General features: G+C 38.8%; 1 protein-coding gene across 1 annotated transcript; it reads left to right on the top strand.

The window, feature by feature from the left end:
• Positions 1 to 20,149: 20,149 nt before the first annotated feature.
• On the top strand, positions 20,150 to 40,190 carry AQP1 (aquaporin 1 (Colton blood group)). Its single transcript, XM_030504604.2, has 4 exons — positions 20,150 to 20,635; positions 36,203 to 36,367; positions 36,770 to 36,850; positions 38,332 to 40,190. Exons 1-4 carry the CDS (start codon positions 20,246 to 20,248, stop codon positions 38,509 to 38,511), a joined length of 816 nt encoding a protein of 271 aa, XP_030360464.1. The 5' UTR covers positions 20,150 to 20,245; the 3' UTR covers positions 38,512 to 40,190.
• Positions 40,191 to 65,842: the final 25,652 nt, after the last annotated feature.

Raw genomic sequence — 65,842 nt, 5'->3', positions numbered from 1 at the left:
TTTAATACAGCTTTCATCTTAGGGTCTTTCTTTGGTGTGCCTGAGGGATTTCAACATGCACTAAACTTCATTGGCTTTCAAAGCCAGAAAAGACCTAAAGTTCATTTATTCCTATCTATCTCCTGCACTGTACAAACCCTGTTCAGTCATCATGGGATTTTTTCTAGTTCTTGCTGATTATATTTCTACCTTTTACTAGTAGGCTACTACTAGTATACAGCTAGTATACTACTACTGGTATATTAAAAAAAGTCAAAAGTAGAGAAATTTTGTCTGCATTTTACAGTGTGGAGAGACTCTGATATTTGTTGCTTTTGAACACTGCACACAATAGGAAGATAAAGAATCCGGAAATCATATCTTATGCCCCTCCCACTTCCTCTTTACCCATCTCCCTGTAATGCTCTCTACTGACTATCTTAGTTAATAAACCTAAGGGAGGAATCAGCCAGACATCAAGCCAGTTGACCTTACTACCTGTTACATAAAAGTAAACAAAAATATGCAAAACCCCTGTGGCCAAGCCAACTAATGGAAATGGAAAAACACGGCACCGTACTGGGAAAGATGAGAGATTATTACAGTGCAGTATAGAATAGCTTCTTCCCTAGAGTAATTAGAAGAAAGCCTTTGGGGCAGGAACCATAAAATCTACCCTCAACTGAGGAAGTACCAAGAATCCTCCAAATCAAATGTCTACCCTGAAGATGTTCATCCATAATTTCTTTCGCTGCATCTTGGTCTTCTTGCTGTGGCACAATGGAGAATATTTTCTGTCATCCTAATGCCTGCCCGGGTGAACTGACAGTATTCCTGTTGAAAGTCCACAAAGGCATTCCAGCTGCAGATCACACTACCTCGTGGCCTATATCAATACCTTGTGGATCCAGGTGACTGAAGTTGTCTGCGTTTATACCAGCAAACTGAATGGGTGCAGGTCCTACGGTACGTCTCCAGCAGACAACCACTTATACCATTAACTTACTTTCATAATCTCTAACATGCTGTAGCTAGCTCCCCAGAGTTTCTGCTGGGAGAGGTAGGCTAACAACTCTTGAGAAACACCAGAAAAGGATTTCAACCTACCAAACTTCTTGACTGAAATGCTGAAGCCATTGCAGACCCTCCACAGTTGTGAGAATGGGATGCTGTAATTTACTGGTTTCTCACCTCTGTTGGTGGAAGGCCTCTACCTAAAGTTCTATTGATATCTTGGTCTTGTTTTCCGCACTGAATGTAAAGAGAAGTTGAACCTATGTCTTTGTGGTTAACTATATTCTCTTGAACACCACACACTGTTCAAGTGCTGTGGATGCTTATATAAGCACTTGATTTCAGTGTGGCCCTATAGTCTCAAAGTCACTTTCGAATATTGAAGAGAATAAAGAAAAGTATGGAGCAGAAATCTAAAAATATACTTTCTGTCATCACATGGGGTCATGCTCAATTGAACACTCATTGCTGCTGTCATATAGTACAGCCCCACTAATATGTTTCCCAGCAGCATGATCAAAAATAATATAAAATAACAATAGATTATCTGTTTGTCTTTTTGTGCTGACAATTAGTATATTAAAAGCTGATCTGTATGAGTATTAGTATGCGACAGTGTATACCATCTGTCCCTTGGCACTGATAACCAAGATCAATACCTGCATCAGTTTTTTTAAAAAGTTACTTTAAGAGGCTTTCTTTTTAGGTATGATTTTTAGACTTTAATTTTCTATGCAAAATAAATGTATTTATGAATCCTAGAAAACAGCATTTGAATTCTTACTTATTTATGCAGATCTTTCTTGTGCATTTGTTACTTAACATTGTCAAAATGCAAACAGAATTTTTGAATGTTTCTTACAGAGAAAGTGGGTGTGCAGAGCAGCAAACACTGAGGCCCTGGCTATTGGATCACCCAGGAAATGCTCTAAGAGCTCTCTGGCCTCTATGCCTTTTACATGCTCAGACTTGCTTTTACAAAGAATCTTTGGCACAAGACAAGCACTCTAACATCCCTTCCAGATGAGTGTGAGGAATGTACCTCTGCCTGCTGCCCTTCTTTTCCTTGGCTACATAAATTCCCAGTGGTTTGTCAAGCCATTTGTATTTGATTTTAAAGCACAAGGCTCAATCAGTCAGTGACCACTGGAAGTCTTCAAAATTCTAGTTAAACCCCAGCCTGAAATATGCTATTTTTTCTTTCTTTGAAACCTCCAAAAAAATGCAAGAAATCTGCTTTCACTCTATATAAACAACAGGGCCATGTATCACCGATTAATTTCTGTTTCTCATTTTCTAGAGCTTTTTTGCAGCTTTTTTCTTAGGCTATTTCCATGCATTGTCATTATAGAAATTGCTGCTGAGATTATTTTATTGTAACTTAACCTTTTATGGGTACTTTGCAAAAAGTACAGTAAAATCAAAGATTGTTTTTCAACCTGTGTCACAGTTGTTATAGTAATAATCTTAAAAAATGATTTGGCCCTGAAAATCAAAGGTGGTCTTCCTACGCCTATTTTCTTGTGACCCTACGCAATAGGAGTTCTGCTATGCTAGGACATAAAGAAGAGGGTGGGAGAGTGGGCTTGCCACATAACAAGGAAGGTCTTAGTATTTTATCTGCATGGTGTGGTGTTGCCCTGAAGAAAGTTATGTGTTGTTTAGTCTCTCTGAATATAGGCTATACTGTAAGCATGACCTGCGACGGTCAGTGGCAGGATAACTAACCATGAATCTGCAATTTGTAGTGTATGGGAAAATTGCACTGGGAAGGAGCATCTTTGAAGAGTACTATTAGGCTTGAGTCAAAGGCTCAGGGCCAACATATTCACACCGCAGGCAGGGTGAAGCTGACAACCACTTGGAAAAGAACCAGGCCTTGGAGTAAGTTGTTGTATAATGGCCCATTCATTAATGTTCTTGTTTTTAGAGAATTGGTTATGGCATCACAAATACATCGCAAGAAGCTTTACAACTCCAGCTGCTTTCTCCAACAACAATGCTTTTTCTCTGTTATTCTTTCACAGTACACCACCAGAGATAGCTTCATTGTTTTCTTCTCTTGGATCATTTCCATTTATTGTACTGGGAAAATCTGTTCTGGCAAATAACATCACATAGGGGTCCTAATTTGCTATTCTTACTTTCTGTATGTTCTCAGTTTCAACAGTTATTGCTTATTTATATTTGGGTAAACATGTCCAAAATTGGAGTTAGGGCAGTTAGCTTCACATTTGCAGGTGGTAAAGGAAAAATGCAGCTGGAAACTGCAAGTTCACCGAGTTTATATCTAGCTGATTATTTTATTCTAATTTTAACCTGTGGTAAGAAAAAAAAAAGTAGACTGGATATTTTGAGTTCACTGTGTTTTTGTTCTTATGAATAACTGGCATATTACTTTGCCAAACGGCACTGTAAATCCATGATGGAAAACGTTATGCAGAACCTCTCATTTCTCTTCAGAATAGATACAGCTTCTTAAGGAAGAGAACACTTGTTTTAAAACTGATGCAACACAAAACTTAGGCACTTAGACTTACCATAGCTGTTCAATAATGAAAGATGCTAAGTGTGCAGGAAATAGCAACATCATAATCCTAAAATATAGACAGACAATCTCCAGAAAGATTTTTTTTTTTTTTTTAATACTTAATACTTGCATATGGTTTATTGTGTCTGGAAAAACTGTTGGGAACTACATTATTCTGAATGTAAAACATCTATATGGAGACAAAGTGGAATAAATTCAGAGAAGCACAAAAGGCTATGAAAGAGCTAAGATTTATGGAAATAGTAAAATAAAATTTTATTACTAACCTAATCCAACAATGGCTAAGGGGCCTTAGAGCAATCTTAAAGTAATAAGAAGGACAAATGCAACAGATTAAAATGGACTCAGCGTTTTTAGTGAAGTAGGATATAACCAGGAGGATGGAACAAAATGGAACAAAAAAGTAATTTAAATGTAATGCAATAAACCACTTTATAATCTGAGATCTGTCAAGTCCTGGAATGGTTTTCCAAGTGTGGTAAATCACTCTTCACAATTAAGAGATCTAATATCAGGTTGGATAGAGGAGTTTAAAAATACTATAGTAAGCAAGCATACAATTGATAAATAAACATTACAATTAAAAGAGGCTCATAATGGTCTGAAGTGAATGTTTCTCAATATTTGCACCCAGTTATTATTTTTGAGAAGTTTCTTGGAACAAGAAATAATCTGACCATTTCAATATGACTCTGTTTTGTATATAGTTGGAATTGGCCATAACATTTGGCTGTTGAATAAAACATAATATATACTGCTTATACTTTCCTTGGAAGGTCCCCAAACATTCTGCTTCCAAAAAAAAAAAAAAAAAAAAAAAAAATCCCTCCAGAAAAAACATGAATATATGACAAATATTTGGTATTTTTCTCCTACATATTTTTTTCCAGCTATTACTTAAAACTGCGCCTTCTCAAGAATTATAGTGGGATGCAGACAGCAAGACAGCAAACCATGAAGCAGGTTGTTTAGGAATATGTGTTGTGTTTCACCTCAGTGATTAAGACATTTACTTACTTATATTTAGATGTTTATGTTTAGACATCTGCATGGAGCTATGTCTCATCTCTCATTGCAATTGGTGGATGTCCAATAAATAGAATCACTGGAGTCTGGAGAATCATTCAACTAGTTGCATGGTCAAATGTATGCATTTTCTACAGCATAGGCTTCAAAAGTCCCTAGGGTCCATTGGTTTTACTAGTTGATTCAGTTGCCTAAAGATAGTAATTTGGGATAAACCTACACAGAAATGGTGGCCATTACAGACGATCTGCAAATTTATGGCCTAGCTACTGGTTATCAGATGGAAGAAGGAATCTCAAATGCCCTTGACACAAAAATATGCCACTTTGATGCTTATGTTAAGGTAACTGAATTAAATCCCATATTTCAACTAAATATAAGAGGATAATAGGCATCTAGATTACATGTAGGTGTGAACACTGAGATTTCTAATTTTTTTTGAGCTGAATGACACCAGAAACTGCCATCAAAAAAACAAAGATAAAAATCATTGTGTTTCTAACAAGATTTTGGCATAGGTAATACTTTTTTAAACATAAAGATTTGTTTCATTTGGCAGACTTTTTGAGGTGCTCAGTTTGAGATGTGAACATCTCATGATTTCTTAGCTGATCTTGGGAGAGAGATTATAGGGCTACTAATAGCAGAACGTTGTATTCCTTGAGGGAAAAAAGAGAATCCGAGAAGATATATTTCAATCACAATACTGCAGTGAAGTCTTTCCCACAGACCTTCTGTGATATCTGAGAGGTATAGCACATGAAATGAGATTGTGAGAGATCATATTACCTGGGCTTCTGTCAGCTACTGACCCTTTGAAATGTGTAGCCAAATAAAATACTGAGATACATGTTGTTAATGTATGTTATTATCACAGAGATTTGAACCATTCCTCTGAGATTTGAACCACGATTCCTCATGGAGAACGTTATAGCTGTGAAAATGGCAAGACGGCTTCTCTCTTACAGAGGTCTACTGGATGGTCATCTCACAACTCAGTACAAGCTGTCTGTCCTCATGTGCTTTTCAGGCTTCAAGGTGAAAGCTGATTTCAAAGAGAGATGTTGTGGAGTCTCTGTCCTTGGAGATATTCGAAAGCCATCTGGAGATAGTCCTGAGCTACCAGCTCTTGGTGGCCCTATTTGAGCAGGGGGTTAGACCAGATGCCCGCCAGAGGTCCATTTGAACCTCAACCATTCTGAGATTCTGTGAAAAGCTGAGTAAGAACAACAAAAGTGTTCTCAACACACATAGAAATAATTTTTTGGTGTGTAAAACATAACCTGGAAAAAGGTCTAAGGGGAGATCACTTGAAAATGAAACAAATAGGTAAATAGGTTTGTCCTCATTGCCTGCTTAGAGGTTTGTATCAGATCATTAATACTGAATGAAAAAAAGATAAATATCCTCTGTGAATGGCTTTGAGATTTAAAGCAAGCAGTTTGTTTCATATGATAGAAAAAGAGTGAGGCAAGGGATCATATGAGAAAGATGACTTATCAATAACTCACAGTTAAGGAAAGGTGAAAGAAAATTTAGGATGTGTAGTAGCAAGGTAAGGTTAAGATCTAAGAAAAAAAGATACAGAGTAATAAGAGCCCAAATGAGATCTGCCTTTCTGTGGATTGACAGAAAAAGCAATTTCCAATAATACATTAGTTGGAGTAAAGTAGAATGGCTAATGACATGACAGTCTTTCCCAATAGCATGAAAACTTTGAAAACTTTGAAAACTCTGAAAACTCTTAAACTTGGCATCTTATCTTTAGTTCTTCAAAGAGAGGTGAAGAGAAGAAGCCACACTGATCAGGATGACAATTCAGACTGGATGGGTCTGTATGCCACCTGTACAGGGGTGGCAGCTGGAAAATGAGACTATGAAGAGTTAAGATGTAGAAGGGGAAAAATGAGGTAAGTGGTGATGTGAGTCATTTTGACACACCGTTAATTATGTTTCCATCCCTGGAATGAGACTCTGTCAGTCCTGTATATTTGTCAAGGTGGAAAGTGCTAGCACAAGCCTGCATGTGTGTCAGACAGGCTTCCAAAGGGAATTAGGAGAGGTTGATGTGATTCTTTATGGGTGAGTTACATTTAATCCTGTCCTGGTAAGAGAAATATTATTGGACAAATGTTCACTGAGTGTGACGTAAAGCTTGGGATCCACATCACCTTTAACCATCTGAAAATGAAGGAGCAGGTTCCTCTCTAGGGAGAAGCTGGTACTTCTAGGGAATGGTTTGCGTTACCTCTTTTGGACACTGTACTAGGGCACGTATTACCTAGGGCAGGGTGCATTACCATCTGACTGTGTTGATCTTTATCTATTGTCCATAAAGGGGGACCACGCAACATTTGTACACCTGAGCACTGATTTTAAATTCCCACACATCATTAATTAGTCATTTTAGCTAGGAAACTCTGTACCATTTGGTACCTGAGATATCTGCGTAAGGCTGGCAGATATGACAGAGAGACAGCACAAGGAGACCCCATATATCTAGCATAGCTGCCAGAGGGCAGACAAGCGACTACAATGCATAAAGTGGTGCCAGATATTTATGTTTAGGCAGAAGTAATTGCACCATGTACTTGTCTGCTGACTGACTCCCCAGAGTCCACTGATTATGCTGTCTAAATTCATTGGACAATATGAGTTCCTGATATAAACCTGCTAATCCACCAGCATTTTCCTAACCTCTTGTCCACTTTAAATGAGATTATCTCACAGGGACTGATGTAGAGGGGTTCTTTGTTTTAATTTGTAAAAATATTATGATGATAATTGTGTTTAATATTTTGCTTTACTCAACCTACAGAATTATCTAATTCTCAGAGATCACCAGTGTGGTAGGTGGTCCACAAGCACCAAAAGTCTTGTGCAGGCTTCATGTCCTTTAACACATACACAATTGTAAAGAAGCATGAGGCAGATCAGAAAGGTTTAAAAGCAGAGTCAAAGACAGTGCTAGAAATCTTTTGGTTTTCCTCTTTTTGCCTCTGTAAAGTGGATATACAAGGGCTTTTGGGTACGACTTTCCCGTCTGCTACTAATGGAAAACATATGTACAGAAAATACACTGGAGAAACAGTTCAAGAACATGTTGTTCTAGGAGAAACATTATTTATATGATCCTGCCAAAGATATCAAGACTTTAGGTAACTGGCAGTGTACGTGCTCTCTGGGCAATTCACTACCCACCACTGTGCAAGCAAAAGTTTCTAGAAGTATGAAAGATCTTTATCATATAAGGCATCTGCATTCTGTGTTATTCTCCCCTTCTTTCACAGATTTTATTGTGAAAGTGAGCCACTCTCAGCATTTATTCTGGAAAAGTCAATGCAAATGAACATTTAGAAGATCAAAAGTTTCATTTGGACTTCAACTACACTGTGATAATTCTCAAATGCCCTGATTCCTGTCCTTACCATGTATGAAACCCATAACACTGGAGTTTCTGGAGAGTTTTGGAGTATTGCTGAACACATGGAAGGATGGGAGCATAAGCCTTGAATCCCAGTCATTCCACACCAACTCTCCAGACCATGTGGGCACAGTGCAGTGAGCCAGAGAAGTAATTTCTCCAGCTGCGTGTTCTGCAAGTCTAATGTGTAACTATAGCTTTTTGCATAAAGATTCATAAAGAAAATTTTGGAAGCTTCCGTGTGAGTCAAAGTGTTTCTCTTCATGTTGATAATCCTGAGGGAAATCAAGAGTGCAGATGTCCAGGAGCCCCTGGCCATCTTGTAAAGTGTATGAAGGGATGATATGGAGGTTTCTGGATTTTCCCAATACTGCTAGAAATTGCGCATAAGTGCAAAAGAGTCAAGAGACAAAGGGAGACTAAAGAACAAACAAACATTAGGAACCTGAAAGTTGGGAAAACCAAAGCTTATCTTCAAAAACTGAACCAAAGAAAAAAACATTGGAAGAGAACAGTTTACAAGAACCTGCCACAGGAAAAGTTACAGATATGGATAAAAAGGAAAGAACTGAGAAATTGTTTAGCTTAAACTCAGTTGACATCAGACAGAACTAAAAAGGCATCCAGAACTGGGTAGGAAAGACAGATTATCCTTGTACTAAAATAATAAAGGTTATACATTAGAAATGGAAAGACTAGTCAGAATGTTCTTCAATGAGCCAACAGCAGTAGTTATCTGTTCCCCTGATAAGAAAATGAAGGATCCTGCATCAAGAATAAAAAAGATCATGTGGTCAGCAAAAGAGATCCTTTTGGAAGTGATTTATCATGTCAACCAATGACTTTATATCCCCTAGTTTTCCAAAGATCTTTCAAGTTCTCAGTGCTTCAGGAAAGCACCTAAGAGAGAAAAAGCTGAAGTTAATCTTAGTCTGATGCTATCTAATGCTTAGGAACCACACCATGAGAATATAATATCTTTGTGTGTTCAGTTTTCTGGTATCACAACAAAGGTAGATTAGTGAATAATCAATAGGACAGGAATGATTAAATATTCACAGTCCTATCAATTTTTTTTAATTTTTTTTTTTTAAATAAATTCAATCTGAGATTAAAATGTCTGAGAGACGAAAATACAGGTTCTATATTTGGGAGGGGAAAAACTTATCTGATAGGTCACAAATGCAGCATCGATAACTGCCTCAAAGTGAACTATTACGAAAAAAACCCAGTGCAACTTTTGGACGTACATTGAGAACATTCAGTAGAAATTCAGTAGAAGATGTGAAATGACCTTGCTTCTATAAACTACACCATTTAAAACATTTGTTAAATGATGTGTCCAGCTCTGGAGTACACATTTCTGAAAAGACTTCTAAACAGTAGAAACAGTTCAAAGGAGAATTGTAAATGCAATCCAGGGCAGGAAAACAAATCTTTAACTGTGAAGCCTAAGGAGCTTATTTTTTTCATCTTATTGCAAGAAAGGCAAAAGCACAATGCCATTTGATGAAAACAACTCCTTATTTGCAATGTTAAGCTGTCCCAATGGCTTTACCTGGAACTATCATCTCCATCTTTTTGAGAAGGCTGGAGAAATCTAGTAGCAGGCTTCATATGTGTCTCTCTAGTAGACGAAAACAGAAAATGAAAATAAACACTTACATGCTAGCACCTTGAAGTTTTTGAGTTCAGTTATTTTTTGGGATAGGATGAGGTACGAGAAAAATCTTTCCAAATCTTACATATTATTGTATGTTCAGGCTGTCCAGATGGCAGGAGATATTCTAGAGATAACCATCAACTTTAGTTATTTCTGTGTCCGCAATATATCACTAATATCCCTTACTTTTTAGAAGACATCAAATGCAAACAAAATAATGCAAGCTGCCAATCCTTTGTAAAATTTAGCATCTGAAATATCATTGAAGAACATGCACTTAATTGTTCAATTGTGAAATTGTTCAATTTGCTTATTTACTGCCCATGTCTCTGATTTCAGGCTCCTCACACTGCACAGAGAGAGAAGAAAAAAGAGTGAGGGCTATATTTATTATAACTATTATTTTAAATTATCTGAATCTCAGTCTGTGTCAGTCCCAGCCCCTGTCATGGTGTGTCACCTGGGCAGGGGGGAACTGCTCTTTTCAGCCATTGCAATTCATTGTCCATAAAAACCAAAATGATTATAAGAATTTGATGATCTTTGCATGATTACAGAATGATTGAGACTCAAGGTTGGTCTTATATCTCTGTGGCACTGAAAGGACTACAGTCTGGAAGGTGTGCTTAGTATTCCCAGAGGGCCAGTGTTCTCTTAATTTAGAGAGCAGCTATTTAGCAAGACCTGCTGAGCTTTACATAATGTTTGCATCTCGGACAATTTGTGCAACAATATTATCAGCCAAAACTGCCTGCATATGCAAGCAACAAAGTCCAGCTGTACCTTCCTTGAGACTCCCCCTCTCAGATAAACTGACATTTTTTCCCTCCAAAATATTCAAACCTAGCATAATTCTAATATGAAACATACACAGTTGAGCCAAAGTTTGTAATGGTCATTTGCTTGATTATTACCATTCCTTGTTTAGATCTACAATGGTGGATAACCAAAAAAACCAGGATCACACCCTAACCCATTTCTGCAGCTCCTTTGCTAATAAAAATGACCCTGTTCTGTCAAGTCAGACTGCCCCTGACTTTTAAGGAGTCCAGCTGTGCTGGGCAGGATTTTCAAACCTGCAAAGAAAGAGAGGATCCATTTGATAAAAATTAGGAAGAAAGAAAAAAAAATAAAAAAGATGAAAGAGAAAGGGAGATGTGCTCAACCAGTGAAAAGGCTACACATGTACTCACATTGCAAGATGTTGGCGATCCCAAGAAAGACAAAGTGAAGTGCTCAGAAAAAGGCTGAACTATGTTTACAGCAAGTTACAGTACCCATGGAGGCACAGGGATGAAACTGTGCCTTCACAGGTGCACAAATGCCCATGGTTATTCAGAAATGGGAAGACAGGTAGTACCTTCAGTAAAAAGAGAGAGAAGATAGGAGTCGATAAGAGAGTTTTATTACCAAAGATGCTTTAGGAGACTATGTCAGTAAACATGGAGAAGGAGTAGTGCGTGCAGTGCTGTGTTTGGGCTATGCTAGAGACAATCCCATCTCTACTCACTTGAGTATAAAGAAATACTTGAGCTTAAGAACATGGAAAACTCCAGGCTTTGATGAAGTTTTTCTGTCTGAGATCTTCAGCTGAGAGCAAGATTAATTTCACCTAGCTTAAGCCATCTAGAAGTTAAGCACTGAATTTAAGCGGATCATCTGAAGTCCCTCTATAGATATTGGAGGAAGACAGACACTTTGTGAAAGTGATTCACATCATCTTGGTGTGTGGCAGAGGAAAGGTAGATCTTCGTCAGGGTGGAGGTCATTGCATTTCCTTTAAATCCATCCCCCCCGGTGAAAAATAGCATTTAGAGTCTTCAGGCCTTTCATATGCAGGTCACAAGGGGATTTGCAGGAGGACAGATATATGACAAATGGCCATGACCTCTTCTGCTACTGAATGCAATCAGTATGAGACACTGTGTGAAAAAGGATGAATCTTAGCTAAAAGTCTTGAAGATATTTTGCCTACATGTGCCTGTATACCTGGGCCACATAGGTCTTCAGTTTGTAAAGTAACTGCAGAACAAGGTTGCTTAGGTTCAGTAAACTTACTGGTGTATGTGCTGGTTAATCATGTGGCTAAATATAGTGTTACTGGCTGAAATATGCCCACCAGGAAACTAATTCAGTCTGTAATAGTTCATGTTCACAAGACTAATCCATTCCCAGTTGTAACTTATGTTTTTGTTACAACTAGAGTGGACAATGTTAACAGATCTTCTTACTGTTTCCCCAGGTGCCAACTGTTTTATGCTTGTTCCTGGAGAAATGTGGTGAGTCTTGCTAATAATTTGCGTTACAAACAAGCATAGTAGTTTTACACTTAAAAGTTTATTTTGAAGTAAAAATGGTCAACATGGTCAAAGATGTGTCTGCTTTCATGCATCCGAAGTGGATGTATAAGCAAATTCAATGAGTCAAGTACCAAGAGTGCCTGTTTCTTTCTACTAACTTTAAGGAAAACAAGTACAACTGACATAACAGCAGCTCTCTGATGTCAGATGAGATGAATGCCTCTATTACTAAGGTTCTCTTTCGTTTTAAGGCTTACACATAAGTGAGTTGCAATAGATATATTTTCTCTTGACCTTAGTTAAACTTTGAGTTTTCTGTTCCTGTAAGCAAGGGAGGACAATACTAGTCAGGATTACGAAATTACAGTAAATGCATGACTTTTGGAAAACTACACCTGAAAGATATTTAGCAATGGTTCATTGTCAACAGTGAGGTTGTTATTGAGATAGTGTCTCTGCTAGGATCTTGTTATGGTATGTTATTTTCAACTGTTTTATGTCTTGAGTGCTGGAGTAGTGAACAGGCATTAAAATTGCAAATATTGATGAGTTAGAAGCAGCAACAATACTCTGGTGGTGCAAGATTAGAATTTAAGATGAACCTTGTGGATTGTAAAATTGGTCTGAAGTACAAAGGAGATTATCTTATAGAGAAAACTCACAGTGTTATAATCATACAAACTCCAGATAAGGAACTAAGTTCACAGAAGTCAAGAAGACCAAAAGAGGAAAGTTTGTAAGAAGATGAGTTGATTAGTCTAGAAAAAATAAGGCTAATAATAATATTTAAAAATCTCACACATTTTTGAGAGGAAGGTTATGCATTTTTTGCCAAGATGCATGTTGTTGGGCTTTAATTACAGCAAGGGAGATTTGGGAAGTTTGGATGTTAGGAAAACTTTCCAATGGAGCATTGGAATTGATCATCTAGAGGGGTACAAGAATCGCCATCTTTGAGGAAGGTCTTTAACACAGCCTAGATAAACTGCTGTCAGGAGGATTGTAAGTGTAATTAGAGGTGGGTGCAGGAAAGACTAAGTAACCTCCCAAGATGATCTATTTACTATGAAGTTTTGACAGGGCATTCTGTAAGACATACAAGTGCTCTCCCCATAGTTACTTTGTTTTATTGCTTTATTTCTGCAGCCTGTATTAAGATGTTGAGTTACTTTGCTGCTGCAATGTGAGCTCATAGATTTGACAAGTCCAGCTGACACTTCACAGGCTGTGGCTGTGTGACAAACCTGACAAAGTTCATCTCAACAATTTTTTCTGCTTGGAAAATAGGTCACAAGTTTCACCTCAAGGTCTGCCTTTTATTTTGAGATCAGCTCAACATCCAATGCCCTATAACACTTGGCAGTTAAAAGAAATTCATTTTTATAAAGAAGTCTCTGATGTTGAATCAGCACCTCAAACTGTGCCAAGGACAAGCTGTGATCCTGAGCAGTTGAGCCATGGTGAAGCACAGCATAGAGCATATGGCAGTGTTGAAATCTGGGTAACAAAACTCAAGAAAATTAAATAAAAAAGCCTCTCTCAAAACAACCAAAAAATCAACATTGCTCCAGAGGAGCTCTGCAGTTTATGGCAGTAGAAGATTGGACCTGGTTTCTCCTGCACATTAAAAAACCAAGCAAACTGTGATCCATACTGAAAAATGTCCTATAGCAATAACAATGGTTTATTCACCTCCTGTGTTTGTAATGAACTACCAAGGCTGTCACTATCCCAGTCAGTGGTGTGTCATGCCCAGTATTCCTGGCAGACTTGCTATTTTATGTAACACAATATGCAGAGTGAAAAAAAAAAAAAAAAAAAGAAAAATTTGTCAACCTCCCAGTGATGCACTGGGCACAGGAAACTCAAAAGGACAATTGTTGCTAAATATGTTCACTTACAAAAAAAAAAAAATAATTGGAATTTAACCCTCAATGGGGGTGGCATTTTCTAGGGTTGCCAGAGAAACCCAGCAATTTCATGAAATAAATGCAATTAACATATATGACAAGTTTGGAGAAAGATGTAAGATTTTCTCCTGGTTCATGCTAAGGGATTCATAGTCCCTTTCTCACAAAAATGGCTCAATCCTAAAGTGCATTGACATTTGTTTGGTTAACATCCATTGCTGCTGTAAGAACAACATTTCTTGGTGTGTTAATGCTCCTGTGAGTTGCCTGCTGCTAAGCAGAAAAGTGTGTGGTTTCTCTCTCCAGCATAAGCTTGGGCAGAAAAAATGCCTATTTTGGAAGATGCCTTCAGACAAAAGGCAATCCAAATGAAAGTCAACTTTTCTGTACCTTTTTTGTAGTACTACATGCTGCGTGTCAGGAGAGCAGGCAGTGATAAAGACTTCATAACGCTACCTCCTTTGGAAAGATGCTTCTGTTAACTTGGTGGTAAAAGAGAATCAGGGTGAATGAAAGAAAAATATGGTTCCTGATGCAGGCTGATTTAGCAGTTGTCTGGGAAATTCCCAGTTGGAAGACACCCCATCTTTATTATTCCATATCCCAGAAGTGCCAAAAAAAGGGTAATAACAGAACTTTCACTGACATGGTTGGCATCTGTACAACTTTTATGGCCATAGAATGGGGATTTCCAGAAGAAGATAAGTGCTGACTCTGGAGTTAGGCAGCCTAGGTGGCCTAAAGAGTTGTGTAAATGGAGCCAATGGAGTATAAATGTCTAAAATTGAGGGTTGTGATCACATTCTGAAAGTGCACACGCCATGCACTAAGAGGCAGACAAAGGACGTCAGCACAGTTGGTGCCATTTTCATGGTAGACGACTACAATTAGGGGAGGCAAATGTCACCTTTTGTTGTACTTGTGATGAAAAATCATGCTGTACTAACATATTTATCACTGCATTATATATGTTTTCAGGAAGTGCAGTAGGGTCTTTTACTCTCGGAGGAGAGAAAAACTTGAAATTAAATTTGCAGCAAACCCTCCAAGGACACTCATGAGTGATTTTCTCTCCAGATGCCAATACCTCCTTCAAGAGAAAACAATTCTTACATCATCTTCTCAATCTATCTGGACTAAATTGGTCACTGATGTAAATAGGTATGCCTCTGCTGACATTGAGTTTCATTCATTTATTTGTACAATAACAGATTTTGTCCCACCATATATTCAAGGATAAACTTTAATCTTCTATTGTCTTATATGGCTTGAAGGGAAAGAATAAAAGGAAAAGGAAAATGAAGAACAGAAACTGGGAAGTGCTGTAGTATGGAGGCTCATATATCCATATGTAGTGAAAATGAAAAGGAAAAAAAAGAAAATCTGGCAAAAGAGAATTGCAACTAGGTGAACATGGAGGAATATACAGATACTTTTTGTTCCTAAGAAAAGGAAAAACTTCATCAGTCTTTAGAACCTGCTTTGATTTCATTGAATCATAAAATACCCAAATGAAAATTAATCCTGTGAACTTTATGCTTTTGAATCTTGCTCATTAGAGCATGACGTACCATCTTGGCTACCGGCACAGCAAGTGATTCGTGTGCTTGATAAAGAACTACTGATCCTCCCAGATGAGTTTTTGAGTATTCAGGTCCAGCTTCACAAAGAGATTTAGGTGACCAACTCTGTAAGAGGATGTTACAGACTCTGAGTTTACCACAAAGGGAACAAAGTCAGACGAGTAGCTAAGGAGGGAATTTTCAGCAGTCAGCATATAAACCAAGTGAGTACTTAGGCTAGCTGACAGCAAATGCTAAAGAGGGGGATGTGCCTGAAATCTTCCATCTTTCCTGGATTTAGGAGTATTAAGCCAGGATTCAGTCTAAACCCCTTCCCAGTTCTTGAACGTCTTACTTATACTGTCAGGTGTGAGTCATGCTCAGGCATCTCTCTTGCTGGGAAATTCCCAAGTGTCTTTACATTGACTCCGCTGCCACCTAGTACTTACATTAGCAAAACGGGAAAGGTTCTCCTTCTAGCCAGAAAGCGAACTGGGGCTAGGGAGCAGTTCCTGAATATTGGCGTAAATCTGTTTATGTCTGTGGCATCATTCTTTACAAAACCCCATCTCCGAACTCCAACTTTCTGTGTGGACAGCACTTAACAGAATACATGGGAAAACATTCTCATTCCAACTGGCAGTGTTGGACTCCTTTCCGCGTGATCCTCTAGCTCTTCCTTGCTTCACGGCTTTGCTCTTCTCCGTAGTGGTGAGAGCTGGTGATGCCTCTGAGGGGTGAAAGACAACGGGCAGAAGGTAGGAATTGCTATTGTCTCTGAAACCATAAGTAACACAGTTTTCCTAGCAATTGCTGCCTGCCTGATAAAAGACTTGGCAGGCAGGGTTACAGGACAATTAATTTTTCTCAGGAGAAGAATAATTGTAGTTTGCTGAAGTTCTCCTAGTTCTTCCAATAATATGGTTGCTCGACTGACATACATTCCCTCTGCCCTTCAACTTTGATTGTTCCTTCACCTAAGTGGAAAATTCCCAGAGAAGTCATGTTAGCCAAGACTAAATTTGCAGTCACTGACGTTTGTTTCTTGTTCAAACAGAGGCATCCTGAGCAATTTGACAGAACAAACCCTATCACTTAAACAAGAAGTACATTGGTCTTCTGACCAAAATATTAAGTGAGGATTGTGCTGCAGCCCTTCAAAACCTAATTTGTTTCAGACAAAAAAAAAAAAAAAAAGCTGGTCCTGGGATCTTGGCAATTAAAGATCTAGTCCTGTGGGCTTGATTTTTCACTCAACTGTCTCTAGTGTAACTAAATCAGAGAGTTGTTGAGAATATACTAGTTTAAATGATCTGTGAAAAAGCTGCTTTGTCCCTCTTGTTCTTAATTGCCTGTCCTAAACTTTTACATGAGGTTGGCAGCTATCTCTATTTCTAGATACATAATTCCAGAAAAAATAAACCCTGCCTTCAAGTGTGCTTTGGCACATACGCTAAACCGATGCCTAGAAAGGTTGTGTACGCAAACCCCAGGTCATCTGATATGCAGGACACTGGATTTTGCCCTTGTTTGTTTCCTGGTGGCTTATGGGGATTGGGTATGAAGGCCTCTGATCACTTCGCCAAGTGCTGCTGTCATTGCTATCAGCCTGAGTAAGATGAAGTTCATTTTGTGGAAAAGTGACATAATAAGTTGGGCAGCAGTTAGATCTGCATTGTAGTGGACAATGGACCTTCTGAAGAGGTCCGACTGGTCCAAGGCCAGGCTGGATAGGGAGGTGGCCCCTTCCCATGGCAGGGAGATTGGAAAAAGATGATCTTTAAGTTCCGTTTCAATACAAACCATTCTGTGATTCTATGAACTGACATGTTGCTGTTCTAGTCATGTTTTCTCTCTTCTCTTTCCTCATTACACTTATACTGTTGATTTAACTTGTCCACTGTGCCTGTTCCCTCTACTTATTTTGCAGAATATTTGTTCTTTTGTTGCTTTCTCCTTCTGTTTCCCCACTTGGTGATTCTTCTACACACAGGGCAAGGCTGTCTCTGCTGTCTGTGCAGTCCTGAAGGTGTAGGGGCCCTGGGTATCATCATCATGAAAGCAATTATTAACCACACAGCAGTGATGATCATGATTTTGTTCACATCAGAGCATAGATAGGTAAGACTGGCTAATAGCACTTCTCCTTTAGATGCTTGTTTTCCCTGTTTCTGTATAACAGTTTCTGCCTTTAATTTATTTCAGATTATTCTTTTTCTTTTCTGTTAGAATGACAATTTTATTGAGTTCTTGTGGCATCGAGTTTCAAAATATGAAATGAGAGGTGGGTAGCAGTTGTGAAGACACCAATGGAGAGTCCCAAGATGAAAACATAACTAGCTCTGAAGGGGGGTGACCAACCTGCTGCTCTTAAGGTACATTTAATTGTATGTTGTTCACATATGCCACTGGTTGCCTGATACCCTGTCTCCAGTACAGGCAAATCCTCTACAACCTAGAGGATTCTGCAGAAATCAGGGAAGCATTTTGCAATGCTTTCCCAGCCTATTTTCCTGGCTTCTGGAAATTTCCCTGTAGGGGATTCCTTCTCATCTTATCATGACTGATATAGAGGTTATTTGGTCATCCAGCTCCAAACTGTAGAAAGAAGTGAGTAAAAAGGTAATTTCCTGTGGACACAGCTGAGTATCTTGGCAGCTCCATCCCACAGGTATCAGTCTTGGACACATGGAAACTGTTGTAAACTATTTATAGAGCTCTGCTTTCCCCTGTCCCCTGAGGTGTGTGATATATGTGCTGTGCCTTGGGCATCTGCTTGGAACGACCAGAGAAACTGGTCAGTTAAGATCTTCAAATCTCAGAGACCATTTGAAGTAAATTAAATTTTTCACTGAACAGAATGTATCTAGCATAATTTGGATCATATTAAAATTCCAACATGTACCATGTTTGGCTAAATTTTATTTTTTATTTGTCTTGGTTACATGGTTCCTCATTGAAGTCTCACTGTAATTAGAAGGGTGAAACCAATAATTAATTTGTTCTCATTTCTTTGCTTTTCTCTTTTTTCACTGGCACAGTTCTGTTGTGTAAGTGTATTATAAAACAGAAGGAAATAAATTTGGTTATATGGAAAATCAAAACCATCTGATGTCTAGGAAGAATAAGACAGGCTGCAGACATCTGGATTTTTATTTAAACAGTCTTCAGCTTTGTATCTGAATAATCTTTTGAAAGCCAAATATATTTTAAAACCCATTATTGATTATCTGATACTATCTAGGTGTGTATTTGATTCTATCTTCATACTGACATATTGTCCAAGTGAAAAACTTGAATTAATTGAAGTACAATTTAGAAGTTGACACTGGGGCGTTAAAGTAAGAAGAGTTATCAAAACGAAGAGGCAGAGAAGTAGGCTGATTTGAAATACCCGTCTTCTAGGACTTGTGCCGGGGGGGTTAGTTTCTGAGTCTAGGTCAGACTTCGGGTAGGTTAAAGTCAGAGCAATCACCCTGATTTACAGCCGTTAAAGCAGGCAGAGATCTGAGAACACAGGGGTTAATCTGAGGCACGCATTCAAGTCCCGCTGTGATAAAACCAGAGGCGGTTAGACCTTTTGCTCCTAAAGACACTCTGGCATTGCAGGGATATTCATTTTGTTTGCAAAATCAAGCACATAATTTCCCTTCTCCCTTGCTCTCCCCTTCTGTCTCTGTCTCTGGCCAGTCCTGTGGCTCAGTGGCAGCAGCCAGTCTCCCTGGTGACAGCCAGGACAGCCGACCTTCAGCAGGGTGGTGTGGGATATGCTTTCACGGCAGGACGTGGGCTGGGAAGCCCCCAAATTGGCTTTTTTCCTGCCGGTCAGAAGTGCTTTAGAGCAAGCCTGGGGAAACCCTGAGACACCGATGTGTTTGAAAGAAAAGAAAGTGAAGAAATCATGTAAATAAAAACAAAGCAAAGCAAAACAAAACAAACAAACAAACAAAAAAAACCAAACCAACACCCCCCCCAACCAAAAACAAACCAAAAAACCAAACCACAAACCCCCCAAATAATATGTCCCTCAGCATCCAAACTGAACCCATAGAAAGCTTCCAGTTTATTTGCAGTGTTATGTCAGATTTGCATGGTGGTGACAGATATTGAAAGTGATCACTACCATTCATCAGTTAAAACCAGCTTGTGTGAGTGTGTGTTTGTCCATACAGCTGTCAGGCTTGGCATCAGAAAAAAGTCCCAGTCCACAGAGCCAGCACAAGAGACATTTCTACCTGTTTTCAAAGGAAACAGAGGTACTTGAATCTCTAGAATGTGGGTTTAGTTGTGAGTTTTATCTGCTACTTTCAGATGTCATCTGCTGCCAGTGAAGCTGAGCGTGAATAGCTTACCAGCTTGCACAGATAACTTTGCTTTTTGTTTCAGTTCAGCTCGAGACAGAAATTCCATAAAAGCTTTCATTCCAATCCGTGTGCTAAATGATCATACAGGAGTTAAAGAAGTAAAATTCCTGAAGCACTCCTAAAGACTTTTCCAAGAATTTTAAAAAGCCTCTTAAAAACGGCAGCAGAGATCGAACACTGTTAAGGAAGGGGAGGGGGAAAAAAGGAAGAAAAAACTTTGGCAGGCGTACAGTGTCTTACATCAATCTAGCAGTCAGCATCGATGTAGATGTTCTTTCCTCCTTTTGTGCAACACCCCTTCCCTCCTACAGACCACCCAAAGCCCTATAAATAATCCAGGGACTGTATTTTTTCTCCAGATTTCTCTTCAGTCCTCAAAGGAAAAATAACAGGCAGAGGAAGGGAGAGAGGGAGAAGGGAAAGTGAGGAGGGGAAAGAGAGAGAGAGGAAAGATGGCTAGTGAATTCAAAAAGAAAATGTTCTGGAGGGCGGTGGTGGCTGAGTTCCTTGCCATGAGCCTTTTTATTTTTATCAGCATTGGCTCGGCTCTGGGTTTTAGCTTCCCAGTGGTGGGCAACAAAACTTCAACAAGGTCTCAGGACAACGTGAAGGTTTCACTGGCTTTTGGGTTATCCATCGCTACTATGGCACAAAGTGTGGGCCACATCAGTGGTGCACACCTGAATCCAGCAGTGACCCTAGGCCTCCTGCTGAGCTGCCAGATCAGCATCTTCAAAGCACTCATGTACATCATTGCCCAGTGTCTGGGGGCAGTGGTGGCCACAGCTATTCTGTCGGGAGTCACCTCCTCTCTCCCAAACAACCTCCTGGGTCTCAACTCGGTAAGTAGAAACTTCTAATTCCTTCTTCAGTTTTTTAGAGTAGAAATGTAATACCTATAATCTACTAAAGATGGGGGGTGGGGGGTGGTGGTGGTGGTGATGGTGGTATGATGGTGACCTCAAGCAGTCAATTGCTTATTGTAGCAGGGGATCCAGTCCTGACTGATACCAGGATGGATTTGTATCATAGGGATAGTCTTTCCTCCCTACCTACCCCTTTTTCGGATCTTTAGGATATTATGGTCATGTTCAATTTTGTACATCTAAGTTGCTGAAAGGTGTCTTTTGACACCTGTTTAACACTGAAGTCACTGAGAGTTGCATGATCGAATCCCTTTTGTGGTTCTGAAGGTCTCAGATAACATGCTGATTAATGTGCATATACCAACGTTGTTTTTGCTTCTGTGAATGTTGTTATTTTTCAATACCTAATTAATGGGTTGTGTAACCTGTTGATGACTGTAATAGAAAACTGTAGGAACAACAAGAGAAATGTGTAGGAAGAGAAAGCCTGTCACCAAAAGTGTGAACATTACCTGTTGTGTTAGGCAGAGTGCTCAAATCCAGCCTGACACAGAATCCCATCTGCACTTTCTCTGAGTTTCTCCTTTTGCAGTGCAAAAATGGGAAACCCCTGAATTCTCAGGTGTAGCCTGGGGAAAGATGTGAGGCAGCTACATTTAACAGGGGTGCAGGTTTCAGCCCTCTCCCAGCCAGGTGCTCACATCACACTGCATAAAAAACTGCCTGGTCACAACTACTCCTCCTCAAGACATTGACATTTTACAGCTGTTGTTCCATAATGTGAGAAAAAAGGACAGATGCACTTCTAAACTTGAAATCAGCTCCCTGTCAGAGGCACTGCTGTAGCCACTGCAGTACACTTGCCTTCTAGTCACTTATTTCACCTCATTCTTTTAAGAACAAGTATTTCACATCTTGTCTATGTCGCCTTTCTTGCAGAATATTCCTGACTGCAGTTTGAAACTTGGGCTAATTTGAAATCTTATGCCCATTTGGAGTTGCAGGGATATCTGGGACATAAGTCTGCAAGTACGATATCTCTTCAGAAATCATTTAGGCAAAAGGGGAAGAAAGGATCAAAAAATTAAATTAACAAATAAATTAATTTGCTTTTGCATTACTGTTAATTCAGAAAGTGAGGCAGTTTTTGAAAACATACTAAAATCTGACATTAAAAAGGTGATTCCTCAGCAGCTTAGTATCATCCACCCTTGTCTTACTCTGCAGGCTGGCTGCTTACCTCTCTTAAGCCTTTTGCCTGCAGGTATTCCATCGTGCCATGGTTTTGGAAATTTTGATGAGTTTATCCAAAATATTTTGGGGAAAAAAAAGCAAATAACTTTATTAACTCCAGAAGGCTCTGGCTGTGGGTGTCATGCATGATCTTTTCCTCCGAAATCACTGGCAGAGGGAACTGCTCAACCGCAGGGTATCCGCCTAAGTGGTTTCCTCGAGAGGTCCAACTGCCGTTAAACACAGGAGGTCTGGTTTCAGTAGCACTCGTGTTTGGTCCTACTCTTTTGCTTGCCACAAAGTGCTGACAGCTGGCTCATTCACCTATCCAAAAGCCCTAAAATTGGCCAATTGTAAACGGGGTGTAGATAATAACCCCAAACTCTTCTTGCTCTTCAGCCAGTAACTCTTCAAACTACAAAGATATCATTCAGAACTCTGCACAAGGACATCTCAGAACAGAAGAACCAAGGGGGACAGATGGAAAGAATAAGAAAGATCAGTACAGTCACTGATCTTGTAAGCTTAGGAGACTACTTCATGACCCCCAAAAAATGTTAGGGTGGAAGCTTTGTTCACCCTTGAGGAATGCATCTGGAGTACCGTCATTGTTTTAAATGGTCATAAAATACACTGCAGGCAAAACCAGACAGTGTTAGTCTCCATCATACCAATTTTACAAATCTGGCAACAGTTTCTGTGCATGAATTAATGAATACAATAGTTCCTGAAATCCCCAGTCTCAGTGCTTGTCATTGTCAAATATTCAGAATTTTGACTTTTTATTTTCTTTTTCACATCGAGTTATAAACGTTCTGGCTAGAGGAATGGCTGGGAGACCTCCCTAGGGAGGGGGAGGGCAGCAGCTGTTCTTCTCCCTTGCAGGAAAGAGCTAAAGAGGAAAGCAAAAAAGCACTGGCAAGCCAGAACTGTCTGGGGAGGGGAATGAGGGTTGAGGGGGTGGTTGGGTCTGCTCCCAACAAAGGGGAGAATGGCAAAATGGCTGTCCTTGTGCAGAGCCGATCACAAACAGGGCATATCCTGAAACCACAACCCACCACTGAGATCATGCTGCTTCCTTTAACAAACAGATGATAAGGGGAAACCACAGAGATTTGTTTTTATGTCATGCTTTTTAACCTGAGGACAAGGGAGAGAGGGGCAGAGCTGGCACCCCTACTAGCTGCTTTGTCTTCCTGCCCTTCCTGTGGAAAGTGAGGAGCAGATTCAGTATTGAGAAAAAGAGCAAGGAGAAAGGGAATGCTGTTTGTTCGGCAAGGTTGGGAAGAAGGTCTGGATGTGCGTGACTCTGTCCTCTGTTCTGTCCCTGTCATGCTCTTGAAGGGGTGTTTTTTAGAGGAAAAATGTGGGAGCAGTTTAATGGCGTCAGTGGCTATCCAGTGCCCCCAGTGGATACTGGGTGGGATTGCATGCCTGAACTTAGATTTATTCTGCCCAGCTCTATATCCTGCACTGAGGTGCTAAGTGAGAAACCCATTTCCGTAGGCTGCTCTCTATTTCACGGAGAAAGAGAGACAAAGAGAGGTATGTCATGATTCAGATTTGTTGAGTTGTCCTCCAGAAACAGCCAGCTGTTCTTTGTCATGATGAGGCTCCAGGAGAGAGACTTTCTGTTAATATACAAAATAAAGTAAGATGAATTTGTGCCTTTTTCATTGCCCAAAGAGAAATAAGGAAACAAGCAAATGAAGCACAAAAAACAGCCATGGAAGGTTCAGGACTGAAGTGAAGGAAGAGAGAATGAAAAGGCAGGATGCTCCTTTAACATGTTCAATATTAATTTGTTTGTTATATACTAAGACAAGTAAAACAGTCACATATGAAGAGTTTGATCCAAACTTTACTGAAATAAATGGAAATATTTTTAGTTACTTTGGCTGATTCCAACATCATTCTGGCCGATATTCAGAGAGGTATTTAGGTTACTGAATCCTTTTAAGACATTTAACTTCCCATATATTTTAGTAGTCTTGTGGGTGCCAAAGTAAAACTTTGAGAATTGGAAAAGCTGAAAGAGGAGTATGTCGTATGCTCATTGTTCTAAAAAATTACATATTTTTCCTTACATAATCTAGTATCTTTTTTCGGCAATTGGATTACTACATGTTACAAATTTCCACTAAGTAAAAATATAAGAATAGGGAATACCTAATCCTAAATGCACTCAACTGCCAGCATAGCTGGCTATTGTCTAGTGAGGACAGGTATGTAGTTTGGATAATGGAAGAAACTATTCATCACGGGCAGTTAATGACCAACTAAGAACTCAAGAGGAAAGGTGGGTGAGAGGAGATTTCTGTACTTTAAGGTAACTAGCACAGTATTCACAGTTCAGCAATGATTATCTTGAGGACTTTTATCAAGGTTTCAAAAACACGCTGAGAAAATTTCTTTAGATCAGTGTTTTTTGCCTTTTTTGTTTTGTTTTATTTTTTTGTGTGAAAATAATCGAGTTTGTGAAAAATGCAGACACTGCTTTACAATTTCAGAATTTCTGTATTTTTGCATATGGATTAGAGTGTACTAACTTTCTGGAAAAGTCAGAAGAGATCTGTGGTTGGTGGAGAGGTCAGAGTCCGGGGGTCTGGAACATTTTCTTAAGACAGGTGAATAGTCATATAGATACCACTCCTGGAGTGTGGAAAGTCACTTGTTGCTGGAACACCCTTTGGATTTCCAGTGCAACCAGCTGTATCTCTGCCGCTACTGCTCAGCAGAGTGTATCCAAAGCTGGATTGACTGTGGCAGAGGAATTGGTGCACATAAGGGTGCAATGCCCTTTGGTGATTGATAAACACACAGTGGCCAAATCTAAATCCTTTCTCGAAGACAGGGAGAAAGGAGCCCTTTGCTGTCCTTGGTTCTTCCTACCAGGGCAGTATGTGCTGCTTTGAGACAGCCTCCACCCCCACCAAAGTCACACATAGTGAATCCCCTTTCCATTTAGCTGGATTTTGGTCCAGAAGCAACAGAGCAGCTTTGAACCCCTATCCTGGAGATGGCTTTTTTTTTCCTCTGCAGTTTATATGTCCCACAGCTACAGCCTTATTCTACTACTTGGGAAATCTGAAGGCTGCACAGTATCTTGCCTCCAGGATACTGAAGCATAGGATGGGGCATATTATGCGTGGATTCTTAGCTTCTGCATATATATCATCTCATCTCTAGGACATCAGTGCTGGTGATTTTTCTCCCAACAAATTCCCAAGGCACGGAGTCCTCTAGTGCAAACATAAAATTGCCACTGCACTGGGAGCTCCCTCATCAAGTTGAGACCTGCCACTCCGTTTAAAGGTGTGTGTGGGTCAGTCCTGATGTTTTTATCCTGGTATTCCTTACTGAATCTTTCCCATTCTTTAGAAAGTTTTCTCAGAGAGGATGAGCAGGAATCACCAGAGTCCCCACACTTGGTCCAAACCTGTGCATCAGCAGTGGCCTCTGATGATGGGGAGCAGGACTTGCACAGTTGGCCTTGATGACTCAGTGTTTACCTTGTGATTTCCCTCTCACTTTGTGCCCGCACCCTATGAGTCTGTTCTCCAACCTCAAAATAAACAAAGTCGGGTTAAGTTGGAAGAATTTCCAAAATAAACTTGACAGTGAGTGTGGACAACTGAGTAAGCGATGCTGCTTTTCCTCTGAGTCAGCATGGAAAATTGCAGTTCCAGAGGTGCCACTGGATGGATGAGACATGCAGCTGGGTTCCTGCCCTGTAGCCCTTACTAAAAATCCTTGGATGCTTTTTTTTCAATGCAGATTATATACTGCACCTTTCTGAAGTTTCAATACAGTGAGCTTTGTTCTCTTTGCGACTGCCCTTTACCCTCCTTGTTTTCTATCCAGCGTAGGCTTTTCCTGCCAACCTTGCCTGTGCTGGGACATCTGCCTGCTTAAGCACTCAAGCTTCTACAAGGGGCCAGAAACTGCTGTATTTTTAGAATGAGCAAAATGGTTCCTGTTCATAAGATTAGTCTGGAATTTTTATTTCTTAAATAAAAGAGTTCCAAAACAATGGCTCATTATTCAATTTCTCTTCTGCAGCAGCAGCCTTTTATGGCATGCCAGCATTGTATTGAATTGGCCAGGCAGGTGGAACACAGGAAAGACACCTGCTCAAAACTGGCTATAGCCTTGGCTGTTTTCTACTGTTCACACATTATGACAGCAGAAACATCTGGGCTGACATGTAAACCTCATGGTTATAACCCCTAGTGATCATCTGCCTGCAGGACAGCTTTTTGGTGCTAAAATAGAGTGGTTCAAAATGGGTTTTGTACCAGGAACTGGGTTCATGTCCAGAGGATGACTGGCGCATTGTTTGAAAAATGCTCTGCAAACCTCAGATTAAAGGTCCTCTTTATTTATTTCTACTTAGAAATGATAGAAATTCATGAGAAGACTGCATGGAGGGTTGCAAAATAATGAATTGCAATAGAACTAAAAATATTAATTTGGTAGATTGGTTTACATTGTAAGTTAAATGGAGTCAAACTGGGATTTTTGGAGAATGATTTTTTCTTCTGTGTTTGACCAGCTGTCAAAAAAAGTGGGATCAAGTATGAAATATAAGGAAATTAATTTTGCCACCACCTTTCCTAACTGGTGAATAAACACTTAAAATTGTTTCCCTTTCCTTAGCATTCTATGTATCATGACATATGTATTTGGATATTTTGTGTGTGTGTGTGTGTATGTTTATACACACCTCCACACATACACACCAGAAACAGATAGCTTGATAGAAAGATTCTTCAAATGAAATAACCCCAGATCTCATTTCCTAATTTAAATTAGCTAGACATTAAAAAAAAAAGAAAAGAAACTATTGATGGAGGTCCATTCTAAATCAAGATCTGACATGGCAAGAACCCCAGCCTGAGAGCAGAAGGAAATTTCCACATCAAACATAAGAGTGAATATTATGGATCTCTTCTGGTTAAATTGATGCAACGGTAAAAACAACATAAGTCATTGCAGCAGGGCTCAAGTGCTTCAGCAGATGTGAACCTTCAGGTGAGTTGAGAATAGCATCTCTTTAATCAGAGAATCCTAAAATATGTCACTACCTTAGTTGTATGTAGCTACCTTTAAGAGAAATGTTTTTAAAGCAAGGATACTAAACCACATCACAAGTGCTAAAGGAAGAAAAAATAGCCCTTGAAAAATTTCCTGCTTGTCTCAAGAGGAAATTGCCTGTTTTCTTTACAGCAGTAGTACATTCTTGCTTATTTGTCCATTCTCTAGCTTAATTGAGAGAATTCAATAACATAGAGATCTTTACATGCCATCACAACTGAAAATGTCAAAGAAATCTTCATTCTTAGAAAAATCTGCATTCTGGAGTTAGGGAAACCAGTCCAAACTGTTCTCTTTGTGCTTAACTTCATAGATAGCAAATTGTATGTTATGTGTCTACATTCCTCAGTTTCTGTATTTCCCTGTCTTCATAGATAGCAAATTGTATGTTACGTCTCTACATTCCTCAGTTTCTGTATTTCCCTGTCTTTAAACTGTTGCCTATATTCCAAATATGCAGAGGCAGAAGCATCCTTTTCATTGTGGGCTGATACAGTACCTGGCACAATGAGACATCATGGTCCGTGGCTGTGCTTCTCAGTACCTCCAGAATAATATTAATACCTATGTCATGGGGCAAGTGAATGTCTCCTGAAGGTTTTTCTGGCCTGGCTGGGAGCAGTATGTGTATTTATTCATGTGCAACCTGATGGGAAAATACTGATCTTTCTGGCATCCAGAGCCAAAGCTAGTGCTGGCGTTTAACGGCTGCAGCTCCACCAAAGTCAATGAGATCCAAGGCTAAGGCACGACATTAACCAAACATTAACCTCAAATATACGGGGCACCAAAGAGGAAACTCTATAAACAGCAGGAGGGCAAAAATGCAAGGGGTTTCTCTTTTAGCACCTGTGGTCTGCAAAGGAGCAAAGAAATCCTCTGAGTACTTCCCTGGTAGAGCCCTGTGCATCCCCTGTCCAGGAGTTGCTGGGAGGTAACAAAGAAAACCAAACTTTTCCAGGCTCCTGACACTAATTCTGCGCCAAGTGAAGTCAATGAATGCTTTGAAAGCAGAACTGCAACAAATGTTTCCTTACACATATACACACAACTTCTTCTGAAGTTGATGACTATTTGGACTGAGGAATGAATAAAACCGTGTTTGGCATGTTTTCCTTCCTTTAATACTACTTCTTGCTTGATGAACAAGGTGGAGAAATGAAGGAACTGGAACTGTTCTCTGAATTCCTGAAATCCATTGCATGTATTCAGAGTTGTTTTTTAACTCCATGAAATGCCAAATCTTCAATGCTTTGCACAATACTGACTGTATAAATATCTCAGACTTGGAAAGTTTGAAAACTCCACAGGTTTGCTGGAGTGTTTGTCTGGAAGTATAAAATGAATATTGTTTTGGTGCAATAGCCAACAATCATCCTGTGAGGTTTATGCAGATCCAGTTAGTTATTCCAGTAACAACATAGAAAGGACGATTCTCTTAGGCTTAAAATTCAGATATGCCTAAAATTCCCCATTGAAAGACCATCTCCTCTGGGCTGACAATACAGGACATCATAAATAGCTCTGTGGTATAAATGAGTTCCTCAAAAGTGTTATGGAAAATGAACTATTTGCTTGGGTTTTGCTGGGTAAAGAAAAAAAAAGACCAACAACAAACAACTCACCATTTCTCTTCCTCTGAATAGAAGTTGTTTATTTCTCAGCAGCCAGATGACAAAAAAAGTTTCCCCAAAGTGACTTTCCTAGAGGCACATCAAAAAGTAAAAGTGTAAATGAGACAGATGGTCTATCTCTAACTAGCTGTGCTAAATGGAAGTCCTATAGAGGAACTGACTTTTGCTGTCTGTCACTGGCCTTACCTGTAAACTTTATATGCCCTGCTTTAGTATAAATGAAAGCATCATTCTTCTCTTTATGGCATACCAGGCTGCTGCAACACAAAGCCCTGGCTAGTTTCTCATCAGCCTGACGATAGTGTGGGAGGAGGGATGTTAGTCTTGTTCCTGGAGGGTGTCTGCTGTCCAAAGAATGGAAAATATGATTTCTGCTTTGGGAATTGAATGAGTCCCCTTTAGAGCTCTTAAGGCTGTATTTATAGGAAGGATAATCTAACATAGGACAATATGTTTTGTCCCTAGATTCTGCTGAATGCTTCTATTGTTGATCTAGGACATGATCCAAAGTTAAATCTTGTTTCATAAGCAGCTTCTTCTGAATGCTCCTGTTGTATAATTTTGAGCGAAATTCTTTAGATTTTTGCCTGTCACTACTTACTAAAGAAATGAGACTTTTCACTCTCTGAAACCCTAACACTCAAATAATGGGTATAGAAACAGCCGTTTCAGAGTGATACCTTTAAATAGCAAGGAGAAAAGAGAATAACTGTAGATAAATATCTGGGGATAAAGTCTCTGAATACATTTTTCCTATGAGTTAAGGGAAGGTTTATAACTTGGGAGATCTGGGTCAGGCTTCCAGAAGAAGAAAGGTATGTTATCAAGATGGAAGTTACCAAGTTATTTTCATGACAGAGCTGGAGCTGGAGGAATATGAAGAGCCAGACAAAATGACAGGCCAGACAGACGAAGATGGTTTTGAGGGAATTAAGGAGATTAATTTCTGAGATTGCATTTGAAGAACATTGCATTAAAGAACTTTGCCCAGTGAAACACTTAAATGATAGTATAAAGCAGCATAATTAATATTTCCAGCATAGGGATAAAGAAAAGAGCATGAACCATTTAAACTAATGTGAAGAGTTTTTCATATTATGAAAAATAAAGAAAAACAAAGAAGGTAAAGTTTAAGCTACAGGAAGAAAACACAGTAACACAGAGAGAATTTGCTTGAATAAAATGCTGAAAGTCTTCATTTAAGAAAATAGTCTGCCACGGCAGAGATAACACGGAATGTTGAAAACAGCAGGCGCAGTGCAAGTAGTTAGCTGTTTCTTTGAATTCAACACACAAAGAAAGAGGTCTGTCTATTACAAATAATTTATTTATTGCAGCACAGCTCCTTAAAATGCTAGATTTTGTGTGCATAGGAGAACATAGCTCTTCTCCCAACATGAATATTAAAGCCACTTTAATAAACAGTAATACATTTTTAATCAGTTCACAAAATGCTTCTGATTATGTGTCAGCCATGCTATTGCTGGGGTTCTGCAAAAGTTGCCTTATCTAGGGATGAGTGGGATATGAAAAGAAGTCCCAGCCATGAGTAATATTATATGTGTCACTAAATTGCTGTGGCTTTACATTTCCCTCTCTAATATACATCAGCCACCATAGCTTGCAGTGAAATGTTTCATAAGAATGGAGAAAGTTGACATTCCCCTACGGAAAAAATAGATTTCTACATTTCCAGAGGCCTATTATTTTTCAGGAACAATGAGAAACTAATCCCTGTTATATGAAAGTAAGCTGGACCCTGGAAGATGCAATCCGCGGCTAAAGGTTTGTTGGATGAGATGGATAGCGCTACGTAATGAAACCACCTTGCATAACAGTATTATCCATATAACAGGAAACAGGTTTGAACTTGATATACTTTTACTCCTAATGAGAAAAATATGAAGCCACTAGAGAAGTACACAGTTGGGTGTACCTTGGGCCAGTTTAATTTCCTGTCCCCATTTCTCTTCTGAAGGCAGGCAACTAATAAATATCCTGCTCTAAAAAAACCCCAAACCAACATAGAAAAAAACACAAAAGGAAAGAAAACGTACCATTAATTTGCCCAAATCATTGTTTGAAGCTTTGGAATTCAGTCAGCTAAATGTGGTAGTTAAGGGCATTTCTGAGAAACAAGCTTCCATAGTTCCTGTCTCCTGCCTCATGCTGTAGAGGTATGGCAGCAACATGACCGCTATCCGTTTCCTAAGACCTAAAAGCAGGTGTTCGTCTCAACTAGTTACTCTCGCAGTCATGACTAGATCATGATTTTCCGTTAATTTTGCCCTCGGGTTTAATGGTCGTCATTTGACTAGGGACTGTAGTGACAGCACAAGGAGTAATGGGTTCAAACTAAAACAGGGGAAGTTCAGGTTAGATATAAGGAAGAAGTTCTTTACTGTGAGGGTGGTGAGGCACTGGAACGGTAGTGGTAAATGCTCCATCCCTGGCAGTGTTCAAGGCCAGATTGGACAGAGCCCTGGGCAACATGGTCTAGGGTAAGGCGTCCCTGCCCATGACAGGGGGGTTGGAACTAGATGATCTTAAGGTTCTTTCCAACCCAAACCATTCTGTGATTCTATGATTCTATGACTCTATGATTATATGGTTATATGATTCTATGATTATGTCTCACTTGACTCACCAATATGGATTATATCTATGCGTATAATCTGTATGCATAGCCTGCAATCTGTATGCATAGCTACAGTCTTCACGGTGACTGATCCACAAGCTGTGGCTCCACTATCTGCATATGTCCCAGCTTTTTCGAGGCATTAACTCAGCCAAACCAGAGAAGCATTGAGGAAATTCTGTCCTAGACCTTCCCACAGGAGGAACCTTTCCAGAGAACCAAGCTCTTTTACATGGTAATTCAGCTTGGAAGGGACCTCCGGAGGTCTCTAGTCTGACCTCTTGCTCAAAGCAGAGTCAGCACCAAATTCAAACCAGATTGCTCAAGAGCAGCAGTAGCATTACCAGATAAAGCTAATCTTTAAATGGGTAACCAGTATCGTACCTCATCCCATGTCCAGCAATGCAAAGCAGAGGGCTTCAGCATGCTGTAAGTGCTTCCTAGGTTCCAATCACTTGCAGCTCAGGAGCTTTCTGAATGAGATGTGATTTCTATAAATTTACTGAATTTTTCTCCCACAAACTTGTTCAGATTCACAGTGAACTCAGGTGAAAATATTAATGGTGGAATTCAGCCCACAGAAGGTTACATCTCACTTGGGGTGTCTACATGTAGGCTTCTGCTTGCTGTCTGGGTGCTATTTCAGTCAAAGGAGAATTACTCAGTGCAAGCTAATGCAGTCAAGATTGATTCAGCTGATCAGATATATGTGTCTATGTACAACGCTCTGATCTTGGCAATTGTGTAAGCCATTTCTTGGGTGTGTTTCTCGCGCTTCTCCTGTCAAAACAGTGAATTGGAATTTAAGTTTAGTGGAACAATTCATGTGAACAAAAAAGGAGAAGTCTGTGTTGATTCCTGTGGTGTGGGAAACTGTGTTGGAGATGAATGTGGGCTTGAATGTTTCATTTTAATCCTTTAGAGCATATTTGGTTCTTTAATGCACTGCATCCCCTCTTCAAGCCTCACAAGTCTGAAGCATGAAAAGCTCAAGGAGTTACTGTGCTGTTCCCTGCCTTCTGCTATTTTTTTCTGTTGTCTTAATGAGCATCACCTAAAATGCAGAGCATCTAAGAGTTATTGCACTGATATGAGAAGAGGGCAGAGATTTCCTGACAGTTATATCAATAGCAAATGCAGCATCAGCCCACATATGCTGCCCACATACATTGTTGTGACTGCTGGTAAGCAGCCTACCAACGTAGGGAAGAAAGTCATTGCAGTGTGGGTACAGGTCACTGGAAAGCGATCCCTTCACCCCAATACTACAGTAGAGGTGACTGTCTTATGTTTCAAGGTATTATTTTGTCTATTTAAGAACTAGATATATGGTCACTTTGTATTCTGGATATTCTCAGTTGCAGAATGCTAGATTTTAAGACCAGCAGTGGTTTTTTGCCTTTGTTTCACTGACAGCCATAGGTAGTCCTTCCCTGTAATGTTCAGTACTACTTCCTACTAGATTCAGATTAAGCTATAGACAGCCCTGAGGCTTCTGGAGTCAGGTATTCTGCTAAAATTCAAGCTTTCCTTGAAACAAACTGAATAACATTTGGAAAATACAATGAAAAAGTAACTAACTCATGTTGGTTATGCCTATCTGGTTCTGTCAAGAGCTTAAACCAGCAGGTTCAAAAGATGCAAAATGTTTCATATTGCATTGTTAGCTGGATAACACTTACAAATCCACTGTGACCAAGGATCATAAATCTAAATATAAACACACATGCATAAGTACATTTCAACTTAATACTAAGAAATGCACCTTCCTACTACCCATCTTATTGTTTGGCTGGGATATGGTTAGGGTGGTGGAGACTCATGTCGTTCCATGTGTTGCTGTACCCTGAATGGTCCCAGCTACTGCTGCATGATACTGTATCTCTGAAAAGCAGGCAAATAATGAATGTTGGTGATGCTAGACTTATATACTGGAGATCCACAGACCACAACAAAGCAGAATATCCAAGGATTGTCTCAGTTCGCCTCATTTTGGAACATGGCCCAGAGTCCTTGCTCTCACAGTGAAATCTTAGGTCCCTGGCAGGCTGCATAAAATTACATGCTAGAGGAAAACAAGAGATTTCCTATGATATTTCCAGGTTTTCTTTGACTCCACACAGCCCATCAATAAGTGTTGATTAGCAGGGAGAATGACCTCAAGTCACATCAGCTGTAGGATGTGTTTTCCTGGACGGAAAGGAAGAATATAATTTCCGCCTCTCAAAGATAAGGATTATCACAGGTTTTAAAAGCATAATTTTGCTCTTATTGTCTTTTTTTCTTTTATAGAAGCTCTTTAAGTGAAGGAAAAGACTTCGTAGGTCAGTGTTTAACTGTCTGAAATGCCAAGGCTTTGTCAAATACTAACATCAGTGCGTCAGACATCAGATACAGATTCTCTGATGCTTAACAGTTGCATTACAGTAGAAGAGAATTTAGTTTCTTATCCACTTATCCATTTATCTGCATATCACTCACTTATTTGCCAGTATATCTGCTTTTTAAGTTTGACCGTTTGGCCTTCCAAATGCGAGATAGGATTTTGCAGATGGGGATGACTAAAATAATAGAGTATTAATTTAGTGATATATCAATCATTCAGCATGAATTTCTGGATCATGTAATTTTCACTGCCAGCTGATCTATATACATATTTGCATTAGACTTGTATTTCTCACATGTAACTGCTATTAAAGCTGAAGGTTTCATTAACTGATTTCAGTTTGTACTGTATGCATGCTGAAGGAACAAAAATGCCTGCCATTTCAACCAGAATTTCTTTCTACCTCTGGATGCACTGCCTCTAACTCAAAGGATATCAGTCCTGTGTATTAAAGATCAAGATATAGAAATATATTAACAACGCTTCAAATTGGCAGGTCTTACAGATCAATGTATTTTCACTGGTTTTAATGTAGCTAATCAGATTTATGCTGGCCACTCCGATGATTTCTTTCCAGTGCTTAGGAATTTGATATTATGCTGCTTTGTTACAGAGAAGGAACAAGAAAGTGAGCAGCAAAGGCAGAAAGTGAAAGAGTTCAGCTAAACATCTTCAAGGTTATTCAAATCTTGGGTTTGGGGAAATTAGGATGCAAAACCACAAAAACAGATTCAAAGCATGATTTCCCACAGTACATTGTTCTGGACAGGTCACAGTAGCATGTCATTATGTTTTTGCAGTGTATGACCTAGTAATTTTTAATGGAAAGGCTATGGCAGATTGGATAACCTACTGATAGCACTATTATTGAACGTAAGTTTTGCAGACCCTGCTTCCTACTCTGAGTCACATTCTCAGTTTCTCTGGCCTCTATCCAAGGGCGTTTCATACTATACATACAAAGTAGTTATTTCTGCTTAACACAAAGTTATTCAGCTAAGATACAGGCTTCTCTTGTCTTAATTAAAATACCACTGAATATACCAATTAGAAGAAGAATTAAACCTTGTTGTAACATTGAGTGGCTTAACTCCATGCTTTCTTGTCAAGCACAAGTTTCTACAGGTAAGCCTGAAACACGACAGTATTTCTACTGTATAATGTTCATTTATGTGAATTACCATGCTCTCAGTATGTTCTACAGCATTTACCTTCCTGGTCTAGTGGAAGGTGTCCCTGCCCATGACAGGGGGGTTGGAACTAGATGATCTTTAAGGTTCCTTCCAACCTTAACCATTTTATGATTCTATGATTCTATATTAATAAAAATCTTTACTGATTTCATGATTAGTGATGCAGTTGGAATACCTACATCTGCCAGTGTGAGTTTTTCTAAAGTATATCTGATTTACTTTAGCAGGAAATTGAAATGCTTCCCCCGTCAGCCCCTTAGGATGCCTGAATTGTGGATGTTTTTTAATGGCTCCTGAAGAAGTTGAGCAAGATTCAGTTTGACTCTGACAAAAAAGAAATTAGTCTACACATGAGTTAAACATCTAAGCTCTTGCAGTCAAATGAGATCTAGTTAATACAAAATGAAAGATAAAGCTATTCAGCTGACTCTCAAATGATCACCTACGTTTCATCAGCTCAGTGGATCTCATCTCCACTGACTAAGTTTATTACCTATCCAAGTCAGAGAAACGTTGCCGAAGAATTGACATCTAGAGACATTTTAGATACCTTTGGCCTTCAGTAGGACTTGTGTCACATCTACCAGTCCCACATGAGTATTGTGGATATCTCAGGGTATTTCAAGGGGCATTAAAGTGACATATTTTCAGGCAATTGCATCACAGTATAAGTGTCAATATTAATGTGGAAGTCTGACCATAGGACCAGCATTTTGCAGGATATTACCCTTGTTTTGAAGGGTACATACTGAATTACAGAAAGTAAGTAGTGACATGAGAAAAGGAGATTAATATGACTTGTCAATAGCAGAGATAAGTACTTTCAAACTACCCAGAGCTATGCACTTTTCTTACTATTTGTCCCTTTCTTCTGTTCCTATTTGCTTAGCAATTGTTGCTGAATGCAAGCTGAGCAATGTTTAACATGACCACGGGATCCTCCTTCTCAGAAGCAATGAATAAATGTCTCAAGGCATCACAGTTCATTACTATGGATAAACTCTGCTGAACGTGGATCTCTGGCTCATTTGTTTCTCACACATAGATCAGTTATGTTATCATTGAGTCTAGTGGTTGAGTGTTCATTTTTGACTGGGTGCAGCACCTATGCAACCATGCTGAGTCACCAACAAAAGCTGGTTATGCCTAGACTTCAGTACAGCAATGAGTGTTTCAAAAGTAATTTCTTTCCACCATTTCTTCTTTTTTTTCCCCCTTGTTAAGCAAAAGCAACCTGAGGAGAGAAATAGCTGTACAGGTCTGTGTTTTCTCATTGAGAAAGTAGCTCCTGAAAAACTTTGTTGTACTGGTTGAAGTCAGGTAGGAATATCAAATGACATTTTCTTTCTTGTCTCCATGCAGCTTTCAGAGGGAATCAATGCGGGCCAAGGACTAGGTATCGAAATCATTGCTACCTTCCAGTTGGTATTGTGTGTCCTCGCTACCACAGACCGGAGGAGGAATGATGTCTCAGGATCAGCACCTTTGGCCATTGGTCTCTCTGTTGCTTTGGGACATCTTCTTGCTGTAAGTTTTAACTTTCACAATTGAAATCTGCAATGTCCCACCTCAGGATGGGCCAATGAAAGCAGGAACATGATTGGCAGATGATAGTTTGTCCCTTCTCCTTCCACTTCAGAGTCTAACTTTGTTTCTGCAACATTCTTTCTTGAGCCATGTGGCTATGCCAATAAGTAATGATGTTGCACACCGGTGAGGAATCACTGCAGTAGGACTTGTTTCCTCGGTGGGAAAGGACAGATGCATGGAAAACAGTCTTTTCCCCTTTTTCTGAGGAAGAGTGGGTGGGATGAATAAAGCTGTTGTGAACATTCGAACCATGCTGCAGGCAACCGCTTGCCCTCCTGTGCAATGAAGGTGCCACATGTGCATCAGTGCCTCACCACTGTCTCTCTTTCCACCTCCTAGATTGATTACACCGGTTGTGGAATTAACCCAGCCAGATCTTTTGGCTCAGCACTGATTGCCAACAACTTTGAAAATCACTGGGTAAGTTAAATAACTTTGTTTAGCTTATATTACTCTGCGTATGCATAGTCCATGAGATCAGAAACGTTTAAACACATATCATCAGCATCAAGTCAGTGAATTGGCATTTCAATTTCATTTAACAATCATCTCCTTTTGCTCCTGACCAGCCCCAGGAGATCACAAAGTCTTCAAGCTGACTATGTATGTTCAAAGAATTACAGTAGATTTTCTGTGGTTATTTCCCTTTATGTTTATTTATGTTAAATATTTTAAAAGTTAAAGCCTCGTTACACAAAATCCTGTATTGAGTATTTATTGCTTAGACTGAGTTTGTAAAGTGCTACTGCTTAATCTGGGAAGACCTAATTTAGGAAGGTTCTTAAACAGGTTTATAAACTGAAATGGAAGATCCAACATTTAGAAGCTAATAAAATGTCCATCTGAAAGTTAAGTGTCTGCTTATATGCTTTCAAGGATAAATGTTCTGGAAAAACTACAAATTTTAGACTATTCCCTGTGGTTAAATGTGGTTAAAATGAGGAACTTCATGTAAGTTTGCTTATTTCACTAAAGCTCAATAAAGAAGGCTGATATAAAAGCCCTAAATGAGCATGTGTTCTTAAATACTTAAAATGTAGCTTGTTCCAACTCTCCTACTTATGATTTTGGCAGCCAGTTGCGGAGGCATTCATCATTCAAAATTTGATGGTAGTACAATAGGTTGTGAAAATGTTGGATATGGATGCCGTTTTACTCTAAAAGCCCAAAAGAAGGACACTGGGAAAATTTTGCCATTATCTCCTACTTAAACCTTCTATTAGGATACTAAGTTAATGTAACTAAGTTAGTAGCTAACAATTTCAGAATTTAATAGAAAAATTATTTTTCTTTGTACAGAGAGGAGATAAAGGTAATAATTCATATTCAAACACTGATACTGATGATGAAAGAAAATGTGGTTTTGGACTCAGGAAATCTTCGGCCATCCCAATCCCTCAGAATCATCTACTATTTCTAATAGAATCAGCCTGTCTAAAGTACTTTTATTACCTCTCCTTCCAAACTTGACTTGCCATAAGCAATTAGATCAATACAATTACAGCAATATCTCTAGCTAAATAGCAACCAGCAACAAATTAAGCCCCTAATTAGGTCCTTACTAAGTATTACTTTCTAATTCACCTGTCACTGAAAGTTAGTGAGAGAATGGAATCTAATGCCCTTGTTGCTTTTAGAAATTGTCTTCCCCTGCTAAAGTTATCTGAAGAAACAATGATATTTTACCAGTAGATACTGAATTTTAAATATCAGAACTTGAAAACATACTCACAGTTATTAATCTCTGGGTTTATTGCCAATTCATGGTGAGAAAATCTTGGTTTCTTGTTCTCTGGTTACGTAAATAATCAGGTGATAGACTGTAATTTTAATGTTTTCACAGTAAATTTCATGGTGAAATAATACCTGATGTATTAACTGGGCTGGCAACTGTGTTTCAGATCTTCTGGGTTGGCCCAATCATTGGAGGAGCAAGTGCTGCTCTGATTTATGACTTCATCCTGGCTCCCAGAAGCAGCGACCTGACTGACCGCGTGAAGGTGTGGACCAGCGGTCAAGTAGAGGAGTATGATCTGGAAGGAGATGATATGAACTCCAGGGTTGAAATGAAGCCAAAATAAAGAAACACAAGGAAAAAAAAAAAAAAATGCACATTGGTTTCTGAAGATTTTATCAGTGTTATAGACTCTTTGTAAACCAGCAAGCAGTACTTTGTTTTTTAATTCAATATGGTATTTTATTTTTTGCCCCAATCTTAATAGTGTTCTTATATCTGAGGTTTTTCAATTACAAAGTCTTCAGGCCAAGAAATCATTAGACACTTTTGCATAGGCTAAATAAATTGGACTGAAATTTAACCTCTCCCTCATCACCACCAAATTTTCTGTTGCATTAAGCATAGTTGGTTCTCCCAGCGCACCACTCAGTAATGAGAAGTAGTTCAAATGACCAGTCTATTTGCTGAAAGAATAGACACCAAGGGCAGAGAACCATCTGCACCAGTAATAAGGGCGTTATGCCAGCAAAATTATTTATACAAATATGCAAGGCTGGTATCTAATGCCAGCAGTGCCTGTGAAAAACTATCTCAAATCATTGCCCAGAAGCATCTTTTGGAAGAAAAGGCCACTAAAAATTACTTGGTATGTAGAATTAACCATAGTTTTCTAAATGATTGATAATCTGAGAAAGAGGGCCAGAAAAGTTAAGCAGGACAAGAATCTCCAGAGTCCCAGGATCTATTTAGATTTTCTAATGTTTCATTCTCCCTGAACCTACATCCAGCTTATTGTGAGAATATATGACAACAAATGTGTAGCTATATTAATTCCTGGGAAGTAATAACTAGAAGTCAAGTTGGAGAGTAGTAATAACAATGGCAACAAGAACAACGTGGTGCCAATGTGTAAACAGGATCTGATTGTTCCTGTGACTACTCTGCTTTTGTTCATCTTATGTAATTTGAGTGTATGTTTTAAAGCAAAGCAGGAAAAAAAGAAAAAGGCCCCTTTTCCTGACCCCATTCTAATTGCCACTGCTGTGACATTCAGGGACAATGAATAAATATACACACAGTATATTTTTTAATGAGGGACAAATACATACCTGTGTGTAAGTCCATCCTGGGGGTTGTTGCTTTGTTTTATATATATATATATATATATATATAAATGTTTATATATATGTTTTATACAGAAAGCCTAGTATACTGTTTTGTAAGAAAAGAAGAGCATAAGACAAGTGGAAAGACTTGCATCAGTGCTGAACAAAATTAGTGACACTGGAAACGTAAAGAAAATTAACACTCTCAACAATATGGAAGACTATTTTCTGTTTTCATTTTTGTGTGTGTGCTACTTATGATTTCTTGAGTAACCCAAAGCATTAGCTGGTCTTACCTACTAACTATAGTTAAACCAGATACATGCTGATATACCTGTTCTGCACTAAACAGTTTTACGTAAGAACTGAGGCCCAGAGGAACGTACATAAAAAGCTGTGCACTTTACCATTCAGTCAATCACCCCAGAAGTAATACGATGTCTCCTCTTAGAAAGACAGTGTGGACATGGGAATTGAGAGAGGGTCAACATGGGAATCCATATAGGTTGGATCATTTTATCAAGTTGAGCAGATGTACAATGAAAAAAAATACAAAGGAAAATCACCAGCAAAATAAAGCAATGCATATCTTTCTTGCCTACATTCGGTGTGTTATCCTGTGTATTGTCTATGTACATACAGCATGATTTTGGGGTGGTATAAAAATAAACAAAATCAGTTGTGCTAACACATGGAACATTCATGAGTCGTGATTTTTAATTTGCCTTGTAACACAATACAATTTCATTTTCTATACCATTCTTCAGGTGCTCACCTATAAGACTGAGAGAATTTCTACTTTTCCAGTTCTGGCTGCTCCTTTGATTTGATGCTAGCCTTGGTGAATGGAAGTTTCTTTCTTTGTATGGCAGGCAAAGCAGGCCCCCACCTAGAAGCAAGCTCTATCTAGATTATACTTAGAAATTAAGCAGGATATCACAAACTTACGCTCACTTTCCAAAATCTTTTTTTTTTTTTTAAACTTTATTTGCTGGTATCACAATGTATTCATTGACACAATGGCTAGAGCTGCTAGTGTTCTCCCCACTGCTGACACAAATGGTTTTGCTTTCTGCTTGACAAGAACACAGAAGTTATTATCATCTCATTAGAATGTTTGGAAGATACTCAGCAAAGGAATTAAAGCAGGAAACAGCAACTACTGAAACCCTAACAAATGTCAAGTGGGCAAATGTATTTACTTACACGTAATTACCCAGAAACTCAACAAAATCTCCCAAACATCAAGAGGAAGCCTGGAACACAGTTGTTTAAAACATCTCCCATGATGTATGCACTAATAGTTCCTGACCCATGGACAAACAGACCATGTCTGTGCTCTGGCGATTCCCAGGGACAAACCTCTACATTTATGACAAATACCAACAGGAAAAAATGATAAAGGGTTGATGCTTTCGTAGATTACCTAGGGACCACCTAACATGGTCTCCATAGCCACCCTTTTGGGTAGCTCAAATCTTACCAAAAACCCACAGAAACTGGCTGCACACATGCTAGTAAATGTAAAAGCACAGGGGAGTATTCCCAAGTTCAGCACTAAGTTCTCCCAAACTTTTCCTGGGCAAAACTGAGCAAGGTGAAGATAAACCACTTTGTTTTGTCTGAGGGCCAGCAGTCATCCCATGGATAGACAACACCACCAGTGCAGGTGGACTGCCTCTGTGGTTTAGACAGCTGACAAAGTGCCACCTGGTTTTTGCATGCACCAGCACAAGGCAACTTAGCAGAAACATGAGGAAGGTGCTTTGAATTCTTTCCTGGAGAAACCCCTGCCTCTGCATTGGTTCTATAGTCAATCTAAGGCAATATGGGTCCTAACTTAAGACATCTATCTTTAGAAGTAAACACATGCTCTGCTTCCCCATTGTAACTCTGGCAATTTAATTTTAGATTTCATGCTGCTCAACTTTACATAGTCTTCTAACATGTGCAAGGAAAGAAAGGCGATTGAAACACAACATAATGACAGCCAATAAGCCAGGAAGCTTCCATTGTCTTTCCATATCCACCACCTGCTCCAGTCACAATTCACAGCTTAATGTTCTTAAAAAATTAAAATAACACAATAATAGTAATAAAAGTTTCTCATAGTATTTAAATGTTTTCCCTCCTTTTACCCAGCTGAAGTTTGGACGTGCCAAGAGTCACACAATAAAATTATATTAAGAATATGTCTGTTATGATTCAGTTGAAACCTGGGCTCTGGTAAACATCTGTGTCAAGAATGGTTCTGGGTTTCATTTTACTCAAGCCTGATGTCCTTGAAAGGACCATATTTTTTGTATAGAAGTTGTCTGATACTATAGAAGTTACTTAGCTCAGAATTTCTTCTGGGAATAAATACATTATTTTATAGACTTTCCAAAGCTAAATAATGAAATCAAACCTCTGTTTAAAGAGGTTCATTGATAATTAGACATAAGCCATCTATCAGATCACATTGCTTTAGGTTCTTGAAATCATATGCCACATAGGGTTATGAATGATGCTTCTGAGAAGGCACAATTCCTGTTGACTCAAGATTCCATTGTGCTGTTGTGTAAATCTAATACATTCAGATTTACAAAGGGAGTTACACTAAATTCTGATTCAGCATAGAATGCCTGCCCATTGCTATTCCTTTTCTTCTACACCATGTCTAGTTCTGCAGGGAGAAATGGGCAGGTAATAGCTATTGTCAGAACCAGTTATCTACCTGAGCTATAATGGTGTTTAGATGTGGACATCAGCCCTATTGCCTGTAATATGGTGACAAATTGCTGTATTCTTCAGAACTTGGTAAAGAGACTGACAACTAAATAAACATAGGAATGAAGAATGGATGGAAGGAAGTTACCTACCACCTAAAAGGCAACTGATTTGTGGATTTTATTAGTATTCAAAAGGATTCATTCTCCTTTCACCTTGCAGGGAACTGTACACCCTACTGCCTTTGAACCATGCCTGTTTGAGCAAAAGGTCTTCAACTTTTTCAATCATTGTGTTATGAGATTTATAGATTTTTATAAAAAAGAACCCAGAAACTCAATACACTCCCCTTTTCATGATCTCCTGAACTTCCTGACCTGCCATGCTCTAATATTTGCCATGAATTGCCCTCATTGTGCCATTTCCTCTTTTTTGTTTCTATTCTTGTCTAAGACCAGTAATTAAGAAGCTGGTGGAAAATTATCAACGTAGTGATACTATTTGCCTATTTTGGTATCATTTCTAGCAATTTCTTTCCCTTTTCTCTTCTTCCCCTTTACACTTAATTTTCAAGGTCATGAGAAGGACTACAAACAGTTAAAAGTGATCCCTCCATTTAATCTCTTCTCCCTTTAGCCTGTGGTTAGTTCCCTTTTCTAAGGCGTGTATGCTTACTCCTAGCCAAAAACCTGAAGGGACCGTTTATGAATTTTTTTTCCCCCCATTGAAAACAAACAAGACAATGTTCCCTGGAAGCAATGAAGCCAAACAGAAACACTTTGCCAGAGAGTGGCTCTTAAGTGCAGTTGCTGGAAAGAGTCATACTTTTTTTTTTTTTTTTTTTTTGTTTTCCTGAAAAGTAAATGGAACACTTGCAGGTATTAATCTATCCAAAAGACAGATGTGACTATGAAAACTACAAGATACAGCACACAGTTGGTTTCCCTTGGGGATCTCCAACTTTTTCATATTTCACCATTTCACATTATTACTTAATCAGGAAGCACATGGCATAAATTAAAGGGAAGAGGGGAAAGTGATGGGACTGCGTGATTTTCTATCCTACCAGTGCTGAGTGGGAAGAGAGGTCACTTGTACTGTGACTGTATTTTCTGTCTTGGATCCAGATCTGATTTACTCAGAAATGTTTTAGCATTGTTCAAGGAGTGAAAGAAGAGCTAAATCATATTCCTATCTGGCTTTACAGTGTTTTGTGTTGTCATGGTAGTGTAAAATGTTGTGATACTAGGGAGTGGACACTAACACTTTCATGTCTGCTATAACAGATCTGATATAAGCTCTGCCTGATCATTAGCCAGGCATGGGAGTGAATCTCAAACACTTATTTCAGTCTGTGAGAGCCAGAAAGGTCTATGAGGTGCCAATTTGACACACTACCTTTGTGTCCAGGCAGCACTAACCCGTCTACTTCTGGTGGGCAACCCTGGAAAGTCCTGCCAGCTGTGTGCATTACACAGTGATGCCCTGATTTCTGTACGTGTTATTCCTTGCTAATCCATGTTAGCCCTTTTTCGGCAATCTTCAAAGTGTACTTCAATGAACCTTTCTTTGTATAGGTTATTGGTGAAAGAGACATGAACTGACAGACTGAGATTTATTTGTTGTTCCAAACATGCAGTTTGGACAAAGCCACCTTAGACTGGGAAGAGGAGACTTGTATTGTGACAAATCATATCATACTACTTGCTTTTAGGCCTAGCAGACAGTCACTGGACAATTTTATTTACCGATACAAACATATCCCGAAATAACTGAATATGTCTTTGTGACATTTTTAGAATGGAAGTACTTGCTCTCAGTTTTCACCTACTTCTGTCCAGTGAGTACACAGAAATGAGCTTTCAGAAAACTGAAAGCAAACAAGGTGATGGACACCTTTGGTAAGAGTCATGTCTTCTTAATATGGATCAAGTGCAGTATAGAAACGACTTTTCAGAGAACTTGGAGAAATTACTGATTTCTGACTTCTGGATGAGCTTTGGCAGGAGTGAAACTGTGGAACTGTTCAGAACGTGAACTTTAGTCTTTGAGGGACCTTAAAGACAACCTAGGCTCTGTGTAGACATCTAAGTGATTTAGGCACTTCAGATCTACGTGTTCGAGTTCTGTCCAAGTTCTCAGTCAAGTACTTTTCCTTGTCACATGAGGACTTCTCACATGACTTTTCAAGCACTTTGTGCTTCTATTGCATCTGACCTTTTGTCAAAACATTAAGAGTGGTTAATTATTATGCTAGGGTTTTCACTGTGTGAACAATAACCTCTTTCTTTCCTTAAAGGATTGTTTGTCCAATTAGTCAGTTTTGCCCAATATTGTTAAGAAGCCGTGACTTTGGCTTCTTGAAAAATAATACCTGTTTCCTGAGCCCATTCAAACATTGAAATCATTGTTCAATTTTAATAATGGTCTTAGAAAAACTGTACGGTTTCACCAGTACACATTTATTCCAAATATAAATCAACATAAATGGCTTCAATGGTGCCCAGTCCTATGAGCTTAGCTTAATAAATTCACTTGAATGTTTTGCATGCATAAAGAAAATGAAATAGAAATGGAAGAGCTGCTAGGTCTAGAGATTTAATTAATTGGCAATGTATGGAATTCAGTGATAGCTGAGGAAAACAGTGTGATCACACTCTCTGCTGTGGTAGGCGCACTGTGCCAAGATAAATTCTCAGACTAGTGTATGACTTGATATGGCTCAGTAAAAAGTGTGTATGTGTAGGTGTATAAACTTTTGTGCATGTAGTCTTACATATGGAAAAGCGTGTATGTGGGGCAGAATTACTTAAAATTACTTAAAATAAGTCTGTGTAGAACACACTTTCCCAACTCCTATTATTCCAGCGAAGATGTAACACACTTCTTGGGTGACTTTCAATGGAGATTCAGATTGCAGTTGATATTATATTTATAGGAATGATTTGGACAGACCTGTTTTACTGTTTTGTTTTGGGATATTTTTTGTTTTATTTTGTTTTGTTTGGGGTTTTAATTCTTGTGCTTTTGGGGCGGGGGACAGACAGACACATCTTTTCATATTTTATCCCGCAATGTTTTGAATCACATTGTTATTTTAATAATACTGAAATGCAGTTTAATTCTGTTATTCCAACCAAAACATGTTTTGACTTGTAAGCCAAGCCATCTAAATTTAAGCCCACATGTGAGATAATTTTCTAAGCACCCATCTATGTCACTGCAGGTCTACTGAATTCAGTTAGTGAAACATAAAAAGCTATTCAGATGACAAAAATATTAGAATTAGCTGAGCAACTGGAAACTTCCCTGACAAAACCCTTGATTGAGTTTAATAAAGACTTGTTTCCTTTGTGTATGCCTATACATACATATACAAACAGAACACCAAGACAGGACCTGTAGTTTTAAATAAAATATAAAAATATTTCTTATTTTAACAAAAATAAAAGCATTTGCAATACTTGACATTAGTTTTTGCTGTCCAGTTTTGAACTTACGCTTAGTTTAACATCCAAAGGGCAAATACATAAATTATCAAAAAAAAAATATAATTCCTTGCCAGCATGAATATCAAGCACCAGAGAAGACATTTAATGTAGTCTTGTCAAGAAAGCCTGTCTGATGAGAAAAAAGCTTTTATATTCAAATGTGTCAACTGCCTCCCAATCACATCTAGATATAGATAGATACTATTTGCCTATGCTGTAATAGAAATCCAGAAAAACACGAACATTTTATTTAATAGGTCATCTGATTAACCTGTCCCTTAGGCTGGTGGAAGCAATTTGACTGCTCTGTAAATATTTTCAAGATCTCAGTCTTCCATGAGGCATGGGACAGAACAGACAAGGCAAACTTGGGACATTTCCTGGGAATACTTGGAGCCAAAATACTTGGAAGCAATTTGACTGCTCTGTAAAGATTTTCAAGATCTCAGTATTTCATGAGGCATGGGACAGAACAGACAAGGCAAACCTCGGACATTTCCTGGGAATACTTGGAGCCAAAACCTGCTCTAGTGGAGATGCAATAGCAGCCAGTGGGCTGCTCTACTATAGTAGAAACCTTGAACTTTCTGAATAGACAACTTTCTCTGTCTATGTCTATAGTCTTCAACATCCATCTAAAGCCAAGAAATCTTTCTCTGAAGGTGACACAAAAGTTCCTTTTTTCCCCACATCTTCCTTACCCAAATTCAGCTGGCAGTTCACGCAGTTGGCCTAGCTGATGCTTGGTGGCTATCTGTTTAAGTGTGAGGCCTCCCAGCCCCTCTGGAGTTGACATTTCATAGGAATGGCTCTAAAATTAAACATCCTCATTTGTACAAGATCAGTCCTACCTTCTTTTCTGTTGCACTTCAATCCCTCAGGATCCCAGGGATGCTAACAGGGGGGCTTGCTACTTTGTGCAGTTCTGTTTAAGGCAATCCTCAGAGGAGTGGTAGCTAAAGAAAACTGTCTGCAACCTGGGGTCTTAAAAATAGAAGCAGATGGCAGGAACACTGCAACCAGCTGGGCTGCAGTTAGCAAAAGCTCGTGAAAGATTTTAAGGTCAGGCCTGTACTGTGGGAACAGCAAGCCGTCGTATGTTTAAACTGGAGACTGAAAAATGACCCACAGAGGGAACTGTTCTCTGATTCTTTTCAGAGACTTAGAAGGGTTGTTCTGCTTTGTTCACTTGTTCCCTTCAGTCAAGCAGACTGGAGATGGGACTATGTTTGCTGCACTACGAACATCCCTTTCAAAATGTTGCACTGCTTTTGCATCTTTTCTTGTTCCCACACCTCATAATGTTTCTATTCTTTTTTATTTCATATCTTCTTCATTAACTTTTACCCCAGTGTGATTTGACCCTCCTCTTCTTCATGCTGAAATACGTCATTGGACCAGTCCCATTTTTGCTTGGTACCTGGCCCTGATGATGGTGTATTTCACACCTTTGTCACTGCCTTAATTGGAATTTGTTCTTCTTGCTCTCCTCATTGACTTTCAGAGCAGGTGTTCTTTGTCCATCAGCATACCGTAAAAACAGGAACTGGGCTACTCAGCGTCCACTCTTCTTACAGGGCTTCTGGCACCTATTGTATTTCAGGACATAGTATCTCCCTTGCACACTTTGTATGCTCTGGACTTACTCCATTCTGCATAAAATGCTTTTCTGAAATTGAAGTCTCTTCTCCTTCTTTCTCCTCTTTTTCCAAACCTAATCAAAATAAAAAATAAAATCTCTGACCATCACAGAGACTGGTAATTCCAGCATACTCCTACTTGGCAAAGAACTGGAATATAAAGTTGGATTTAAACCTGGACTGCTGAAAGGAGACATCTGGGAGAGGGGCAAATTAGAAGTCAAACATCAGAGTAGAAATCAAAAGGAAGGGTAAGGATGATTAACACTTCAAGAAGCTTGGCCTGAAATACAGCCAGCCCCCATGGAGCAGTCTGATCAACATAACAATTTCTAGGTAGCTGGTGACTTGGAAAGACATACACTAGTTTGTTTGTTTGTTTTCACCTTTCTCTCAAGCTCTTTCTTTTAATGTTTCTTAATTTGCTGGGTATAATGCACCTCCAGGTTTCCAACTACAAGTTCTCGCTAATCACCTCTATGAGAGATACAAGAAGTGATATAAGGGCCTGAGGAGTCCTGGGAAATGAAAGGTTGGACTCAACAGGGGAGACAAGCAGCAGATGGAAAAGCAGAGCCTAAATTTGGATTCTGTTGAGGTGTGAAAGAGCAGCACCTGGGACTAACTGGGGTGTAAGGCAGCGCAAATAGTTGTCTTGGATCCAGTCTGGTCCCTTTAGGCTAATTTATGTTTTGATACAAGTAACATATGTTGTCCTTTGAGAAACACCAATTATTACCATATAAATGGAAGATGCTTTCACCTTTTATTTTCGCTTGCTGATTTCTTGGGACCATGGTATAACTCTGTGCTGTAATATGGCTATTTCAGTATCAAAAATTCCCCCTACTCCCTTCCTTCTTGGGGGGGGAGGGGGAAGGTTTATAAATGCTATCTGATTACTAAAGGTACAAGATGCAGGGGAGACAGGGGGAAGAGATGTCGAAGAGGAGGGAGGTAGACAGACAACCTGCTTTGGAGGCAGGAGGCAAATAACCAAAATCTTAAATTTATGAAGTTCATCTCTTAGTTTCTCATGTGTTCCAAAGAACACACAATACATGCTGTTTGGGTCTGCTTTGCTGTAGACATTTTTTGATGGTCCTATGAATTTATGTGTCCTGGATCAGCCTCCTTTCTCATTTTCCCTGCTGAAAAACCCAGTAGCATTCCCAGCTGTACAGCTTTGACTGGAACCATAAATAATGGAGCCTTTCTTTAGTTTCTATTATGCTCTTTATTTTTTTTACATTGTTTTTTGCCACAGAAGAAAGCAATCTTCCTTAAATACATCAGGTTTCAAAAAGATGCCTTAAAGCATTTTATATAGCTGCTTCTCCTTCTTAATTTTTATCCAGGACTATTTCACAGCACATAGTAGAAGTTACTAGCTGCCTCAAAGGTGGCTGAAAATATCTGTCTATCCTGCTCCATTTCTTGCTTTTACCCAGCTATCTCATTAGAAATTGGAATGTCTATCAAAATTAGGTTGATAAACAAAAAGGAACATAGCACAGGATTAACTATCTGAAGGCAAAGCTCACATCTTGCCCAGTGAGTGACAAACATTCAATGACTTTGCGGTAGTGAAGGACATGCAAGCGAGCCTTTTGACAATGGAGGTCTGCAGAACATATTTGTGGAACAAGTGCAAAGAGAAAACCACATCCCCAATCTGTCAGGACAGGAACCAAAGCTTATGAGTTTTTTGCAAATTGTTACCAATGAAATCTCTGTGCAGTAGAAAGGCACACTCTAGGGTGAATATGTTAGTCTGTTGCTTGCTGGCGTTCTGTGACTGGGGAATACACCTCCTCGTCTGAGCTGAAAGTTGGGCAGGAAATCTAAACCCAGTATTTACTCCAGCAAATGTAATCTACAAACATTTTCTCTTTGGATTGAGTCATTTCAAGACCTTTTGAACCTGAAACTGCTTTGTCAGATAGCTTAAAAAAAGTCTTTGTCTGACAGGAGCCAAAAGAAATGACGACTGCTAGACTAGGTCACCGTTGTGACTGAAAGGTTGACAATGGCTGGGGTGGGAGAGGGAGGCTGGAAGAATGAGACCAACAGGAAAGTATTGCTGCCCACATAGATAAGTCATTTGATGGAAAAACTTTGCCAAGCAAAGACTTACTGTAGTGGAAAGTGTATTGCATTTAGAATTCATGGCTGCTGTGTGTCAGAGCTCTGAGAGACAATTGGTCTTCTGCATCATGGGGATTTATTACATTAAGTTCCTTTGGGTGCTTCTTGAAAAGCATCCTTTTTGCTGTCTGGAAAAAAGGGGTGAACAGAAAACACAGTGATTCAACAGAGGAGAAATGCCCTTTGAAGACAATTAGAAAGCAGCCTGAAGATGATACTGGGAAGGGATAAAATCTGTAAGGCTTGTCAAGATAAATTGCTATGATGTTGGCTCAAGTCTGTTGGACACAGGTGACGTTTCTCCCACGAGATGTCCGTCTTCTCCCTGACCTTTTCCAAGGGCAAAGTCTAATTCTTAATCTCCAAACAGTTTTGGGATTGAGATTTCCCTTCTTCCTCTCCCACGGACGGCTCCGACAATGAGCAGAGACCCTTTGACAACTTGACAAATCGCTTTCAGTGCCATCCAAGAGCATTTCTCAGTTAGGCCCTTTTCCCTTCGAGCAGGGAGGACAGCCAATCTACTTTACAAAGTGGCTCTGTGTTGTCTCTTTGGCATCCGGAGACACAGCTTGTTACTAGTTTGAAGGGCTCTGTTCTTTAAAATAAAATAGGTTCTGCAAACAAGCAGACTAAGGAGACAGTGAGACTCAAGTGACTTGCCAGGATATTTAGATGGGTGGGTTGCCCAATATATTTTCTCCACCCCTACTCACAAAAAGTTGGAAAGTGGGGCCTTTAATAAATATTGCTAGTGAAAAAAGGAGCTGGGGAAGGAAGGCTTGTGGTCAAATAAAAGGAAAAATAATGATTTTAAAATTTAAAGATTTGGAGCAATTTTCTTGTATAGACTCCCTTAATGCTGGTCTTTGAAAGGCTTTGGTTATCTCATAGCCACCAAGAGTGGGAACTGCTGTTTCAAAGTGGATCAAAGTGTTTTTTACATCTCAAATAAATTTGCAGCTTCCATATGTCTTCCAGAGATTTTCTAGCCTCCTCTGTCACTGTCATATCTTAGTGCTTGAAATAGCATGCGGATGTGCGTGTGTGAGGGTGTATGCTCATGTGTATACAGGAGTCTTTGCATGTGTACCAATCTACAAATGTAATTTCCTAGCCAAGGCCTAGAGTGCAGAGTGCCAGCTTTGTTTTAAGCCAATATTGTTGTGTTCTGGGAAAACACACAACGAGAACTTGTATTTGGGTTATGATAAGAGTTCAATTTAATCACAACAGAAGCCAAGTCATCCCAAATTACAGCTTAATGCAGACTGTGATAGCAGTGAAGTTGCAGCATGTAGTTTTCAAAGAACATGAGCTAATGTCTAGAAAATAGGAGTGAAGGAAGGGCCCTGGATTTTGCTCTGGCCCAGCCACCTATTCCATTTCTGGTCTCAGACAAATTATGTTAGGCCATATATGCTATCCCAAAGGAAAAAGAAGCAATGTCCGTGTAAGAGCTGGTAAAAAAAAAAAAGGGGGAGGAAAAAAAAGAGGATATTTGTGGACATTCAGAGTACTCTAGTGTAAAACTCTAACATGCACCTAAATATAAGTGTGGAAGAGCAACACCAAAGTTTGATTTTTCTTCCCCTGAGGTGAAATTTTCAAACTAGACTGAATTAGGGACTCAAATCTCAACACTATTTTTTGGAGACTTCTGTTCCTAATTCACTCATATTTTTGATAATGTCACCTATGATATGTCATTGCCTCAGTTTCCCTCCCTCTGACTTGGAAAGAACTATGCTGAAGCAGAAGAATGTGTGTGGAAATTTAGAAGCAAGCTGTCTCAAAATATTTTAATATTAAAACTGCAAAATTAACTTTTTATTACAAAGGTTCTGTGAAGTTTAATTACTTACTGACTTGCAAATACTCTGGGGTACAGTTTTCAAATCATTTTTATTGCCATTATTTTACTGACATAATTACATAGGGCGTAATTATAGCCAGTATTTCTAGCTTAATACCAGTCTCTTCAGTTTTCAGAGTTTAAACATGGTCTCTGTTGCACTGTAGTTCTGAGGGTGGTTTTAATACTCTAAAAAGATATGGCAAATATCAAGGCAATGCCTTATCAAGATGTACATCATACAAAATAATGTGTAACTCATTGAAAGGTTACTCTGGTGTCCTGCTTGGTCTCTCTTTCCTCTCCACAGTATCAAAACTTATTTTTAAAAAAAGTCAGGTATGTATAATTATTTTTTTCCATTACTCAAAAAGTATCATGTGTAGTAACTGTAGACAGAAGACCACAACATTTTACTTGCTGAATGTTGCACTAGCTTTTCTCGAGAGCTATTACGAAGGTAGAAAAAAAAAAAACCAAGCCAATAAAATGTTGCTTTGAAAAAGTATGTAGCTGACTTTCTTACTCTAATTTCCTTGTCCAAGCTGGACGGATAGAAAAGAAAGATAGAAAAGAAGGATAGACATCATATATTCGAGCATTTAAGATTCCTGTCTTTCTCTGATAGGAGTGTGATCAGGCGTTTCTGCCTTCTTGAAGCCTTTTGAAGGTCTTTTCAATAACTGTCGCTCTTTCATAATGTAACAAGTGCTTCAGAGCAGATGAAGGTACAAGTTGTTTTGTTCTTTTTAAATACAGTTTAAAAAATGTTGTTTATTCTATAGCAAGTGAAAAATAGACTTGAAAAATATCAGTACTAGTCACACAGTCTTTTGAAAAAGATTTGTAAAAGAGTATGGCCAATGTATACTATGATAACAGCCCAGGGGAAAAAAAGAAGTATTTTCTTAAAAAAAATAAAAAACCAAAAACCAGAAAAGCCCTTTCCCTCCCCTTCGCCTCAAGAGAAAACTGATTATATATATATTGGGGGAAAGGAGGAGGGAAAAGTAACCTAACACCTAAATCAAAACCCAAACTCTTCATCTGGAAGATTTTCAAAATTTATATTGCACATTTTACTATCTGGAGACAACTTCTTTCTCTGTTGATACTCACTCAGAATTTGAGTAGCACCATGTCATTGTGTGCGATCAGAGGTGAGCAGTTGTCTAATAACCAGGGTGAGATGCTTGCTGTCAACACCAAGGTCTACAGTTCTGGAGACACTCATTCTGGTTGAGACATTCAAGTGTCCTGTCATACAAATAAAGCTGTTGCTGACACTTTGTCCTCTTACCCTCACCCAAACTTCAGATCATGTAGTCACTTTGGTGTGATAATTGCACGTAGTTCTTGTGTAAGGACAAGGTGTCAAGAATGATTTCACTACTTGAAACTTCCCAGGAAATGAGATAGTCAGTGCCATTAAGAGAAATGGTGAATCAGACTGGAAGGCAGATTTCTGCTTTTTCCTTACTGTTCACGTAAGGGGGAAAAGTGTGTTTCTTTGCACTCCTGAGTACTACATCTCACTGTAACTATTAGTCATTCAAAATGCTGTTTACTGTTATTACACAATAAATGCCAAAAATTAAATTACCGAATGATCATATTGATTAGTGCACCTTATTGCTATATGTCATGCAAGACAGATAGATAAATAAGGAAAATTTTGAGCCTCCTTGCTCGTCCTCCAAGAACATGCCAGAGGAAAATCACAATTGCCACAAGTTCTGCCGTCCATATATCCCACACCACAATTTCCCAGAAGTGAACTAGGTTTAGAAACGGTTTCCTGCTTCTGACAAGACATTTTAGATAAGTTTACAACTCTGCTTTGTTTGCAGTTTATTTCTTCCTGTATAAGTCTCTGCCCCCACCCTGGTATGAAGTGGTGTTTTGCTAGCATGTGGGTATCCTGACATAGCGAGAGGGTAATGAGAGAGGGAAATTACTACACTTCCCCTTTCTGATCAGAGAACAAACGGGAAGTTTGATGACTTTTGCTGTTTCAGAGGTCAATTGGACACGCTGTCCATTCCCAGTACTATGGTTCAGTCATTCTCTACCTCTCCTTTTGTCTTTATGAGGAACAAAACTCGGAAGACCACAAAATCAAGATAATGCCAGCGGTTTAGCTTCCTTCAGGCTTTTGATCACATAAGAGAAGGTAATGGTAGAGTCACTTTCTTTACAACAAATATATAAAATCTTTCCAGACAACATATTGATCTGGAAATCCTGTGGTTCTGCAAATAGTGATCACTTCAGTGAGCAGGAAGGACCAGGGAGCTGCAGAAAAGCAGGAGGCTCAAGTCAGCTGATGGCCATTATGCTACAGGTATGGCCAGCTGATCTGCAGATCTGTTGGCTGCAAGCCCCAGATGTGTTAAGAAATGAAATGAGAGAAATTCTTGTAGGTGGAGGATAGAAGCTGATCGATCCTTCCCAGGCAGCACCTTTTAAAACACGCCTTTCTTGGAGGAGTTAAGCTACATCCCAAGTGCCTGCTGGCATAGCCACCACAGAGAACTTGGCGTTAAAAGAATTAAAAAACCTGAGGCTCTATCTTACTTCTTTTTTGAGTATTTAGTCACAAAAGAAAGCCTTTGACATGACACTGGGTTTTACATGGCATTCAATAGAAATTTTAGAATTCTGTTTTATTTTCTTTGTGTCACAATATGTTTATAAACACTGCAAGTTTTCTAGTAAATAAGACAGAATGACCAAAGGGAGCTCAGAGAAAGCTGCTAGGATGAAGAAGCTGGGCAAGCAAGGTCTCAGAGAGAAACCTTAAAGAACTGAGTATGTGATTCCAGAGAGAAAGGGACGTTGGTGGTTAACTGAGGATGGCTAAAAAAGATGTTGCTTGAGAGACAAGCATCATTTATTCTTTCTCATCATTATGGGCAGAAGAAATGGCTATACAAGAGAACAGAGAAGAAATAGATTGAATATTAGGAAAAACTTCATAACTAGAAGAAAAACTAGGCTGTGTGGCTGGTTGCTGGGGGAGGATGTGAATCACTATCAGTGTGGATCTTCATAGTTAAAAGAGCCATCTGTCATAGAATTAAATCTTCATTGCATTAGATTAGGGTTAAAATATTTAGTTACCTCAGTTATTACAGCTAGAGTGAGCCTTGCATAACTGGTACTTGTAGTAATGTATCATCCAAGAGAAATCTGCTTTTTTTGCTTGTTTGAGGTTTTTTTAGATTGGTGGTTTTTGCTTTTAATTTTGTTTGTTTGGTTGTTTTTTTGTTTTTTCTTTTTGTTCTTGTTGTTGTTATTCCCTGCGTCTATGAAGGACTGTAATAAAACAACTGTTGCTTTTTGGGTTTCCTCATATTTATCCATCATTCAAAGCCATCAAAATATGGCAAATATGATGGGGTAGATTTTGTCATAATTTCAATAAACCTCCAAAATTTGTTTGTACCCTGGTAAACTAAGTAAGCTGATACTCCTTTGTAAGGCAAAGAGGTGCAGATATTCCTTGTTAGTCTAAATGACAGTGGAAAGAAGTGTCATGGTGAGGTGTCCCTTCTCTGTTTATCAGTGGTTACTATCTAGTTACTATTGTCCAAACGGTCACAGTGTGACACCATCTTAAGAAAGGAGATATATGTGTGAGATGAAAAATGAGGATCTATAAGGTTGATATGCCTTACAGCGATGTGCTAAGAGATGCTACAAAGAGACTCATCAGGTGTGGGACAACTACTTTTTGAGAGGTTCACTTAGATGTGACGGTTCAATTTTGTGGAAAAGACACAAGGCTTAAAGCTTCTCCATGGGTTAATTTCTTGAACTAGTTTCACAAGTATGACTATTTTGATAGATATCTCTTTCTTCTCTGTTGCAAGTATGGATGATTTTTTTCCTTACTCAGGGCTTTAGTCCAAGAAGATACATACTTCTGGAAGGTACCAGAAGCTTTGTGAAGTAAGCAATAAGAACAATGTTGACCAAGTCTGATTTTTGAAGATAATGCTAAAGAGTGGGGGGAAAAAAAAAAAAATATAAAAATAAATTTCTCACAGAGAAAACCTTTGAGTCTGTGTAAAGTCCTGGTTAAACAACGGAACTAGTCTGGAGTCAGACTCAGTATAACAATTAGATCACAGATATCCTGAAAAGGCTGGAATATTTTAAAGAGAGACTTTGTTCATTGGAATAATCGCATCTTTTGTCTTTCTACTGAGTCCTGAAGGTAGGTTCAGGAACCTAAATACAGAGTCTTCAAACTTAAAATAAAACATTGAGCTTTCTAGAAAGGCAGTTCAAACCTGTACATGAAAAGACATTATATCTGATGGCTAGTTGGAAAGCAGTCAGTCAATTTATTCTCGAAACACCCTTGTAAATGTATCATAATCATCATAACCCATTTACACCCTCATGTATACGCGTGTGTATATATATCTACACTTTCATACGTATATATTTCTTGTTGTTTCCTTCAGAAGATATCATGCCAGTACTTTCCTAAGGTGAACAAATTGTCTGAGCTGAGAACTATTTCTACAGTACTTAGGTTTGTGAGGAGAGATTACTTCCATGTTATTATGTCATTTCCTCAAATAAGAGTCTATGTTTCAAGATAGAGTAGTTAATTATGGTTCCCTTTTCTCTTTAGTCATTCCTGAATTACCACATTGTGTAATTACTCAAGTTACTACTGTGTAATCAAAATAATAACATGTTTCTTACTTTTCTCATTACTACTGTAACCAGTGCAACCAGAACTCCTACTTTTTGGAGCAGTGTTTTACGGTGTTAAACTGCCTGCAGAATAACCACAAGCACAGGCTTATCTGTGGTCTATGGGCCACCAAGAGTGAACACTTAACTCATCTTGCACTGCTGTTAACACTGTATCATCAACAGTGTGTCTGCCACTTGAGTATCACTGACTTAACTATTTGACCGTGCTCAAAGCTAGCTCTTCTTCTACTTAGAGCTCCCACTCTACTAGGCATATATATAAAAATATGACTAATAATTTTTCGATCTCTAGAGATTAAGATCTTGGAGCGAGCAGAATAGGTCATTGAACTCACCTAAGGTTCGACACTTCTTCTGGAGGTGAAATGCTTTCCATTTATTCTAGAGGCGGCGTGCCATAAGTAGACTTTTAAGTTGGTGTGGTGGGTTGACCCTGGCTGGATGCCAGGTGCCCACCAAAGCTTCTCTATCACTCCACTCCTCAACTGGCATAGGAGAGAAAATACAACAAAGGTTCATGGGCTGAGGTAAGGGCAGGGAGAGATCACTCACCATTTACTGCGATGAGCAAAACAGACTTGACTTCGGGAAATTAATTCAATTTATTACCAATCAAATCAGAATAAGAACCATAGAATAGTTTGGGTTGGAAGGGACCTTAAAGATCTCCTAATTCCAACCTCCCTGCCATGGACAGGGACACTTTCCACTTGACAAGGTTGCTCAAAGCCCCACCCATAATGAGAAATAAAAACTAAATCTTAAAACACCTTCTCCCCAACTCCTCTCTTCTTTCCAGGCTCAACTTCACTCCTGAATTCTCTTGCTCCTTCACCACAATTACAATTAAAGTTACAGAAATTCCCCACTATCATTCCACTTCTCTCTAGCTGCGTTCACTCCATGTTTTGCCCATTACATATTCCAATTACTATCTTTATCTCAAATTCCTCATGCCCCATCTTGGGCACCAAAAAGGACTGTTCTGGGTTGACCTTGGCTGAAGGCAAAGTGCCCACCCAGCTGCTCTGTCACTCCCATCCTCAGAAGGACAAGGTGGGAGAAAATAAGACAGAAGAAACTTGTGGGTCAAAATAAAGCCAGTTTAGTAAAGCAGAAGCAAAGGCTGTGCACAGAAGCAAAGGAAAATGAAAGATTTGTTCCCTACTTCCCATCAGCAGGCCATGTCCAGCCACTTCCTGGGAAGCAGGGCTTCAGTACATGTAGTGCTTGCTCCAGAAGAAAAATGTCATTATAAGGAATGTCCCGCCCTGCTGTCCTGTCTGTGTCCCCTCCCAAGATCTTGCCCACCCCCAGGCTATTGGTGAGAGGGGATGTTGAAGAGACAACCTTGATGCTGTGGAGCACTGCCCAGCAGTAGCCAAAACACTGGGGTGTTCTCAATACCTTTCTAGCTACCAATACAAAGCACAGCACTGTGGTGGCTCCTGTGGGCAAAATTAACTCCATCTCAGCCAGACCAAATACATGTAAGGACAGGATCCAGACTGAGATTTGGACACTTTATTTTCAGCATCTAAATATATGTATGCTGGAGAATAAATTTCTGACTTCAGTGCTTTATTTAGTTGTTCTAACATGATATCTGTTGACATTTGAAAAACCCCAGGGTACTGAACACACCCATGCTGATGGATCTAGGGAACACCTGTACTATTCCTGCCCAGATGGAAGTAGGATGAGCCAGAACATCTCAGATATCAGTAGCCACATATGTTCAGGTAACTGAATCCCATTCCAGATGTCTGAACTCACATTAAAGTTGATGGAGACCTTTTCAATGTAACAGGAGGCAGCTTTCCATTAGGAAGGGGGAAAAAAGTCACTGTCTAAAAATTGTATTCAGCCATCCCTAATAGGCAAGAGTCCAATCACACTGCTGTTCACCCCAGATCATGAGGCAGCAGGTCTCTGCGTGCTTGCAAAAAAAAGAGTAAGCTTTGTTAATGTGCATCACATAGAGTAAAACAGAACCACAGAGTCTTGCCTTTCCCAGTAGCCATGGTTAACTAAATCCTCTTTTGTATGCATAGTGCTCAGGTTCTGTCATTTTCCATATTTACTGATTATCTTAACCTTTGGCTGATGTCACGATCAAAAGAACAGCCCGATCTTCCCAAGGTAGAATTAGGTTGTGCAATGGCTCGAAACAAATTAAAGTAATTTTGTAAAAGAATGGGTTACACTTTAGATTATGCTTTTCAGTGTAGTTTTAATTGCCAAAACTTCCTCCTAAACAAGAGTAAACAAAAGTAATAGCAATCTTTAATAGTGATTAGACCCTGGTAATGAAATAACTATCCACCTTTTTAATTAAATGTAAATGTTCCTTCATCAGTGATTTTTGCTTAGTGCCTGGTCAGGATAGCCACAGTTTATTAGGGAAAGAATACCTTAATACTGGCTTGTATGAAAATATAAAGGTAAATAATAACTGTTTCTGTGGTGTTTTTTGTTTGTTATTAACATCCTACTGCCATAATGATTCTCTGTATTGTATGTGACTGAACATCTTTTGTTGCAGGTTCTTCTGCCACTATCAACATTAGTCCAAAAAGCCTAATGTAATTACATTTTCTCTAAATCTGTCTTAATTCTATGGAAAATTGTCTTATTATTTTTTACATTTTCTATTAATAACATCTATAAAGGATCAATAAGCCATTTACATTAACACAGAAATTTCTTCATCATAATGTGAATGGTATCTCCTCTACACTTTTCATGTTCACTATTATTCTCATCATTAAAAGGGAGAACAGAGGCACAGATATTTGTGATAGCTGCCTGAGCCCACCATGTAGGGGTTTATGAGCAAGCTCAGTCAGTATATAGACCTGAGCTTCCACAAGATGTCTTAGGATGCAAGAAAGTCATGTTATCATGGCCAAAAAGCAGAATTCCCCCAAGAACAGCACTGTCTTCTGTGTCCATTACCAAGTGCCCCATTGAACCTTTCCAAGGTCCCCTTATTCATCACACCAAAGAGTTCAGATGTATCCACATGAGAGGAGAACAACTCTGGGAGAGGGAACAGTTAAGGACAGGATGCTGCTTTTCAGATTATTGTGTATAAAGTACATATGTGTGTGTGCTACTTACTAAGAGTGCTTGTTCTCCCCAACTAGCACTTTTTTTTTTTTGCCAGGAACTGTTTCATTAATTTAGAAGAGTAGTATCATGTTTATACTTTATACTTATTCCTCTCTTCAGTGAAGATATTTTGTAATTTTTCAAGATTTATAACATTTATACAATGAAGTTCATACTGAAGTTCATCTCAAAGTCATGGGTGGTAGTGGCAGCTTTTAATATGTTTCCTAGAAAAAATTGGAAGAAAATTTGCTCTTTCTTCCCATTAGTTTTTGAAATTCTTAAAAAAAAAAAAAAAAGAAGAAAAATTAAATCCATTGTTGTTGCCAGTTTGACTAGCAAATGAATTAGTGGCATGGGAAAGAAAATATTATGCTTTTATAAACTGTCTGGTTTCTCTCCTCAAATTCTCATTTGTTTCAAAGGCCATCTACTTTGCTTGCCCCTGAAGACAACTCTGTTGGCAGCGCACTTTGAGGATCAATGTCCTGTGACTGCTGGAAGTCCATCAAAGTACAGGGCAACTGGATTTGAAGACACTTTTAGACATCAACCAAGCCATCCACAATGCAGTCTCAGTGATTACTCCCATGCATGTTTGTATGATCTTTTTCAAAAACCCTTCAAAGATGGAGAGACCACATTTTGTTAGTTGGATTTATTAAAGGCTTTACCAGTTTTGCTGCCAGAAAGATTTTTCCTGACATCCCATCCACAATTTTCCTCTAGCAGCTTTAGCCAGTGTCTTTTTGTCCTATCTGACGTGGACAAAATTATTCCTGCCTCCTTTCCAAAGGTCTTTTTATAATACCAAATGTGTCATATAGCCCCTTCATCTTCTGGCCAAACCATTGCTTTCCTTCTGACCTTTCCCCTTATGCTGCAGTTTCCTGGTCTCTCCTCAAACCTTCTTGTTGCCTCTAGATTATTTCCAGCAGATCCAAAGCTTTCTTGAAAAATGATTTAAAAATAGTCCTCATCATAGACTGGTCAAGTTGCTCTCGCAATCTAACTGCTTACCATCATGAAGTGTTGTTCCATGTAGGAAATAAGTAGTACTCTCATTTACGAACCAAATAATTTTGCCTTTCTCCAGTACTATAACATCACTTGATTTTTTCCATCTCAGTATTGCTTTTTTCAGCTGTTTCTTCTATAGTGTATCCAGAAATTATTAGTGTGGAATTGGATTACTTTTCTTCACTGATGTAAGGCAATAGTGAAGTATAACCAGCAGATAATGATGGATCATGAATGTAAGGACATTTCTAGATCCTGCAAGGTCTTAATGAGCAACTGATTAAATGAGAATTAAAAAAGAGAGACATTTTGGACCACAGAGTAATCAGGTTTCTTTACAGGTGGGAAAAGGAAGCAATATATTTTGTGTTAGAAAAGAATGTTCTGTTTAGCTGAGACAACCTTTAACTTAAAAAGAGAATAAAATTTCTTCAACTGAAAAATTTCAGGTCCTTTAATACTGATTCCAGATGATAAATAGCTTTGGAAATTAGTGGTTGTTACATTCATCTATTGATGTTAAGACCAAATAAGAGAAATCAAGAGAAACTAGTAAACAATTCAAGACAGCAGACATCTCACAGCGTATACCAGAAATCTGGAAATGATCATCTGTAAAACTCCTAAGATACATTGAGATGCTTCAAATAACATTTTATTTACCTTTTTGGTTAAAATATTTTTTTCTTAATATTTAAATCAAACTTTTTGTTAATTTTTGTGGTATAATGGACAGCCAATGGTGAACATTAGACAATGGTTAATTAATGGAAAAGTCAATCAAATGATCATTAAAAACCACTTCAGAGAAGAATGTCATTCCCACCTCAAATCCAAAATAAGCCTATTAAAGATGAGCGATGTGTTAATTTCTGTTATTTATCATGACAAGAAAAATTGAAGCTTTGTTTTATGTTTACGTGCAAGTGGGTTTTTTTTATTTAAACAAAGTATTTTCATTTTACATGCAACTTCATTTTTGTTTGGGTTTTGATTTGTTTTGGCTTTTTTTTGTGTTTGTTTGTTTGTTTTGTGGTGGGGGGGGGTTTCCTTTCCATTTTGCCTTTTTTCTGAAATAGCAAACCTCCATCCTACAAAATTTCTGTTGGCCCTATTAAAAAATATAGAAAACTTTTTCCAGCTGTGGGTGATTGTAGAAATGTCTGATATATAAATGTTATGAAGTGTGCTTTTATCAGTGGGGACTTTTGTAGAATACCTGGCAGAATAAAAAAATTCTTGTTACGTTACTATATGTATACTAACAGCCGTACCATTGAATTGCAGCTTGTTTTTGTAACAAGCAGATGGAAGGGAAACCTTTTTACCTGTAAATAAGAAAATCAAGTCAAATATCAATGATTAAACCTTTGACCATACCAAATACAAAGGCAGTAAGTGTGCATGAGAGTCCACTTCAATCTATAGTTTTTTGGTAACAGGCTGCCATTAAAAAAACCTAAACATCCTATTTCAATCATTTGTACAGATCATCTGCATGAGTTTATGTTTTCCTAGTTCGGCATGCAAAAACTTCTGTTTTTTCCCCTTTAAGAGAAGTTTTAAATACAGCACTCAAATGACAAGATGCGTGTCTGAAAACATCACCTGATGTTCCCTAGGTAGCCGCAAGACATGGTTTCAGGTTTGTTTCCACACTGCCTGCCCTCTCCTAAAACTGGCCTCAGCTCCTTTACCACAGGCCGCCTTCTTCATTAGACTGACAGCATTTACGAAACATGGTGAGGTGGATTAGGGTACTGATTCTCCGGGGGGGAAGAAAAATGTTTATTTCTAGCCTGGATCAGCTCCCTGCTTTAGTTCGCTACTATGCCCACAAATAACTCTGGCAGGGAGTAAGCATCCCAAAGAAAGTTGAAAGGGGAAAGGAAAGAAGTGCTGAAGCTAGCACTGTGGTCAAGTAGCTGTGCCATAGCTTTACTGCCAAGCTAGAAAATTTATCCCAGTGGAAACAAAATCAATCAATCAAGCACATTGGTGCAAACCTGTAATATACAAGTGTTTAAACAAATTTAACTTAACATAATCAAGAGTACATTTTGTGCTATGTTTAAATAGCTTTAATTAAAATCCATCCACTCATTTCAACGCAGTTGGAGCAAAATGATCACCCTTTTACACTGCATTGCAAAGAAAAATTCATTCTACTACATAATTATGACCATGCATGGTTTCGATCTCCAGTATTTAAATGATAATTCAAGGCCCCATTTATAAAACTTTTTAAAGATCTGAATTGTCTAAAGTTGCCCTGTTTCAAACATACCCTTTTTCCTCAGAAACTAAACATTTATCTGTCACGTCTGCACAACAAAATTTCCTATTCTTGGAGCTGTGGTTAAATGACTTAGACCCAGCCTTCTTCCCCTCATCCCCTCCCACACCTTTCCTTTAAATTTCAATAGTTTTAAAGAATTGTCATGGCAATAAGAGCCTCTAGGAGACAATGGTAGGGACTGAAATTTCCCTTTATTCCACAGCAGATTTGCCTTCACTATTGCAAAATTCAGAGAGTGTGTGCCTGTGGGTCTGATATTGGTAGACCCCATAAGCAGTCCTGATGCCATTTTCACTTTTGATCCTGCTGATTGGATTAACAAGTCCAAGACAAAATGCTAACTGTGGCCCTTTTCTCAATGCTGAATTTTAATACATTTTTCTGGCCATGATCCTTGAGTATGAAGTTGTTGCAATGTCATGTCAGAAGCTTTGACCATTTAACTCAAATTGTTTAGTTACAACTTTAGAAGCTCCCTCTATTAGTTTTGTTTTGCTTTTATGTCAATAAAATAAGTTGTTGTTACTGTCTTTATTAGGTAATTGGTAAGATTGTGAAATATTCATTTATAATATTAAGGTTTCCTGTGGCTTTCCATCATCATAAGACATTCTTAATTGCTGTGGAGATGTTCTTCATAAATTTTGGACTGTATTGTGATGGTTAATGTTTCATACCATGGGTGAAATTTAGCCCTACCACAACCACCCAGAACCCTGTGCGCTAGGATTCGGTGTCCAGCCGTACATGTTGCTGGAAGTCACAATTCACTCTCACTTGTTTACATGTAACTGCATTTGCATGGTGGTTAAGGTTGAAGCATATATGAACCTGAGTCTTGCTTAAGGCAAATCAGGTGTATATGAGCACTGAGTTCTCAAGGCTATGAAGAGAGCACAAGGGTTGTCTAAAATAATTACACCCTTGCTCTTGCTGCCTGGGAAAATCCAACAACTCTGTTCAGCAAGACCATCTACCTTTGGTAGTTTACATTAATTCTTTTTGTGCTTATTCACTGTATCATAACCTCCGGCAATCAAATCAGATTAATTGGGTCCAAACAATGCAGATTTCCATAGATATTTTTGAAAATGGTTTAAATAAAATAAATAGCCACATTTCATCATGATAATATAATTAATCTTCATATAATTAATCTTCAACATCCTTGTAGCTACAATAGTGGAGGAGATCTTGCAGAGAAAGAAAAAGTACTGGAAAAAACCCCAGAGTTTTAGGTAAGTTTGGGGATGCCGTTTTGTGTGTAAGAAGAGTGCAGAAAGAGGGCTGGCAGGAGACAACAAGCTGTTGTGAAATCAGCCAGTATCTTACAAACTATGTGAGTTAGTAGCACAAACTAAAATAATTCTGCAAAGAGCAGCCAGAGAATCCTTGAGAGAGCTGTGAAAATGTCAGACTTTTCCTTTGGAAAGCCCACAGGGAGAAACACATCTCCACTGCATATTCAACCTCTCCTCTGCATCTCTGCTGTCCTAAAGGCAAGCTGCCACTGCTAGAAACAACTTGGCAGAGGAGCTGTGTGCAATAGGGAGCGTGTTAATCATTGAGGTAATGAGTGGAGAGAAGATGTAGTAATTACTGACCTATCAAGTGCTCAGGTGAAGTGTGGTAGTGGATTTGCAGGGGTGGTGGTATTCAAGACTGAAAAACTTCTATAGAACTGGTAGGAAGTGATAATTTTTTCTGTGCCTGTGGAACACTGGTCTTTCAGATGTGCTTTTATGGTGAAACTATGAAGCTGAAAGTTCTGTAAGTTACTGAGGCAACTTCTCTATTTAAATGAAAAAAAAAAAGTCTTTTTTTAAGGAAAAAAAAAAGACCTATAAGCCCTCCAGACTTGTCTTTTGTCTTAACCACAAACAGCTGGAAATTTACACAGAACAGAGACAGTAGGAAGGAACCCATTTTAATGGAATGTCTGTGCTTCAGATTGGCAGAATAAGGCTGAAAATACAGAAAAGCCAAGTTTTTCAAAATGACCTATGGTCATCAGAGTTCCTGTATGATGGCTTTCAGAATGAGACTCCTCTATACCAATGCTCATTCTCCCTGAAAAATGAAAGCTTTTTCAAATGTCTTGCATAGGGCTCTGCATGTGCTCTAGTACAACTTGGTAAGTAATGCTTTCTGTGGTTTCTATATAGGCATGATTTCAATAGCACTGAATAAACACATATAATAGTTCAGATTGGTGGCTGAAATGGAAAATTCTAATGCATATAGCAAAAGCTTACTCATAGGCAACATATTTTTCTAATACATGTACCAAAAAGTGCATCCCCATGAAATGTGAGGTGTTCCTCATGATTCTTTTTGAAACACTGATTGAAATGTCTGTAGGGTGCATGATTCATAGACCATTTGTGGGATAGCCTAAAGACTAGTAGCCTCAATAGCACTGACGCATTACAGGAAACTTGATGTGGTACATTATGGGAAACCTGATGGATGCTCAGCCAAAGATTCTTCTTTAATCTGAAATCTCTTTAGGAAGGAAAGGAGAGGAAATGTGTCCAAGTGCTGTAACACAGCCTCTGCTGGCACAAGGTTGTGATAACAGCATCAGTCACTATGGCTTTATAAGATTTTCAAGGAATATAACAATATTAAGTATTTGTAAGACAGCTGGAACTCCCTGCTGCAATCTTACTAGTGAAAGCACTTTGCATAGTGTAAAGATTCAGGATATCTACCTCCTTTAATGGTAATATGAGGTAATCAGCAAAACACTGGTAAGAACTGAATGCTGTTGCCAGACATTATTTTGAAGGCATGTGGCATGGTGAATTAAGATTCTGCAGGTTTAAATTCTCTTACCAGCTTTTTTCATAACTTTACCTGCTGAAACAGTAAATTTAAAACCATGGGCTGAAATTTTTCCATGTTATACCTCTGCAGGGAAATCTTTCAGTTCTTAGAATTCTGTAGCTTCTGAAATGATATTAGGAAAAAAATGAGAATTTGCCCATGGTAAATACACTTGTAAGTGTTCATTTACAAGGTCTAGAGCTTCATCCTTCTGAACTAGATGATGACAATTGGCAGGAACACAGCTCTAATTTTTTTTCATACAGCCCTATGAAAGCTTGCTTAATTTATGCAAGGTATAAGGTTTTGGGGGAAAATGAAATAAATCCTTATGCACACAGTAAAAGGAAAGATTAACAACTTCACCTCTCCAAAGACACCTTCTTTCATTACACATACTCATTTTCATCACAGATCCAATCTACAACGAAGCCCTGAAGGCTTCATCTCCATAGATATCTCCAAACACAGTTGAGCCCCTCATAAGTACAACTTTAGTTCTTCACA

The sequence above is a fragment of the Strigops habroptila genome, chromosome 1 (assembly GCF_004027225.2).
Source record: "Strigops habroptila isolate Jane chromosome 1, bStrHab1.2.pri, whole genome shotgun sequence".
Taxonomy (NCBI): domain Eukaryota; kingdom Metazoa; phylum Chordata; class Aves; order Psittaciformes; family Psittacidae; genus Strigops; species Strigops habroptila.
This window is presented reverse-complemented; position numbering and strand designations above follow the sequence as displayed.

Coding starts and splice junctions, on each gene's coding strand:
- AQP1 (XM_030504604.2), top strand. CDS start 20,246: ATGGCTAGTGAATTCAAAAAGAAAATGTTCTGGAGGGCGGTGGTGGCT. Junction 20,636..36,202: donor ACCTCCTGGGTCTCAACTCG/GTAAGTAGAAAC, acceptor GTCTCCATGCAG/CTTTCAGAGGGAATCAATGC. Junction 36,851..38,331: donor ACAACTTTGAAAATCACTGG/GTAAGTTAAATA, acceptor ACTGTGTTTCAG/ATCTTCTGGGTTGGCCCAAT.